This window comes from Puma concolor, chromosome F2 (genome assembly GCF_028749965.1).
Source record: "Puma concolor isolate L17-30 chromosome F2, mPumCon1.1.hap2, whole genome shotgun sequence".
NCBI lineage: Eukaryota > Metazoa > Chordata > Mammalia > Carnivora > Felidae > Puma > Puma concolor.
This window is the reverse complement of record NC_141684.1, coordinates 49,911,904-49,983,992: the sequence shown is the minus strand read 5'-3', so window position 1 is coordinate 49,983,992 and position 72,089 is coordinate 49,911,904. Positions and strand designations below refer to the sequence as shown.

The 72,089-nt window shown below is 37.0% G+C and overlaps 1 protein-coding gene and 1 long non-coding RNA gene across 2 annotated transcripts; both read right to left on the bottom strand.

The window, feature by feature from the left end:
• Positions 1-17,063: 17,063 nt before the first annotated feature.
• Positions 17,064-26,141, bottom strand: LOC147572010 (uncharacterized). The gene is made up of 3 exons (XR_015246963.1): positions 25,763-26,141; positions 21,997-22,048; positions 17,064-17,314 (listed from the first exon to the last, which is right to left on the bottom strand). It is a non-coding gene; the product is annotated as an uncharacterized LOC147572010 (long non-coding RNA).
• A 520-nt stretch (positions 26,142-26,661) lies between these two features.
• Positions 26,662-39,711, bottom strand: SLC7A13 (solute carrier family 7 member 13). Its single transcript, XM_025922549.2, has 4 exons — positions 38,993-39,711; positions 34,532-34,663; positions 29,879-30,240; positions 26,662-27,567 (listed from the first exon to the last, which is right to left on the bottom strand). Exons 1-4 carry the CDS (start codon positions 39,672-39,674, stop codon positions 27,310-27,312), a joined length of 1,434 nt encoding a protein of 477 aa, XP_025778334.2. The 5' UTR covers positions 39,675-39,711; the 3' UTR covers positions 26,662-27,309.
• Between the last annotated feature and the right edge of the window lie 32,378 nt (positions 39,712-72,089).

Below are 72,089 nucleotides of genomic sequence, written 5' to 3'. Positions count from 1 at the left end.
TAGGATTAGACTTAGCTGCATATTACAGTTCTTTCTCATCCAGACTAGATGTGGAGTTAGGCAGCTGGTGCTAGTGCAGGGGCTCCATTATCATCCAGTTCTTTCTATATTCTACTCAGCATCTTGAAAGTCTAAGTTGGTTGGCCACGGTTCAGCCCGGTACAAAGGAGGACATATTGAAGATGGGAGGGAGCACCAATCTTTTAAGATAGCGGTTTACTCTACATTTTGTACACTCTTCTACTTCCAGTCCATTAGCCACATGGCCACATCTGACCTCAAAGGAGCCTGGGAAATATACATCATATTCTGGGCAACCATGCAGCCAGCTAAAAATGGGGCTCTGTTTTACTAAGGAAGAAGGGGGGAATAGACCCTGGGAAGCAACTGGAAGTCTCTGCCACAAAGGAATTGTAAATAGTGACATAAAGTGAAGAGAGTTCTTATAAGATAAGAGCTGAAAAGTGTTTATTGTGACAACCTTGGCAAAATTAGTTTCTTAGATGGTGAAAATGTGAGTCAAATTATCAAATTGCAGTTGATGGAATCCTGGCTTTACAATCAGGAAAATGAAGATGAATATAGATTCCTCTTTCAACGAGCTGATCTGTGAAAAGGAAGGTAAAAGGTAAGATCATAGTTAGCCCAGCCCTCTCAAGAATGGAGTTGATGAACACTCAGGGCTAAGACTTTGATGGCCTATGTGCAAGCTGGAGTGCAGGAAGCCAGCCATGAGAAACAAGACAATGGTGCAATCTTCTCCTGGAAACTGAGTCCTCTTCCCACCTTATCCCAGTTTTTCTGGTTTTTAGGGGGAAGGTGTATTCTTATATGACCCATTTTCTGGTCAAGATTAATTGGTAGAGGATAAAATTGGTCCAAAGAACCCTACCTCAAGAACCAGTTGAATAAATGAAGAGTGGTTAATTTACTTAAATGAGCCAAAGTATTTCTACCATAGGATTTTTAGATTTTGTACCAGAGAAAATATCGAGTCAATTTCATTCCAGTGATTGAAACTATAAACTTTAAAATAAGTTTGTGGTCATGTGGGTTTTTGTTTTTTGTTTTTGTTTTGTTTTGTTTTGTTTTATCATGTGTTGAAAAGCAAACTGCAATGAAGAAGACAAATGAAGCCAAGATTGAGAGGAACCCAAAGGTACAAAACTGACAGAAAGAAAGTAAAGAAGATCAGTCCTAGCAACATTTAGATCCTTGCTTCTGATTGTTCCTGAGATCCAGCAACATTCTTTCCCTAGAGATCAATTCGTTAGGATCCTTATAATAAGATTCCCCCTTAAAAAAAAAAAAAAAAAAAAAAAAAAAAAAAAGGATTACCCCTTTCAGCTTAAGTGAATTCTAACTGGGCTTCTGTCATTTACCATCATAAGTGTTCAATTAATGCTGAGAAGAACATGTTTATATGTTTAGGAAAGAGATCCAAGAGAAAGGTTGAAAATACAAAAGACAGAATTGGAGTGTAGCCCAGACAACAATCTGGTTTCTATATAGCTCCCTTTGAAGTAAAAGTCCCCTGTCCCAAATCCCTCTTGTCCTTGTGACCTCAGTCCCTGACCAGAGCTGTTTGGATCATGAGGGGGTACCTGAATTCCCTCTATGTACTAAATGAGCTGGTCTGATCAGATTCTCTTGTATGGTTTGGAAATGAGATGTATAGAGCCTGAGCTCATAAAGAGTCAGGGCTGAGACTATGTTGGGCCATGTGCAAGCTGAAACTGAGGAAGCCGTCCATTGAAAAGAAGTGGAACACTCCTATAGAGAGAAGCAGAAGTGACTGTGGGACCCTGAAAGAGAGGGCAATGGAGGGAATAACTGCCTTGATTAGTGTTAACTCGTATAATGTTCAGGAGTGTGAGTTTCAGAATCAGAACTAAGTTGGAGCTCTGGCTCCATATCAACTATTGTGACCTTGCAGAAGTTACTTAATTTCTTCAAAGCTCAATTTTCTCATCCATAAAATGGAGCTAATGGTAGCATCATTCTCATAGGGTTGTTGTTAGAATCAAAAGAAAGATGTGTATAAAGTACCGAGCAGTGTCTGACCTATGGTAAACTTATAATGTTAATCATATCTTAAATATAATATGATAATCATAATAAAATGACAATAAAAATTCTGATTCCCATCAATCTCAGGTCCTATCTTCATTTCTCAATGAAATCTATGTATCCTCACAAAATCTCTTTCTCTTTGATCTGAATAGATTGAGATTGTGTTCGTAACTAACACAGAATTAAGAATTCTTGGCTCTCAATCCCCAGGATGGGTTTGGACAAGTTACTCCCTGAATTATCATTTAGCAATATCCTCCCCCTCTGCCCATCCTGAAGCACTATTGCTCTTGGCTTCTGTGATTCTACTCTACTGGCTTTCCTCCTACTCCTCTGGCCATGACTTCTCCCTTGCTGGCTCAGTCTCTTCTGCCTGCCCTTTAAATGCTATAAATCCTCAAGGTTTATTCCTAGGTGTCCTCATTTTTTTCACTCTGTATTTTCTTCCTAGGCAATAATATAAGTGCGTGGTGTCAATAATCATTTTATTGAACACTTAAGTCCCAAAAGGTTATCTTTAGCCTGGACCTCTTCTAATCTCCAAATCTACATATCTCACTACCCACTCCGCATTTTACTTGGAGATCTGAAAGGCAACTCACAATCTCCATGTCCAAAACCAATCTCATAATCTTTTTCCTCCAAACCTGCTTTCCCCCCAGTGTTTTCTATCTTGACCCACCCACCCATTCAGTTCTGCAAGCCATAAACCTGTAAGTTACACTACAGACCATTCTCTTCCTTGTGCCCTGTTCATCACTAAGTCCTGTTGATTTTACCATCAAAATATTTCTTGAGTTTTTCTACTTCTCTTACTCCTTGCCATCACCCTTGTCCAAATCATCATCTTTCACAGGACCCTGCAACAGAAGCTATTTCATTACATCCTATCATATTTTTCTCCAATCTTTTCTTCATATTATAGCCAAATATGTATTTTTAAGAATACAATCCCTTCAATGACTTTCTGTTGTTCCTTAATATAATAAGCTCCTTATCATGGCATATAAAGCTCTGGATGATCTGGCCCTTGTGTGAGAAAAGGGGTGTGTCTTAGCAGGCTCATACTGGGTGGCAATGGCATACAGATGGTTAAGTTTTGCGGAATTTTGTAAATTGATTTTTGAATGGTTGGTAGTTTAAAGTTGGATGCGGTAGGAGAAATTGGCAAATGTTACAAAACACAGCGTCCCCCCCCCTCCCCCCCCACCCCCCCCCCCCCCCCCGAGAACCAGTTTACCAGCACACCACTGCTTATCTCTCCCCTGCAGCCTCAGACTCCCTTTAGCATTCTGTGCTTTCACCACACCAACTAACTTTAAGTTCCTCTAATATGTCAGACTTCCTCCTATTTAAGAACTATCAAATATACTGGCCTTTCTTCCCCAGGAAACTATAAATTCTAAGAGGTTAGTGACTCTACCTGTTGGCCCAACATTGTATTCTCAGTGCCTACCAGTGCCTGCCACGTGGTGAGATGCTCAATTAATACCCGTTGAATAAATACCTGTTCTCATGTGGATTTTATAAACCTTAAAACAATGTGGTACCAGTGATAATGATTTGAAAATGATATAATAATATTTAAATATCATTCTGGATGTTTCGTTTCTTGAACAAATGTATTCCTATTTTCACTAGCTTTTTTTATTTTCCACTTAAGATAGTATCACAATTCATCTGTTAAATGATGAATTTTTATTTCTATAAAATAGTCATCGTTCAACCAGGATATTAATGTTTATTTAACTTGAATTAGGATTTTTATTATCATAACAAAATTACATCAGAATAGAGGAGTGTGATATTTTACAATGAATTCTTTGAAATTTCTTCTTTCCTATTTCAAAAGTCAGCTTTCCAGAAACACATATTCTTCCTCTTTATACAATGAGGTAGTTAACACATAAATGTTAAACTATTTCCTCTCAAAAGAGATTGTTTAAATTATCAGAACTCTCTTGGAAAACATTTCCAGTAACTTCTAATGAAGTGAAAATTGCATCATCATCGTAATTACTAAGATTATATCTACGGGTAGAATTTTCCATTTATATGGAAAAGAAGTATGTTCATGACTATTTCCCTATCAATACTTTTAACCACTCATGTATTTTCCATGCTACTCTATTCCTTACAATGAATATTTTTCTTTTGTCCTTAAGGCACTGTATGCAAATCAAAGTTGGAGCACCTTGGTGTCTCAGTTCCCTTAGGTCATGGTCCCAGGGTCATGGGATTGAGCCACACCCTGCATTGGGCTCTGCAACTGAACATAGAGCCTGTTTAAGATTTTCTCTTTCTCCCTCTGTTCTTCTCCCCAACTCGCATGCTCTCTTTCTAAAATAAAATTAAAAAATGAAAATGAGGGGCGCCTGGGTGGCGCAGTCGGTTAAGCGTCCGACTTCAGCCAGGTCACGATCTCGCGGTCCGTGAGTTCGAGCCCCGCGTCAGGCTCTGGGCTGATGGCTCAGAGTCTGGAGCCTGTTTCCGATTCTGTGTCTCCCTCTCTCTCTGCCCCTCCCCCGTTCATGCTCTGTCTCTCTCTGTCCCAAAAATAAATAAACGTTGAAAAAAAAAATTAAAAAAAAAAAAATGAAAATGAAAAATTTAAATGTAAATTGGATTGATTTTACCATATGAGCTAATTAGCCAAGGCAATACTTTTTTATAAACATCATAGTTTTTTTGGATGTATTATTTCTTCCACATAATTGCAACTTAACTTGGGAAGACCATTGCTCCATCATAGAATAATATGGGATAACATTGTAAAATGTAAAGTAATATGGAGTAAGTAGCTATTCTTTACCATAATCACTGGTTTTTGTTGTGTTTGGTGTTGGTACCAGATGTGATTCAGTAATTATCTTCTAGATTAATATTGGGGATCTGGTCAATCTTCTCTGGTTCCAAGTTCAAATTATCCCCATGTTAAGCATAACAGAAATAAAGATTCTATATGGAATAATCATCTCAAGTTCACATGGAACATTGAGCAAGATAGAACACATTCTGGGCCATAAAATATATCTTAACAAATTTAAAAGAATAGAAATCATACAGTATCTGCTCTCAAACCACAATGGAATTAAACCAGAATAATCAGATATACTCAACTCGTAATCCATGCGTTGGCCTCTCCCCACTGGTTTTCTTATTCTTGTATCTGGATGTGATCCAACAATGCAGTCTCCCTTGGTTGTAAAATTTCATCTTTGTACATCACCTTATTAAAGTTGCTTATGTGTATATCATTCAAAAAGTGTCTCCTGTTCTTCATGAAGCATTTTTTAAATTTTATGTTGCCTTTCCTTGTCAGCATACACTATTAGTTGTAATTAGTCTCTAGTTCCAAGTATATGTGAAGTGAACGGATACTTGCAGTCTTTCAGTTATATCTGATCATTGTGGACAACAAGCCAACAATTTAGACCAAAAATAACTTCAATCTTTTCCTTAATAAGAGATATAGTTTGTAGTTTTTGTTTGGATTTTTTAAATATTTCAGCTGTCTTCATATATTTATTTATGTTGAGTTACCTTATAGAAACATTTTCTCTGCTTTTTCATTTTGAGCTGAGTATTATAATTTAAATACTAACAATGTTGTTTTGGTAAGAATTTAAGATGCTTTCCTTTTTATAAGATTTATAGCTTATATAGTTTACTAGACACTACTGTTTGGTACTTCATCCTAATTCAGTGTCTTATGCTAAATATTTTTCAGTTTATTGTATTGCTTCACTTGATTATTCTATATATACCAACATTTGTAACTGCTCCCTCAATCCCAACGACCACATCAGGCAGAAAGATTTATACAAAAAAGTATTTAGGTTATGGTCTTCAAAAACCGGCTCATTGTAAAATCAGTTTTGTAAGTTGTCAAATACTATATCCAACACATCTCTGATGCTCACTCTATTCTTACCCTTTCTAAAATCTTCTCTGACCCCCCAGGACTAAGTCAAATATCCTCATGGTATGCTCTTATAACACCACATTCTTTTCTTACATAACTTTTATCTCAGTTTGTAATTATATATATATTTTGAGATTAGTTGATTAACATCTAAGTTTCTTTGTAGATTGTAAAATCCATGAAGGCAGGGATTGCATTAATAAAGGCACAGAGCAAATTGCTTTAACAAAGAGAACCTCAAATAATAAAACTTATACCAGTTGCAAGCCTATTTCTCATTCATATAACATTCCACGTTAGGGCAATATGGAGCTTGTGGGATGGCTCAGCTTTCCTCAACACATGGTTTCCATCCCTAAGTCAAGGGAGCTGACAATTTCTTACCATCTCCCTGTCAATTACAAGAGAAAAGGACCAGAGCAGTAGCACAAGTTCAATACTTTAAAGGATGAGACTGACCCCTATAGGAGCATACATTGCTTCTACTAACAACTCACCAACTATAACCTAGTCATATGACCACAACTAATTGCAAAAGAATCTGGGAAATGTAATCTTTAGCGGGTAATCACCTATTCCAGGGAAGAAGGAGGGATTAAATCTAGGAGGACAGCTAGCAGTTTGTCACAATGTCTCTGTTATTACTACACATTATATCTCCAGAACTTACTCCAGTGCCTGTTCTATAGCAAGCACTCAGTGAATATTAAAGGATGAATGAATGAATGAATGGATTACACATTTTCATACCATCACTGACCTTTCCCCCAACCTGAGAGAGCTGTGGACCCAGAAGAGCAGGAGGCCCAGGGGAGTAACAGTTATGGGAAAGTGACTGTACAAACAGCCCAGGAAGCTAAGGGTGAAGCTGGTGAGATAAACTGAGACTCATGCTGAGATTCACTTAGTGTGAATCACTAATCCCTAAGATAAAATGAAGATATTTCAGAACCTACCCAGGTGGGGGCATCTTCCATTGCAGCATCACCCATCACTCTTATGTTGAAGGTGTGCCAATTTCTTCTTTCAATTGAACACAGAGGATTGTTGAAAGGGACACACACACCTCCAAAAAATAAATATTAATTCTGAGAGATGGCACAATTACAAATACATATGGAAAAGAAACATTTTTCTCTTTCACAACCGAATTTTTACTTCCCATTATCAATGGAAATAAATGAGAAATAAGACCACGACTCTCCAAGGCAAATTTAATTGCAACTTTCTCCATGCCCGCCTAGCACCTTCTATAGCACTTTTCACATGCTATTATTGTTAATTACATTGTGAGATATTTGTGGACTGAAAGCATATCTTGTTTATATTTATATATCCCCCAAGTACCAAGCAGCACATAGTAGTACTCAACAAATGTCTTTTAAATGAATCAGTGAATGAATGAGGAATTAATGAATGCATAATAAAGCTCCTGAACTATTGTACTATTGGAATATAAGGTAACTTGAAGAATAAAATCTCCTCTCTCTCCTCAAAAGAAGTTGAAGGAATCTCAGAGCTTTGGTAAGGCCTTTGTGAAGAAAAAGTGTTGGCCATTAAAAAAAATATTGGAAACAAGGGAAGAAGGAAAATACTACTTTTTTTGCTTAGCTTAAAAAATGTGAACTATTAATTTAATTATGGATGAGAAAAATGTTTCTCTGTTATAGAATTGGAATTCACTATCAGAATTATGTGCTTTGGGAGGTCGTGTGTGTGTGTCTTTGCGTGTTTTAAGTATTTTTCCACACACAATTGGGTGGAGAAACTGCCGTTTTGTAAACTTACATTGCTCTCATGGAAGCTTGTTACCAAGCTACTTAGGGAGTGTCAGCACAGATCATTGACTCCCCACCTCCCACCCACCCACCCACCTGGAATGTTACTTTGAAATGAATGACTCAGATTTAGGAAAATGTACTTTTGTGAAAAGAAGAATGGATTGTGGGAGATCAACCTCTGTAGTTAAGAGGCATGATTTCCCATAAGGAAAGCAAAGATTTGCAGGGCAGAAGTCAGAAAAATAAAGCATGATATTTAAGGAGTCAGATTAGAAACATGGATGTGTCCATGAGGGGTTCCCCAAGAGTATTTTAGCCTCTTGAGTGCTGTGTCTCTCTGGACTTTGGGAAAAGCCATATTTGGTGCACACTTGGTAACAGCCTTGACTTACACCGAGCTGTGTAATAAAGTTCGAGAAAGCTATTGTGTGTATTATAGTGGTGGTGTCAGTAAAGAAGAGTGGGCCTACACTCAGTTAAGTTTGCCCACCTTGGGCTCATGGACAGAGGGCTACTGCCTTTCCCCAGGCCTGGGGTAGAGCCAGAGGAGGGCAAGGACGATACCGGGGACCACTCCCACACAGAGGGAGGCAAGATTTCACATTACAGAAAGAAGCTCTTCCTTCCCCAAAAAGGCAGATTTTTTTTTCTCTAAAATGCTCCTTGTTTGAATCTCATTTGGGTTAACTTGTCAAAAAGTTTAAACATTTCAGAATTCTGAAAAGACCGCAACTGTAGTTCACTTTGTCCTTAATATTTTCATTTCCAAAGAGTTTGCTTATAGGTAAGAAGCCAGAGAGCCTACAGCTATTAAGCAACTTATGTTTGTCATTGTTTTTGAGTGGTCCCAGAGATTCCTAAGATCATTGGTGGGAGGCAGGGTATCATGATAATGCTCTGCATTTAAAGAACATAGTACTCTAAGGACCTAAAACAGTTTCATGGTGGATTTTTATTAAATGTCACTGATATCATAAGCTTAATGTCACAGTAATTTGCTCAGGAACTATTTTAAAAGATTATAAAATGCTTTTTAAAAATCACGTTGCTTTCTTTTTTTAATGTTTATTTATTTTGAGAGTGAGAGAGAGCATGTGGGAGCACAAGAGCAGGGGAGGGATCTGGGAGGAGAGGGGCAGGAACATAGGGAAACAAAGAACCCCAAGCAGGCTCTGCACTGTCAGCACAGAGTCCAATACAGGACTTAATCTCACAAACCGAACCGTGAGATCATGACTTGAGCCAAGGTCAGGAGTCCAACGCTTAACCAACTGAGCCACCCAGGAGCCCCTATATTGCTTTCAGTAAAAACTGATTATCACCTATTCTCAATTTGAATGTATCATCTCCAGTCCAGACACTAATTCAAAGCTACAATAGCCACTTGGCTATCACTATGCATTCATTTTACATGGCTGTGTATATTTACATACAATTTTTATGTTTAATATGCAACTACTCACTTCTCTGTCAAATCTCCTAGAAAGTCTCCATTGTTTTTCTGTGGTTTATAAAAGCTGCATATTCTCTAGCTAAAGAGCAGATAACCAGCAGACACTCAATAATTACACATTGATGATCACCATGTTAATGGTAATTTAGGATGTGAGATGAGTTAAATTCAATAATTTCTTCTCATCCAGCAGAGACAGATTTTCTCCTCATGGAAGAATTCCAGTGGCAATGATGAAATCTTAAGGCTTCCGCAGCAGAATTTGCCCTTCATTTGTCTGCACTTCTCTTCCTTTTGCCTCAAGCCTTCTTCCGGGACTTCTTTCAATCAGCTATACCTATGGTCCTGCCACAGTTCCTCAACTGCTGTTTGGAAGTGATTAGCTAGCCATCTGGCCAGAGCCCGCCCCCGCCCCCCACCCACCCCCGAACGCTTACTGTCAACATCAACTAGAAACAACTCCCAAGACTATTTGTGAAGGTGACACAAGGTTCCAGCTCCTTGGAAAGTTCCGGCTCCCAAAATGCTTAGGTAGATGGATAGATCAGTGCAGTGCCATCACTGATAACATTCAGGGAAATGCAAACCAAGTTGTACAGAGGAATCACCACTTTTGTGTCTGACCAGGTCTACATATCCACCAACAATTTGTCAGGAAGTCAGTTGTGAGAAGTTTCCTGAGTTAATCTGATTTTTCCTCTTAAGCTTTAAGCCAGTAACCTTACATTCTCTTCTTACAACTTAAGTAATTTTTAGTTGAACTAATTATAGAAGTAAGTTTGGTTCTACAATAAGGCATAAAGCTGACCTGGTCTCTTTGGGAACTCTGTCTTTAATCTCAACTAAAACTGTAACATATACATTCTATGCTGACTGACTTGTGGCATTTTTCCCAGGTACCAGGAAAGCAGCACTGCATAGAGAGGATTCAGTATGTTGGATGGGCCATGATATTGTAGCTTCCTATTTATCAGATTATTTCCCTTCTCCACCCTCAGAATACACTTGAAGTCTTAAAAAGGTTTTGCCTGGCAAATAGTAGAGCATATAAATATTTCTTAAATGAAAGAATCATCTTTTTTTATATTTTATAGGATAAAAATTTTTTCATTTATTATTTTATACATAGGTTTTCCAAATTGTGTACTATTTTGCTTTAATAAGTAGGACAATTAAATGGCTTCAAGAAGCTTCAAGTAGGGTAATGTTAGAAAAGTTTATTTATTGAATCATTTGGGAGAACTGGGTTGTTTAATATTATAATAATCAAAATAAGGTATTTTGCAAATGTCCACGATATGATTTATTTTATTCCCAAAAATTCAGTGTTAATTTTTCATTGACCATCATAATTCAATATGTCCTGGCTAAGCTAATTAAAACCAGATAATCTGGGTTTCCAACTACTAGGTTTCAAACCAAGAGTTTTCAAATATGACTAAAAATCATTCTAAAGTTAAAGACCTGATAAGTTAAACTTTAAATCATTCTAAAATTAAAGGCCTGATGAGTTAAAGTAGCCTAGATTTATTAGAAAATATAATAAATGTACCTCTAGGAGTTATCTAATTGTGGGTTTTCTTTTTCCAGATTTCTAATTTGTTTTATATTTTCTACACAGCAGTAATCATATTTATTCAATGATATATTGTTTTCTAGTATGATATTTGCAAGGCACTGGTTCTTGGTATTTTATAAAAATGAAGATGGCTAATATGAGGAAAATTTATCAAAGACCTGGAAATGGCCAGGAGGTACTACTGGTGTCTTTTGAGTGGAGACATTGGTATTAACAGGAAGACTCTCTAGGGATTATCTGATTGTATAGAGGTGTGACCTTTGACTCTGTTTGGTTGACTAATGTTTTGCAACTCTGTGAAGACAGAGTGGAGATGTAGAAAACTGATTACAATGTAAATAATTTATGTTCTTGCCAATGCAAATTAGTTTTGTCCTGTAAAAACGTAAATCTCTGCAAACCAAATTCTTATTTGAAACAGTTTTAACATCTTACTGGTTCATTAATGATTTAAGTAATTTTTGATACATTATGTTCAGTTTTCATTGGTATAAGGGTCAGTGATTTCACTATTTTAAAAATTATACCTTAACAATTAAATACATCCCTGCCCTTTAGAAGTTTATAATCTGAAGTGAGGAAATATATATATGTATCATATCTATAACATACATGTCAAATATTGGTAAATTCCCTATAAGAATTGTGTGTTCAGTAGAGAGATTATTTTTGCTTGGAGAACAGAGATTTCAAGCAAAGATTCAGGCTGGTGTATTCTGATGACAAAGATAGAAATAGAGGAAAACATTTCAGATAACAATACTATAAACAAATACACAAAGATAGAGAAAATGAATGTAATGTTGAAGTAACAGTAACCAGGTCAGTTTAATTAGAGCATGACTGTATATAAGGAAGTTGTAAAATTAAAGGCAGTAAAGGGGAGATGGCTACTTATCGGAAGAAGAGGCAGGAGGGAAAGAGCAACTGTTTTGGGGGGACATTCCTCTACAATCATACTATTTTACAGTGTTTAAGGTAACAGGTTCACATGATGACTTTTAAGATTGAGATAAAAATACATTAGAGGGAGAAATGTGAAAGCAGTAGCCGTATGGGACACTTAAAAGTCCAAAGTGTTGCCATTTTTATATACAACCCATCCGCTTACTTGTGCCCTTGACCTGCCCCCCACTGGCAGTGCAGCCTCTTTCTCCTGGCCCAGGCTCTCCCTCTCTGATGTTAGAATGTGGCCATTTCAAGGTAAAAGTAACACTGTGATAGCAAATTCTTGGCGCCCAGGAAAACACAAAAGACAAGCGACAAGCACTCGGGGAATCAGAAAAGACTGTTTATTTCGCACTGGTGCCTGCCCAGTGGAGTCCCCTCCAAAGACTGAGCATCTGACTCAGGCTTTACTGGTCTTTTATACATTTGTGCTTCTGCGATGGGGCGGGGCTAGTACAGTCAAGCTTCTGGTTCCTGGCTACAGGCTGATAAAAGAGGCAAGCAAGATTTGAAGAAGCCAAAAGCATGCAAGGGGAGTATCTGGCATTGGACATCTGGCTGCCCCTTTTTATCTGCTTTTTTACCAGCTTTCCTTCTCAACACCATGATGGAAATATTATGAGTGTTGACACAGATAGATTTAGGTTCAACTCTTGACTCTGCCACTTAGTAACTCTGGTGTTGAGAGCTTCAGGATCTTCTGTAAAATAGTTGCATCTGAGTCTTAAGGTCAATACCTCTGGCCTTAAGGTGGGAAGTCTGAGGGGTAGGGGGGTTAGGGAATGAGAAGATGTAAAGACATTTGGCATTATTTTTCTCCTAGCTCAGCTTTCTCACACAAAAACTGAAAGAGTCTCAGTAACCTGCTATTGAATTGGCCCATAGGTGAGGAGTTTTGTTACCCTACACAGAAAATTCCAAGCCAAGTTCCAGAAGCCCTATCTATGCTCAAGGTTCTAAAGATAAAATCCAAATGACACAGACTTAGGGAGAGGGGGTGGCATTTCACACTCTATTCTAGTTATCTAAAGAAATAAGGAGTTGACCAAATGTCCATCCATAAATGAATGGATAAACAAAGCATGGCATATACATACAAGAGAATATTATTCAGTCCTAAAAAGAAAAGAAATTCTAGGGGACCCTGGATGGCTCAGTCAGTTAAGCATCTGATTTGATTTTAGCTCAGGTCGTGATCTCTCGGTTCATGAGATCAAGCCCCATGTTGGGCTCTCTGCTGACAGCATGGAGCCTGCTTGGAATTCTCTCTCTCCCTCTCTCTCTCTGCCCCTCCCCTGCTCTACTCTCTCTCTTTCAAAATAAATACATAAGCTTAAAAAAAAAAAAAGAAAAAAAAGAAAGAAATTCTAACATAGGCTACAACATGGATGAACCTTGAAGACGTTATGCTAAGTGAAATAAGCCAGTCACAAAAGGACAAATATTGTGTGATTCCACTTACATGAGGTAACTAGAAAAATCTAGAGGTGGATGGTGGTAATAATGGTTGCACAACAATGTGAAATGTACTTAATGCCTCAGAACTATACATTTTTAAAATTGTTAAAATGGTAAATTTTATGTTATGTAGATTTTACCACAGTAAATAGAAAACAGTATAGAATTGAGCTGCCCAGTTCTTCAGGATGCCCTCAAATGCATACTTCCTAAGATCATTCTATAGTAACCCTCTCTCTGTTTCTAATGCTCCTGTCATCTCTCCACCAAAGTCTCCAGTTTCTTCATCATGTTGCTCTTCCCCCCTCCCCACTTCCTGGGTACTGCAATTTCCCCAGCAGCTAGCTGTTCATAAGCTTTCTTTAGCACCTGGGAAATTTTGTTTTCTTCCAGCATTAGTTGTGAATCATAGTCATTTCCTTCCTTCCCCCGGTTTTCACTGCCGGGTACTGAAGAAGAGGAAGCTTCAAGCTTCAGGATGGGGGAGGAAAGGAAAATAATCCTCCAGTGTGAACCAGAGTTTGGGTCTTTGGTTTGTTTTTCTTTGGTTGTCCTAAAGAACATGAAACAAGTTAGATAGCCTCCCTGCAGCTACATAAGAGATTAATATCTCTCCTACTAGCACAACTTCAAACCCTTGTGTTAAAAGAAGAACTTCATCTTTCCTTGGTTGCATTTCAAAAGTCTCTTCCATTGATTCAGCATGGGAGGACTCCATGACCAACTGTACCTTCCCAATAACTATAAAACACCCACCCACCCCACCCAAGTCAAGGGATAGGGGATTTTTGGTAGTGTCTTACCACACTGACCTAAGAATCAGAACACAGGTGAAGTCTCCACCTGTTCTTAACATGCAAGCTCAATAAATGATACACATTTTAAAGACCAGAACCATATGTAAGTATCATGGAAGAACTTTAAACATTACCTGAATCTTTTTAGGATCAATGAAGTTGGATGAACAAGGGAATGACATGTTCGTAGCTGTCCTTCAGGAAGATGAAATTAGCACCAGTGAGGAAGATGGGTTGGAAAAGAATGCAACTAGATGCTGAAAAAGTAATTGGAAGGTAAGGGGTTTTTCATGTAACACTTCTGACACTAATGCTAGAATGTTTTCCAAAACATGAAGCAGCCACTTCTCAGATTCTCTGGATACCAACTGGATGTTCAACAATTCAATTCAATACTGATGTGTAACCAAAGTTCGTGCAGCCTCCACAGGTTAAGGGTTCAGTACCATAAGGCTGTCCCCTACTTCAGATGCTAATCACAAATCCTGAGCCTCCCCCCATACTGGTGACCAACAGGCTACGAAACCATGGTTGCCACTACACCTCTCCAGGTTTGATAATTTGCTAGAACAGCTCACAGAACTCGGGAACACACCTTACTTATAGTTACTGGTATATTACAAAGGACATTTGAAAAGATACAAATGAATAACCAGATAAATAAACAGAATAAAGAGGCACATAGGGCAAGATCTGGAAGGGTCCTGCCCAGGAGTTTCTGTCAACCCTAGAGACGGAGCGTTCCATTCTCCTGGCACGTGGATGTGTTTGGCAACCTAGAAATTCTCTGAACTCCATCATGCAGGGGTTTTTACGGAGGTTTTATTACATAGATACAGTTTAGTAAATCATTGGCCATTAGTGATTAATTCAATCTCCAGCCCCCCTCCCCTTACCAGATTGGAAAGGTGAGGCTGAAAAGTATAAGCTTCCAAGTAAGGCTTGATGTTTCCAGTGACCAGCCCCCATCCTGAAGCTACCTAGGGTCTCACCAAGAGTCACCTTGTTAGAACAAAAGAAGCTCCTATCACCTTATCACTCAGGAAATTCCAAGGGCTTAGGAAGAATGCCAAGAATGGGGGACAAAGACCAAATATCTTTCTATGATACCAAAGGAGAGTATTGCAGAAGCTGCTAGGAAAAAAAAAAAGAACTTTGGTTGTTGGTGTTGGAAAATACCCCAGCACTGATGGTTAGAAGTTAAGGACTTGTCCTAAAAAAGTAGATGCAGTAATGGAAAGGAGAAAAGCAATGTGAGAAACACTGTCAAGGTAGCATTAATAGAATGAGATTGCCCATTAAATATGAGGAAGTGGGGGACTCAAAGATGACCCTTAAGTATGAGTCTACATTGCTAGGAAGATATTAATGCTGCCTACTGAGAGATAAAAGTAGAGTAGACTACTCTAAAGATATTCAATTTTATACATGCTGAGTTTGAAATATCAGTAAAAGATTCTAGTGCAACAGCTCAAGTTGGGAAATGAAAATATTAGGGTACAGTTAAGTAACAATTTTATACTGTATTGAAAGAACTGCTTCTTTGAGATTGGATCAACCCACATAAAACTTTGGGACATGTTGATATTTTTTCCTCTCCATGTGATATCCTCTCCATCTTCAACTTTCGAAAGAAACGCACACATTTGGAAATAATTTTCACTACTAAGTTGAGAAACAGGCATACCCCAAATAAGAAGAAAATATAAAATATAAGTGAATCCTTAAAACACTTACCTTTAGACACTTTCCCGAGAAATGTCTATCACTGACCTAGGGGCTGGAGAATGCTTTTGTCTGTGCGGTATGCTAATTATAGTCATGTTTCTGAAGATGGGTTCATATTTTCCTTTGCCCTTTCATTTAGTTTTGAGAGGTTTTCTTTTCTTTCTGATTTTCTGTATTCTGAAATGTACCCCTTCAAAACTTGAAAAGAACACGTAGCTTGGCCATGTTCTTTAGTATACTTAACTTTTTGAGTTGTCAACTATTTCTAATAGAAATAGAAAGTTGGCAGTAGAGAGTTGGCAAGATGTAGTGGGAAGGGGGAGAGAGGAGAGGAGAAGTTTTGAGGCACACGAGGCTGGTGGGTAACTTCTGCACAATCTCAGACATACTATTTGGCAACAAGCTCTGGTTCTAGTAATTAGCATTAATGTTTTCAACTTTGCTGAACATTATCTAAGGCTGTTTAAGAAGCCTTGACACTTGTGGAATGAAAGGTAATTCTCTCCTAACATGTCAGAAATTCTTTCATCCATTCTATCTTGTTATAAAAATAAGAATCAGTAGAGCATGGATCCCTGAGATTGAATGGCTGACTTGCTCATTTCATAGTTGCCTGATTTAGAGTAGCGTCCAAAAATAATCTAAATAATTTGCCTCTGTAGAACAGCTATTTTTACTGCACATATATAACAATTGCTGGGTACTTATTCTAGGCTCCACAACTTACATGCACAATTTTGTGTAGGCCTCACAACAATCCTATGAGAATGGGATATTGTCATGCACACCTCCATCGTCAGTGTTAACCTGAAAACGAAATCTCCAGAGACTGATAATTGTCACTCTCAAACTTTCTCTATACCCTAATTTAGAAACTCTGGCTGGATATTCTCTCACACTTGAGCTTGAGCCCTCATTTTACTAGTTTTACCACAGTTAAAATCTCCTTGATGTAGTCAGTCCCTAAATCTGCCATTCTGTCCCTCTGTCATTACTGATGCACAAGTTTGTGAATGAACATTTCCCTCATCAGACCAGAGGCTAAGTCTTCCACTGACTGGGGTTTGAAGACTACTAATCCCATGAGACTCAACAAAGGCCATTTTTCAACTCATATATAAGATGAAGAAAGCATATGGCACTGCCCCATTAGTGGCTTTTTTCCCTCAACCACAGATGCATGCCCATAATCTTTCAGTGGCTTTCCAGAAGAGCAACCAAAGAAACTACAGCATTGATTCTTCGATGACTTTGGCTTTTCAAAACTGTATGTCTCAGATTCAGCCTTTAGGGTCATAAAATATTTAGACATAAATCATTTACTTGTTTCCAGTGGACTTTACACAAATTTAATCATTGGTTTAAGTCATTTCCTTTATATTGACCTAAAGTAACCTGGATTCTGTTGAACCAGCATCAAAACATCACAAAGTTTTGAGTTCTTATGATTTCTGCAGAACTTGCAATCAGGCTTTTAAAAAATTCCAAAACAAGAATGAGTTTTGAGTTCAGTTGTGACATCAAGAATTATGTGAGCCAGAATTTTTCAGTGAAAAACACAATTCGTGTTTCCTGTAAGCAAAAGAAAATAATATTATCTTTCAATTTTATGTATGTCTTTTAAAAGTACAAACTGCCATGGTAAGATTGAGACCAACAGATGATGAAATTCAAGTAGAAACTCTGGTTGCTGCCCAGAATGAACCCATCAATTCAGAAAGGGAAGAGAATTACAGAGGCCACAGGCTTTTATAAGGAACACCTTGTTCTGTAGAAATCTCTCTGCTGCACTCAATTTGTTTTAATTAGTTCTGTTTATGGCAAAACGCTAAATGCATATTATATAAATTGAAATTTGATACTTCAGGAGCCTGTAAGATTTTCAGATAAAATCCCAGATAGAATGAGAGACAAGGTCTGTCCTTAACACAGTTCAAAGAGATTTCTCATGAGGAACTCCAGGATAATTTCCCATGATGAGACGGGCTACTTTATTAGCGGTAAGTACCACAACACAATGTTCTATGGAGAGTTCATATTTTTCCATGTAGCATGTTGTCATAAGTTCTCTAGAGGAACTATATCTACTAAGTTTTTTTCCTAAGATTTTTACAGAATTTGTTTAGATACTATTTTACCATTTCTAGCAATTTAGAGTCAACAACAGTCACTAGAAACTCATTTGTACACTTATTTATTCCTCTAATAAAAATGTATTACATACCTACTATGTTTAGTTGTTTTATAAATTTCATGGATTATTTACCATGTGTCACATGTTGAACATAAAATATATGTGTGTGTGTGTGTGTGTGTGTGTGTGTGTATGGCTATATATAAGGCTGTGCCTGCCTCGAATTTACATAGTCTCATTAGGCTAAATCATGAGTGTTATTAAGACAGTTTTTAAAATAAAAGAAGGTAGGAGTGCCTGGGTGGCTCAGTCGGTTAACTGTCTGACTTTGGCTCAGGTCATGATCTCACAGTTTGTGGGTTCGAGCCCTTATCAGGCTCTGTGCTGGCAGCTTAGAGTCTGGACCCTGCCTCGAATTCTGTGTCTCCCTCTCTCTCTGTTCCTCCCCTGCTCATTCTCTGTCTCTCTCTCCTTCAAAAATAAATAAAAACATTAATAAAAATTTTTTTAATAAAAGAAGGTAGAGGTCTTAATCAATTTAAAATAATGTTAACTACTATTTATTTAGATTTTGTCATATGCCAGTCACTGAGAAAAATATCTTGTTTTTTTTTTTTTTAATACAATTTATTGTCAAGTTGGCTAATATATAGTGTATACAAGTGTGCTCTTGGTTTTGGGGGTAAATTCCCATGGTTCATCGCTTACGTACAACACCCAGTGCTCATCCCAACAAGTGCCCTCCTCAGTGCATTACCCATTTTCCCCTCTTCCCCCACCCCCAACCCTCAGTTTGTTCTCTGTATTTAAGAGCTTATGGTTTGCCTCCCTTCCTCCCTGTTTGTAACTATTTTTTCCCTTCCCCTCCCCCAAGGTCTTCTGTTAATTCTCTCATGTTCCACATATGAGCAAAGCATATGATATCTGTCTTTCTCTCACTGACTTATTTCACTTAGCATAATACCCTCCAGTTCCATCCACATGGCTGCAGATGGCAGGATTTCATTCTTTCTCATTGCCAAGTAGTATTTCATTTTATATATAAACCACAGTATTCATCAGTCGATGGACATTTAGGCTCTTTCCATAATTTGGCTATTGTTGAAAGGGCTGCGATAAACATTGGGGTACATGTGCCCCTATGAGTCAGCACTCCTATATCCTTTGTATATAAATTCCTAGTAGTGCTACTGTTGGGTCATAGGATAGTTTTTATTTTTAATTTTTTAAGGAACCTCCACACTGTTTTCCAGAGCATCTGTACCATTTTAATATGACTTCCATACAAACTTAAGTGGTAAGTTTCACTCTAGTTTATAAATGATAAAACAGATTTAAAGAGATTTATTACCATCTCTCTTCACTTAGTGTCCACCACCAAGCACCCTGCATTTTACCACTTTTGCCAGTTAAAATATTTTTAGCTTAAAGTAGAATAACTGGTAAAAGTGTCTTAAATCATAAGCATGTTCAATTAAAGTCTGGAGACAAGCAGTTCCAGGGGAGGTTAAATTTTCACCTTAACAACATGAGGGTTCTGTCTGTTTCTCCATGGTTCTCCTACCTTTCACCTCAAGCCCACAAGATGGCTGGAACAGCTTCAAGTATCACATCTTTACAGGACAAAATCCATGAAAGGAAAGGATGGAAAACTTTTTCTGGTTTCTGGTTTCGCTTTTTTTTTTTTTTAATGTTTATTTTTTAGTGTGGGGGAGGGCCAGAGAGAAGGAGTCACAGAATCCCAAGCAGGTTTCGTGCTGTCAGTACAGAGCCAATCTCCAGGTGAAATCATGTGAGATCATGACCTGAGCTGAAATCAAGAGCTCAAACTCATGAACTGTGAGATCATGACCAGAGCCCAAATCAAAAGTTGGTCACTTAACCAACTGAGCCACCCCGGCACCCTTGGATTCTGTCTTTTAACTGGGGAGAACAATCTTTCTTAGAAACTCTACACCAGATTTTCCCTTACATTTTATTGGCAAAAACTAGATCACATGCCCACACCTAAGTTAATCACAGCCAAGAAGCATGAGATTACAGTGATTAGCTAAGATCAATTATGATTCATCCCCTGAAGTTGGAAATGATTTTGCTTTTTACTTAAAATTGGTTTTTGCTTAGCAAGGGAGAAGGGAACAAGCAATAGGATCTCCCTTGTGCTGAAGTGCCCATAGATTCTATGTAATGAAGACTTTTCTAGCTTGCCACAACACATATCTTCCTCCATAGGACTAACAGAGACAGGAATTTTGAATGACCAATTAACCTAAAAATGTAGGACTGGAGAGTAATAAAGATATAGGACATCTTTGTAGATTTTAAGCTGTGAATGAGGTCAGCCATTGAAAAAGAAGATTTTGCATTATACCATGAAACACAATGAAATATCACATTTTTTGTTTTAAAACAATTTATGGGGGCGCCTGGGTGGCGCAGTCGGTTAAGCGTCCGACTTCAGCCAGGTCACGATCTCGCGGTCCGTGAGTTCGAGCCCCGCGTCAGGCTCTGGGCTGATGGCTCGGAGCCTGGAGCCTGTTTCCGATTCTGTGTCTCCCTCTGTCTCTGCCCCTCCCCCGTTCATGCTCTGTCTCTCTCTGTCCCCAAAATAAATAAACGTTGAAAAAAAAATTTTAAAAAAATAAAAATAAAACAATTTATGTCATTGAGACAAAGATTTATAAGTCAATCTCTTTCCACACCTTTCCTTTAAATTTTTTAAAAGTAAATAGTCTTATCAATTCAGATTTTTTTTTTTTGCCTGCCACCGGCTCCAGTTCAGATTTCTTGACTGACATAGTATTTATTTTTAAAAATCTTTGCAACATATATTTTAAAATTCTTAAATGTATTGGGGTGCCTGGGTGGCTCAGTTGATTAAGTATCCAACTTTGGCTCAGGTCATGGTTCATGAGTTTGAGCCCCATATCGGGCTCTGTTCTGACAGCTCAGCCTGCTTCAGATTCTGTATCTCCCTCTCTCTCTGCTCCTCCCCTGTTCGTACTCTGTGTCTCTCTCAGAAATAAAAATAAACATTAAAAAATAAAAATAAGTAAAAATAAATTCTTAAATGTATTGAAACTTAAGCTTCTAAGATAAGATGGCAGACTGAACGAAGCCCCTCTATTTAAGCCCCTCTTCTGGAATCCAACTAAAACTATCGCAGAGGAAATTTTTACATAAATAACTCCATAAGGAAGGAGGGAAAGAGGAAAGCAATAAAATATTAGAAACTGGAAAGTGAATTCATGAAAGGTAACTGATTAGCAGACTCAAGAGAGTGGGTCCCTAAACTAAAAGTGGAAAAGCTGAGAAGCAATCTGGCTTCTAACACAGACTGCTCAGAGCATCACATAAAGTCATGGAATTACACAGGCCTGGAGAAGGGGGCGGAAGTTGCAGCACTTTAATAGGGAGGTTAAGTGAAAATAATGTCTAGCTTCCCCATTCTACTCTTCACCCATAGTAACTGCTCCTATCCTACCCTACTACTGATTTCTGGGAGACATCAGCACAGTTGGGATTCTACACACCATGTGAAAATAAGAGATTTAAATGTAATTATGTATACCTATTACTAAGTGCTGAGACTGTGCTTTCTAGTCCTTTTCCAGCTCAGCTCCCAGTAACCAGCAGACAGAGCCTTGCCCTGAGAAGGTTAGATTTCCTTGGGGAACCTGACCAGCCCAAGATGACAGATATACAGATTTTAACTTTGGGAAGTCCTCAACAAGTAGCCCACCCATATCACCATATAGAGTAATCCCCCCTAATCCATAAGGTATTCATTCCAAGACCCCCACTGGCTGCCTGAAACCACAGATAGTACTAAACCTTACATATACTATTTTTTTCCTATATGTACACACCGATGATAAAGTTTAATTTATAAATAAGACACCTTAAGGTATTAACAACAATATCTAAGAAAATGGAATAATTTTAACAACATACTGTAATAAAAGCAATGTGAACGTGGTCTCCCTTTCTCTCTTAAAATCTCTTATTGTACTGTACCCACCCTTCTTCTTGTGATATGAGATGATAAAATGCCTATGTGATGAGATGAAACTAGGTGAGTGACATAGGCATTGTGACTTAGTGTTAGGCTACTACTGACCTTCTGTCAACATGCAGGAGGTTGCTTCCAGACCGTGGTTGACTGCAGGTAACTGAAAACATAGAAATTGAAACTATAGATAAGAGGGACTACTCTAGTCAGTTTTCAATTTCATAAACCTCATGCACACATTCAGAATTCCCATCAACTTTTTGATTCATTAATTATAAGCAGACAGTGAAGGCTTACAAAACATCTGAGAAAAGCCCTACTTCAACATGGACAACAGAAATACAAGTATAGATATTGAATCTATGAGCCAAAGAATATGTTACTAAAAAGTAATGCAAATAAGACCTATAATAATTAAAATGAAGGAAGAGGGAGGCATGAGGAAATCTCCAGAGTGTAGATTAAAAATAGGGAAGAAAGAATAGACTCAGAAGACCAGTCCAGGAGGTCCAACACCAAAATAATAAAAACTCTAGAAAAAGAAAACAACAGAAACAGAGAGTAATAACTTGCCAATGTAATGATCCAGAAAAATTTCCCCAAACCAAAAAAAAAAAATATTTTCTATAGTGAAAAGGCTCATTGAAGGTCCAACACCATAAGTGAAAATAAAGGGAAGCTTAATTTTTTCCCTCATCTTAACGTTTCAGAAGTGCCTTACTTAGAAATATAATGCTGAAGCTTTATTCTCTACAAACTTATTGTGTGACTTTTCTACATTCAAGTAGTTTGTTTGTCATGCTTCTAAATGAGCCCTTAACTATAAGCTGGGAAACATCCCAACATGCCTAAGGCATTGACATAGAGCTGACACTTAAGCAAAATGACTTTTCTTACCTTCCTACTAGCTTCACATACAAGAAATTGAACAAAGCAACTGAGAGGGATATCATCTCCAAAAACCCCGTCTTTTAAGCCTAATGGAAAGACACAAACAGAGCCACTGCAGCACAATTATTTCCTTCACAACCACATCATTAGCCTAGACAACAAAACATGGCATAAATAGCAACATCAAGGCTCTTGCTTGTCCGGATGCCTGGGTGGCTCTCAGGTCATGATCTCACAGTTTGTGAATTTGAGCCCCACATTGGGCTCGCTGCTGTCAGCCTGTCAGCACAGAGCCCACTTTGGATCTTCTGTCCCCCTCTCCCTACCCTTCCTCCTCACGTGCTCTCCCCAAAATAAATAAATATTTAAGGAAAAAAAAAGATTCTTGCTTGTCAAGAATTCCCAGGGCTTTCTTTGTCTGCTAGGGTCTCTGACATCAGGATCATAATAATCCAGCTCTGGAGATTACCTGGCTATGATCCTTACGTCTAGTTTATGGTCTCTTGTGAAATACTGATCCTGTCCTTTCAGGACAAGTTGCTAATATGGAGGCTCACAGTATGACATCCTGGGATAGAGTTTGAGATCCTTCCAGATTGCATATTTTAGCTCCAATTCTAGCATGGAGATGAGTTGATACCCACAGAAAGAAGTAAAAAAGGGTGGCCTTCATGAATGAGCCTGCATGGCTCTAAGAGATTACCACACAAACCGGGAATTGAATTTAATAACTAGGAAGACCTAGCTTCGTGGGTTGAATATTAGCTCCCCTAAAGAATATCTACTTGGAACACTAGAATGAGATCTTATTTGGAATAAGGGTCTTTGTGATGTAATTAAGGATCTCAAGATGAAATTGTCCTGGATTTAGGGTGAGTTTCCTTTTAAAAGAGAGAAGAAGGAGATTTGACATACAGAGAGATAAGGGGAAGAAGACAGAGGCCAATACCAGAGTGATGCAGCTACAAGCCAAGCAAAGTCAAGGATTTCAGCCATCACTAGATCACATCCTCCCCAGAAAGAACCAATCTTGCCCATACCTTTATTTCGGACTTCTATCCCCAAAGCTGTGAGAGAATAAATTTCTATTTTTCTTAAGCTACCAAATTTGTGATAATTTGTTATGGCAACCAACCCTAGGAAGCTAATACACCCTCTCAGAGATATTCTGAACCTGCTCTGGCTAGAGAGAAAGTGAAAGTTCCTCAGGTGTCATCTGCTGGGCCGATTTAATGAAACAAGAGTTAATATCTCTAAGGCCCTATTTATACAATAGAGATGGATTACTTTTAAACTTCAAAGTACAGTCATACACAACTAATTAATTTCCATAATTCACTTGGGTCAAATAGGTGTCATTAACTGCACTTCAGAGTATAGCAAATAAGCCCCTTGCATAACATCATCAAAGGAATTCTTGACAGATGACTTCAAAACAGACACTACTTAAAGTAAATATAGGAAAGTAAAGCACTCATGGTCAGGAGTGGTACAAAAAGAATTGAAAAGCAGAAGATTTGCTATACACACATTCTAGAAGGTCTTATTTCCATATATGTATATGTATATACATACATATATGTGTATGTATATGTAATGTTAATACATATATTATGATAGGAAAAATATATATATATCATAGAAAAAATATATATATATATTACAGAAAATTCATGCTGCAATTTTCCCTTGAAAGACAAATGTTAAAATCCTGGCTTTTGCTACCATCAGCCTGTTGTGGAACAAACGTCAAAAGTTTCCCTGAGAAGTTTTATTGACCTGACAGACTTGTAGAGGGGATATCTATCCCACATTGTCTTAGAGTAGGCATGTCTCAAGCCATAATTTATAGGAAATACTTAGGAGGTTGAATTGTGCTATGGTTCCAAAACAACAAACAAAACTATAATATTTAGAATAAGGGACATGATAGCTGGGTTCTACTCTGCCACAATCAGACCATATCTGGAAAGTCTACATTGTCTACAGCATAAAAATCGGGGGTTTCTTAACATAAAAAGATCCTAGTGAGGGGTTAAGGAATCAAGGTTTTCAAAAGTAGCAACTCCTGAATACTGGGCAGGGCAGCACATGGGGGGTGAGGGCAGCAGTGTATAAATCTGGAAAAGTGAAGACTCAGAACCATGAGATGGCTATCACCAAAAATCTGAAAGTATGTAATGTGAAGAGAAGTTTACTTGATAGGTAGAAATCACATTTCATCTTCTTGTTAAGAAATGTTTTTGAAAGGCAAAACTCTCCAAAGATAAGACCAATGTCTTTAACGAATAGTGACCCCCTATCCTTGGGACTATACAAGCATAGGCAGGTGAGTTACTTTGTGGGAGTGCTGTAGACATTTAAGCTTTTCTCTAATTCTAATATTAATCAATTCTCTAAAGCTAATATTAATCTAAATCTAATATTAATATTAATTCATCTAATATTAATCTAATCTCTAATTCTAATTATTAATCAAATCTGTGGTCTTCTCATCTACGATTTAAATATCTACTAGGTCCCCAGAATCTGAAGTTCTGATGCTGAATCTGAAAAATGTAAAAGACTTCTATGGAAATAAATCCAGGAATTACTTTGCCACATACTGTGTTGCTGTACCTATCCTGCTAAGTTGAATATGTTATTGTGTAAGTGTGAATAATGTTTAACAATATGCCAAAATGAGATGGAACATGAAGACCTGGAAGGGGTGGTCCTTAGTTGGCAAGAATAGGGTATATGAGTTGGCTGAGAAAAATCAGAGTTCTACAGAGAAACGGAACCAATAGGAGATATATATATATATATATATATATATATATATATATATATACACACACACACACACACATATATATATATATATATATATATATATATATATCATATAGGAAGATGAATAGAGGAGAGAGAGATGGGGGCAGGAGAGAGAGAGAGAGAGAGGGAGGGAGAGAGATTGATTTACTTTAAGGAATTGGCTCACATGATTATGGGGGCTGGTGAGTTCAAATTCTTCCTGTGGACTGGCAGGCTGGAGAGTCACTGTTGCAGTTCAAGTCCAAAGGCCATCTGCTGACAGAATTCCTTCTTGCTCAGAAGAAGTCAGTGTTTCTATTAAAGTCTTCAACTAATTGGATGAGGTCTAAACACATTATGGAAGGGTACGTGCTTTATGCAAAGTCCACTGATTTAAATGTTAATCTCATCCAAGGAACACTTTCACAGAAACTTCCAGAATAATGTTTGGCCAAATATCTGGGCATCATGACCCAGCTAAATTGACACATAAAATTAGTCATCACATCAGGAGATGGATCCTCACAAGTGGGAAGTCTTTTGACGTATATGGGTATCAACTTGGAAGGATGAAGAGAGATGGGGAGAAGAGTTGGCTAACAAATGTCACTAAACACCTTCCCACATTGCCCCTATGCTTTCTGAAAGGACATCTCCAAACCCAGGTCCTTTAAAAGTCTAAGTTAAATAGACATATTTTATATATTGATTGATAGTGGGTGGGCACCATAACTGGGATACAATCCACTCTGCCACCTGTTACCCACACTTTATACACACAATTATGGAGTTACAGATAAGTCACATTTTTTAAAGTTTATTTAATTATTTTGAGAGACAGAGAGAGACAGCAGGGAAGGGGCAGAGAGAGAGAGAGGGAGAGAGAGAATACCAAGCAGGCTCCTCGCTGATAGCACAGGGCTTGATCCCACCAGCCATGAGATCATGACTCTGTGAGACCATGACCTCAGCTGAAACCAAGATTCAGACGCCTAACCCACTGAGCCACCCAGGTGCCTTGGTAAGTCACATTAAAAAAAATTTTTTTTAACATTTATTTATTTATTTTTGAGATATATAGCATGAGTTGGGGAAGGGGGGGGGGGCTCTGTCAGCACAAAGCCCGATGTGGGGCTTGAACTCACGAACAGTGTGATCATGACCTGAACCAAAGTTGGATGCTCAACTGACTGAGCCACTCAGGCGTCCCTTGATAAGTCACATTTTAATCAAATGAAAACATAGTAAACTTGTTCTTCTAAAGCATCTCAGAATTTAGAAGAAGGAGTACAAAAGAAAATAACCTAAAAACTCATGCTTCAAATAGCTTTTAGGTTGAAAAAATACAAATAGGGAAAAGCTAATCAGACAATCGGGGTTATTCTTTTATCTTCAGCACCAATGTAAGGACTCAGGAATGAAGAGAACGCTTTTTTATTTTAATTGTTAACTTTTATCACAAAATCACCACAAATTCAGCAGTAAAGGGTGGGTGCAGAAAAAAATGGAAGAAAGGGGGAAATATCATCAATGTATCAAACCATGCAAACCAAAACAGAGCTTTGGCTTTACATAACAATTTTTGTGTGATTTTTAAAACTAGGTACTATCATGGGCACTTCTTTATACACTATCTCATTCAAGAAAGAAAGTTACCATGGGCATTTCATCATTAATGTTCCATAATGTGCTTGATTCTTTTTTAATTTGGGAGTGCTTTTAAAAGGCTATTTTTTAAAAAGTTTGTACTTCTGACATCTGTTCTTCAGCCACATCAGGGATGCAAATATTAAACAACAATTGTAAATGACATGTCATTTTCTCAAACCAAACCAACCTCAATTTGAGATATATTAAAGGTATGTAAAATAGAAGTCCACTGAGAACAAAGAGGCACACATAAATATAATGCATATGTGGAGACTTCACCAAAAGGACCAAAACCAAGCATAGGCCGATGGCCATTGTTACCAAAGGTAATGGAAAAAACACCTGAAAAAAAAATTCAAAAAATAAAATTAGATGTGAAAACCTATATAAAGTACTGCATATTTATATAAACAAAAATAAGATATAAGTTAATGAAAGAAAATGGGTTAAATTATCTGAGTTTAGAATGTTGAAGACTCTCAACATCAAGGCAATGGTTGAAGGGAATGAACATCTAGTGTTTGCCTGTTCATGAGTGGAAATAATCATGATCATTGGCTAGTAAGATAACCATCTTCTGATCTAGGCAGCATGAATTCATTAAAAGGGAGTTCCTAAAGCTCAGAAAGTCACAATTTTCCCAAGAAAATATCTCAAGGCAATAAGAAAGTCATATCAAAAACACAGAATATCCCTGGACACTCTGTTATTCAGGCAGATATTAACGGGTAAATATTATGACTTTATAGGCTCAGTACATTAAAAAAAATTCAAAACAAAAACTTTGGCCAAGACAATTCTACTTTTGGTGGGTTTTTGCTTTTGTTTTTGTTTTAGCCAAAAAACTTGAAGCGCTATTCTTGGTACCTGCTTTGCATTAGGATTGTTAAGGGCCCTGCACCAAATATTACCGAACCTAGGGAGAAAATTCAATAGGCAGTCACTTTTGATATATATCTTTAATAAATAGATATGAATCTATATCCCCAAAATATAACATAGCTATATTCATATTTATGAATCCCTTTAATTAAAAGATCATTCCCTTAGGGACTTAATTAAAAATTTCTTCTTGGGGCACCTGGCTGCCTCTGTCAGTAGAGCATGCAACCCTTGATCTCACGGTGGTAAGTTCAAGCCCCAAGTTGGGCATAGAGCTTACATTAAAAAAAAAAAATTAAAAAAAATAAAAGAATCTCCTCCTAATTTGTAAAACACCCCTAGGAAAGACGAAAGATAATTTGTCATCTCACAACTCAGTATCAATTATCAAATAACTGAGGGAAAAGAGCATTCATGTGGCATTCAAGACAAATGTTAATTACTTATACTTGTGGTTGCCCTTGCCTTCTTTTTAATGCAAACATGTATCAAATAATGATATAAACCATAATAACTATCAATGTCAGACTCTGGATTGTCTGCATGTCTTAGCTCATTTAATATATTCCACAGTCCTAGGAGGTAGGCATTATTTATTCCCATTTGAGACCTGACGACACTGAGGATCAGAGATTAAAGAACAAAATGATCCCTCCTTCCCCATGTATTTTTTTTTTGAACACCTTCTGGAGGCCACCATATGGCAATAATCATACTATGAATTTTGGTTCACCTGACTGTTCAGATAGATTATACCCTGCCTAAGGTCAGAAGCCAAGTCTTACTCCTTTTTGCACCCAGAATACTTAGTAAGGTGCTTAAAGTATAGTTGCTTTCAATAACTGATACTCAAATACGCAACAGTTAGGGGATGGCTGGATGGAAGAAGTAGAAGGGAGGATGGAAAAGGAAGGTTGGTTGTAAGTCATTGGAACATTGCGTTCTTTCTCCCTGTGTTCTTTATTAAATTGTTTATAGTATATATTTCTTATATTTATTTGTATGTTCTAAAAGGCAAACACTCCAAAGGGACTGCCTAGATTTCAATCTTGACTCTACCACACAGTGTGAGGTTGGGCAAGTAACAACTTTTCTAAACCTGTTTCCTCATCTGTAAAATGGGGATAAGAGTAGTATCTGCCTTTGGTATTATTGAGAGGATTAAATGTGATAATCCAAGAAAAGCTTTTAACATGAAGCCTAGCTCACCAAGACTATTCTGATAATCAGAGCATCAAGGTCACTTTTCTCCAATAGTATCCCTACACTGCCAAGTTTTTGTTTATTTTCTTTCCTACCATTAAAGGGCTCTCCTGTAAAACTCCTCCTCATCCCAAATGAAAGTAAGTTTAAACGAAGTAAAGTGGAACAGATGGAATTTGTTGGTGATCAAATTAAGTTAGGTCGATGTTTCAGGACAGGAGATGTTATCACTTGCCTCTTCTATTTCCCACCTGCTAAATCTGACCCTGACTGTACAAGATACCAGTATGCATAGGTAGCTACATTAGTAAATTAAATAGTCTCTGGTCAAAAGACTCATAATGATCTGCCTCACCACCCAGAGGTTTATCTTTCTCTCTAGTAAACCTAATGGAACCCAAGGGATTTTAAACTGAGTAAAATCTACCCAATAAAAACTAAGACCAGATTACCTTTATGGGCTTCACAATTTGTTACTAATAAAAAGACCTACCCATATATGTTCTGAATATAGTCTTGAAACATGGTTACACCCAGTATATTTTATTTCACATGGAAAAAAAATTACCTTGTAAGGTCTAGGTAGATTTGGCTCCTGGTATCTCAGTTTTAGTATTCCTATCATTGATAATACAGACCAAATAAAAACTACAAAATAAAGATAGTTTATCAGGTCAGTGAGGTTTGTTGAGACAATGGCAATTGATGCCATGGTGACAAGTACTAGCACAGATATAAATGGAGAGGAGTGAATATTAAACATATTAAATAGCAAAGGCAGTTGGCCCTCTTGGCCAGCCATATATGTTACTCTTGATGATTCAAGTACATTAACCAGAAGGTTGCTAAATATTGAGGCAGAAATACCAAAAGGAATAACCCATGTTAATGAGGGGATTACTCTATCAGTCCGCGTGATAGCCACAGCATCTGCAGAAAAATAAGAACACACAAAAGACAATGTATTAAAAATAAGAAATCAATGATAAACCGTTAAAGATTATCTCTAAATGAAAGCAGGAAATTCAAAAGGGAATTAAGAAAGTTAAATTTTTTTAAATTTCATTATTTACTTTACATGTACCTAACACCATATGTATGTGTCCATTTTAGCCCTATCACACTGTATCATAAATGGTTACCATCTCATGCATCATCCCCAACAGACAAGAAACTTCACTTCTTGAGGTCAAGTATCATTCATTTCTTTACTATAAAGGCTTGTACTTCAATAAGTCTCAGAAATGTTGTTTAAGTTTTCAATAATAATTGTGAAATGAAAGGTTGAATTGATGCTTGCATGTTTATTTTCTAAAACTACAGAGTGCTAAGAGTTGCAATCAGAGTAAAAAAAAAGCAACATTGCTGACACAGGAATGAGCCTTACAAAGGCCCCATGTTGTGGTGCAATTTTAAATACTTAATAGGAATTTAAAAATCAACCCTGTAGACAGAGAAAACAAATTACACACAGATTAAAACACTCAAGACATTTGGGTGCTTGTCTAAACTGTAGACCAGTGGTTCTCAATGGGAAGTGATTTTGCTCCTCAGGGATCTTTTGGCAATATCTGGAGGCATATTTTGGTTGTCACAACTGAAGAGGTTGTGAAGAGATCTTCTATTATAAACACTAACTCGTTACAAGTCAGTAGATTAAAAAAGGTGCCAGTGAAGAAATGCACCCACTGCTTATGAGAAACTGAGTCCAATTCATATTATGTAGACATAAGGTAGGACAGATCATTTAGACACAGAGAACTAAGGTCTCAGTCTTTCAGTGGAATGAGCACACGAAGACCTAGTGTCCTTGGCAGTCGTGCTCTGGGGCGTTGCTCTGGGGCAGACGTTGCCTCTATGGCATCAACATAATGGCTTATAACAAATAGTAAAACTTGTTCAATATGACAAAATTAAATTATCATCAATGGTCCTTGTTCTTAAAAATATTTATTTTTGAACCCATTTTAAGATTTTTTTTAATGTTTATTTATTTTTGAGCCAGAGAGAGACAGAGCATGAACGGGGGAGGGTCAGAGAGAGAGGGAGACACAGAATCGGAAGCAGGCTCCAGGCTCTGAGCCATCAGTCCAGAGCCTGACGCAGGACTCGAACTCACGGCCCGCGAGATCGTGACCTGGCTGAAGTCAGACGCTTAACCGACTGAGCCACCCAGACGCCCCGTCTTTGAACCCATTTTAAACAGCCTTAAGTGCGTGCCTACTTCGGCAGCACATATATTAAACAGCCTTAAATGCTATTGTCACTTCTCTCTTTAGTGCTATTCTACAATGTTGGGTCTTGTTTTAAAGTATTTCCTGTCTCACGTATTGTTCATTTCAAATAAAGTATTATTAGTTGTTCCTCCTGGACACCCACACCTCCACACATTTTCCATTTTCAAACACATATCAGAAATACTTATTTCTGGTAGTAAAGTCCTCATTTCCTGGTCTTTATTTCCTGTCATGCATTCTACAAACCTGGTTATAATTAGAGGAGGTTCTAGTTCAACTCTGCTACATAATCTTTATCTTTATTCCAAACTAATTTTTTTCTTTTTTTATTCTCTTCCTCATGTCATTTATTTTCTTTTATAATTGTATTATATATGCTTTTGGTAGTAAGTAAAATAAATAGCACTGAAGCACATAAAGTAAAAAGTAAATGTCCCTCTCCTCACCAATCCTTCATTCATGCACCCCAGATGTAACTACTGTTAGTATCTTTTTGGATATGCCTTCAGAAATTTTCTATGCCTATATAAGCATTCATGCAAGGTGTGTATGTATGTGTGTGTGTATGTGTGTGTGTGTGTGTGTGTGTGTGTGTGTGTGTGCAGGCACACTTAGGCTTGATTTTTTTACTTTCCAATATATCTTGATCATATTAGTACATATGCATCCATCTAGTTATTTTAAAGAATGCTCAATATTCTATTATATAACTGTAAGTTAAATTAGTTACCAATTGGTGGATTTTTTTAATTTATTTAACATTTATTTATTTTTGAGAGATAGAGAGACAGAGCATGAGTGGGGGATGGGCAGAGATCCAGGGAGACACAGAATCTGAAACAGTCTTCAGGCTCTGAGCTGTCAGCACAGAGCCGGATGCAGGGCTTGAACCCACAAACCACGAGATCATGACCTGAGCCAAAGTCGAACGTGTAACTGACTGAGCCACACAGGTGCCCCTGCACACACCTCATTCTAGAAACATCCTTCCCACTGTGTTGTAAAACTTATTTAAAATTATGCCCATTTTTTTTCTAAGAGAACAATCAGCAAAGAAGCAGGTCAGACCTCTAACACTGATCAAACAAAAACAATACATGATAAATAGCACTGATTCTTTCTCCATATAAACCACAGAATCTAATATGTATCACAGCTTGGTATAATTTTTTTCAGTGTTCATCAAAGAAAATGTAGCATCCAATTCACACCACATCTTAGATACTCTATATTCCTCTGGAACTTTTCATGTCTTTTAAATACACTCATTTGATTGAAAACACTCCTTAATCCTTACATTTCCTTAATTTAGAAATCTATTTCTTTCACTTATAATTTATTTATTTCACTATATAAATTATACAGTTCATTAAAGAAAATTTGGGAAATCCAGGAAAGAACCAAGCAAAAATCACCCACAATATCATTCCAACAGATCTCCACCATTAACTATATACTTTCCGTTTTATATCATAATATAGATCCTGCTTTTCCATCACTGTTACATTATAAACATTGTCCCTTTACTTTAAGTATTTACAACAATATGGTCTTTGAAAAAACTCAGAATGGGCCTATTATTTGGATTTCACTAAATTTTTTATTTATTTCAAATTTATTGGATACTTTGGTGATCTTTAATTTTTTGCCCTCATATGTAATGCTATGATGGTTGTTCCTATACATACGTTTTTAATGTATAGCTCTAATTATTTTCTTAACTTAAATTCCTAATACAATAGAAGATAGATATTTGAATTCCAGAAAATTATTACAGGATCTAAACAAGGTCTGAGGATTATACGCCTAGAAGAGTAAGCATTAAAAACCAAATTACAAGCAACTATAGTCAAAACACTTCATGGGTCTTCCTTCATGGGACTTCCACACGTGTGGAACAATTGTGCCACCCATAAAATTGCTGCAACTATTAGGACACTGCAGAGAAGATAATCATAATTTTTTAACAATGAGTGTGACCAGAGAAATGATAGTCATAACCAATGCCAGATTCAATGAACCATAACATCTGGGTCACCTGGGCAACAGCCCTGACCACACCCTAATTAATTTTATAAATTTATTCTCTGCATAATCAAAGTAGTTAATAACTTACTACTTGTTCTTATCTAACTTAGCCTTTGGTTTGTTCCCACAAATACTCAAAATCTTGATCATATCTAGTTTACATGTCCCTAAGACAACTAGAGCATTGTGAATCAATACTGATACCATTCAGGCAGATTCCTGAATGGCAGTAACACAAGAATCAAGGCAAAGTGTGTTAAGACTTTTATATTAAACCTCTCTTAGATTTACCTCCCGTGCCTCAAAGATTTATCAAACAGTAATAGCTACTCAAAAGAGATTATTCCTAAAGGTACTGGATGATAGTTTATATCGGAAGTTTATGTCATATTTCCAATATGTTCAGGACCCCTTTGCCACCATAAACTTTAGAGTAATTTATAATAAACATTATTATATTATATTAATACTATTGATTATATCCAGTAATTGACCCTAACTTCTACCCTTTTAACTGCTAATGTCCCACATTTCAAGTTTATCATTCTTTATGTCACCTAGAAGAATATTTAGAAAATAATTGTTGTAAAAGTTACAGGTTTTTTTGTAAAAGTTTTAACAGACCTAAGCACTGATTGTATGGTGTCACTCTGGTGAGGAAAGATCATGAAAGGGATACAAATATTTTGAACCTAGTCTGCATCATATGTCAGCATTATGGATATTTTTCCATATCATCAGAAACATGGTTTTCCATAGTATCATGCTTAAATCTAAAACTCTTTCCTAAGCCAAATCATACTCTTTGGCCCCTTCAATATTTTGAAAATTACAAGGTGACTCTATATAAAATAATGAAAAGCAAACAGTAGTCTGACTGGTAAAGTGATACTTACTTATACTAAATGACTAGAACTGTCATTATTATTTATTGCCTTAGTCACTTGCATACAAACCTGAAGAAAGAATTTCCCTGGGTGTCAGAACAGTCAGGTAGGAAATGTTAACCAGCAGATAAATGATAGTTACCAGAGATAACGCAGTAAATATGCATCTTGGGATTGTCTTTCTGGGTTTCTTCAGCTCCCCTATAACATATAAAAGAGAAAAATAACAAGTGGTAAAAAATTATGTCTTAAATTTATCTTTAAAACTGCTTCCTGCATTACCAATGGGGCTGAATTCTTCCTATCCACTCTGGCCACTGTCACACTTATTTATACACATAGGCACAAACACATTGATGAACTGCTACACACCTATCTCCTTTCTTGGATAATCTTGGTGTTAAGTGTAAAAAGGGGGACATTTTCTTCCTTTTCCTTATAGATGATAACATTTCTGAAGAAAGTCACAAGAATGAAAATCAAAGATGAGTCCATAAGATCCTGTATGGTTTGGAGACTACCTGTGTCTTTAGCCTCATCTGTTAGGTACAAGGCACTTAATCTGGGTAGTGGAATACGATAGTGAGCAAAAACAAACATAAAGTCTAACCTCAAGAAGAGCTATATACAAATTAAATAATCACATAAATAAAAGTTATAATAGTGACTGTGGTAACTGTCCATATGAAAAGAAATACAGAGCTATGAAAATATATAACATGATAATTTGATGGTGCCCTGTGCTATCTGTGTCATAGGCCTACAGGTTTCAGTTTTTCAAAAATGTCATGCCCCCTATACCCATACTCTCATGTGGAATGTTCTTTCCTTTCCTAGTTGCCTGGTTTACCCTTACTCTTATTTTAGATTTCAGCAAAATTATAACTTGGGAACATAGGAGAGGAAGCTCTCCTCGGCTGGCAAAATTGTCCTATTATACATTCTCGCAGCAGGGCGCCTGGGTGACTCAGTCAGTTAAGCGTCCAACTGTGGCTCAGGTCATGATCTCATGGCTCTTGTGAGTTTGAGCCCTGCATTGGGGTCTCTGCTGTCACCACAGGAGCCTACTTTGGATCCTCTGTCCCCCTCTCTCTCTGTCCCTCCCCTGCTTGCTCTCTCTCTCTCTCAAAAAATAAACATTAAAAAAAAAGAAAATGAACATTCTCATAGCATATATGTAAAAAGTAAAAGAGTCAATCATAAATTCTCTTTCCCTGTAGGATCTTTGCCTTCCCTTTATGTCAGTATTAAGTGCAAAAAAGAAAAGAGGTCATGATTTAGCATCATAGATAATGGATTTTCTAAGGCAATCTTATTCTCAAATATTGTTCCATTTGTCACACTGCTTTCCCAAATTTTGCCATTCTCTGAGAATTATCCCTGACATAAACAATTGAGCATTATAGTTCTGTGTATATAATGTGGCCCTGTGTCCTGGCTGCTGGTGAGAGAACCAAGTAAGATCTCTGGCTCACTGGAAGCCAATCGTTGTCACTACACAAGAAGATTCCTCTCAAGAATTTGAGCCAAATGTCTACAAAACTGAGAGAATCGGGAAAAAAAGCATCATAATGGTGGCAAAAAAAGAAAGGTGACTGATAGATCTAGTTTTTAAGTCCTAGAGCTTCCCTATCTCCTGTTGCTCCTGAAGATTGATTACTCAGGTCTTCCTTGAAATACAGCATTATTCTTCCAGCAGGTTCCTCTTTTATTGTTTAAGCCAATGTGTGTGGGTTTCTGTTACTCAAAGCCAAATCCCTCTGGTTAATAACTATCTATCCTTAGATATATGTCAAATCTGTTTCATCTGTATCTGCCCAGGGGTGGAATATAATGCCCATGATATATAATAATATGAACTGCTTAAGCACTTAAAGAGTAAAGAATTAGAAAGTTCTCATTTAAATGCTGCCTGAACCATTTACTAGGTGTGGCCTTCTGGACAATTTATTGACTGCTAAGTTTTCAATTTCCTGATCTGTATTTTGGGGAAAATGGAAAATATAGAGACAATAAAATTCCAATCAAATGTCTAGCACTCAATAAGTTATTAATGACTATGGTTATTAGTCAAAGATTTTGAACAAGCAAAAAGGCAACTTTTAGGATTAACTACACTTTCCTCTGGGCCTTTTACTCTTTCTTATTGTGTATCAGATTTATAGAGAGAAGGTAAGGAATATAACATAACATAACATAACATAACATAACATAACATAACATAACATAACATAACATAACATAATTCAAAGTTATTATGGCCAGATAGTGAATATCCTTGGTCTTGAACTTAGAAGGTAGATGTTCCTACAGTGTGCTAAGTCAGCTGCCTACATATCATCTTTTTACAGGTAAAAGAGTTACTTAGAGCTTAGCTGTATTTAAAGTTTATTAAGTGAATTAACATCCCAGCATACACTGAAATTCCTTCACCTTTGTTTACTGCCAGCTGCTTGTGAAGAATTCTATAATAGTTTATAGGTAAGTAAATTTTGTGAATCATTTTCAGCAGAGAAAAATTATCCAGCAGTGAAACATCTCTGGCAATGGAACAAGATGAATAAAATCAAAACCAGAGATATCTCTTCTATCCTTATAAGAGAGAGAAAGATGAAGTGAGACACAGAAAGGGAAAGTTGAGCTAATTATCCTAGTCTTTTCAATTGCAGTGGCACATTTAATCACAAACTGCTTAAGACAGTAATCTCATCCCATAGCTTCCTTTTCTCAATACTTCACATTTTAACTCAATGCAGACTGACTTTCCTCTTGTATCCAAAGTTCACCAATGATTTCTTAGTGAAATGGCTTCTGCTCAATCCTCATACTCCTCAACTTTTGGAAGCACTTCACCATGTTGATTACACCCTCTTCTTGGAACATGTAGTGATTTTCTTTTATAATTCTCTAAACCTCCTCTGACTTCTTCATTGCATCTTCTTTCTCCACCTACCCTCTAAATTTGGACTTCTCCAGTCATCTGTCTCCACTCCTATGCCATTTTGTTCTACTTCTCTTTATATGCTTCCCTTAGTAATCATATCTATTATCCAGCCCATCAGATGGAAACCATTTTTAAGTCACCCAAAGTTACATGCTGTGTCTTATACGCACCTTCATACTTCTGGTCTCCACAGCCTCACTCATATATTTTTACTGGTGGACTTTTTTGAGTTCAGTGAAAGTTGCCACCTTTTTGATGACACAGCTAAAGGTGATTTCACCATCTACTGAATTCTCATAGTAGTCATACTGTTCCCCCTTAAAACCACTTATTAAATACTATCATGCTGTTACTTATAAGCACAAAATCATAGTGATTTTAAGTCATAATGACCATTTTTCGGATGGAGAAAAAAAAAAAAGTAAGTCCAGACAGGTAAAGATACCTGCCACAGTTCATAAGTGCTACAGGTCAGACCAAAATCTAGATTTTACCTCTTCCATTAGACTTTAGCCTCTTTAGGATAAAGCGTCCATATTACTCATCTTAAGGCACTACTACAGGGCTTCAAAAATAGTCAGTGTTTAATAAGATATTTGCTGACCAAATTATTTAATGAGTAATGGACACATCAGTGACTCGGGGTCCTAAGATTAAAGGAAATATCACATGTGTTTTAAGAGTAGAACCCACTTCACATTGAAAGGTTAAGGAAAAGAACTGGTAAAAAGGTTGAAGTTGAAAAAAATTAATAAATGGGGAAGATCCCTTAGGAGGTGAGAGGGAAAGGATAGAATTCAAGGGAAGAGACTGATTTTATTTTATTTTTTATTTTATTTATTTTTTATTTTTTAATGTTTATTTATTTTTGAGAGAGAGAGAAACAGTCCAAATACAGAGGGGCAGAGAGAGAGGGAGACACAGATTCTGAAGCAGGCTCCAGGCTCCAAGCGGTTAGCACAGAGCCCAACACAGGGCTCAAACTCTGAACTGAACTGCGAGATCATGACCTGAGCCTGAGTCAGACACTCAAACAACCAAGCGACCCAGTCACCCTGAGACTGCATTTTAAAAATGCAGAGAGAAATCTTCTGTCTTGACACTGAAGGAAAGAGCATTAAATCCAGCCTCAGAGTAATTTAGTCCATCTATGATTCTCTTCTCTTTAAAAGTACTTCAGAGCATAAGTATGTCACACCCACTCACAACACAAACACAGTCTGGCATTGGATCATTTCTGGATTCACAGTTTCATGGGAGGGGACTATTTCCACAATCCCAGAATTCATCCATTAACAGAAAGGAAACAAGATTGACATGGAGATCCCATATTTATGGCCCCAGAAAAGAAAGTGGAAAAAAAGAAGTCATTCAATAAAATAAGCACCTTTGAATGAAGGGGGGAAAACATTAAGACTGGGTGATAAGTGCAAGACTGCAATATTCTGATTCAATTTAGTAAGAATAAACATTGAATCATCATGTATTTAAAGTAAAACTCAAAATATACAAAAAGAAAGTACATTTCACATTGCATGCAGTAAGTCATGACTTGAGATTTTCTTTCTCAATGAATTGTTAATTACCTGCTATATATGTAAAACATCCCCCGCCTGAAAACGCAAAATATCCTTGGAAAATGGCTTCTATAAACTCAGAAGCTTCTGGAAAATCAGTATCAAAAGAGTTCTGGAATCTTTCTACATTCTCCTTCCTTCCTCTCACCAGCAGCACGACTCCACTCAGGGAAATAAGGCCGAGTATAGCCATTTTCAGCACTAGGCTCGCTGTCTGAAGCCAAGTCACCTCTTTCACACCACGAGAATTCAGAATTCCCACGGTCCACAATACGGCTAGCGCCAGACATTTCTTTGGCAGCTTTGGAGCAGAGCAGCTGGGATAAAAAAGCTCGATGCTGTACTCCGCGAGGAGTAGGGCTTGGCTGGCAGCTAACCCTAGCCCCAGAAACAAGCTTGTCCAGAGATTCAGGAAAGAGATTAAGTTGCCGAAACATCTTTTGAGAAAATAGTAGTGAGCTCCACTTCGTGGAAAGGTTATACCTATCTCTGCTGAGCAGAGAGTGGTCATCATGGACAACAGGGCACAGACAGTCCAAATACACAGGGAGAGCCCCACATTCATGCAAGAGTATTTCAGTACCCCTTTGGGGGCCACAAAAATTCCTGCCCCAATTACATTAGTGATTAAAAAACTTGTGCTCCAGCAATATCCAAATATTCTCTTGAGTTGTATCTTCTCTTTATTCATTGTAATTGAGGTATTTTTTAATATAAAAATGTATATAAATTATAATTTCTGAATTTTCCTGCCCATCGTGCTGAAAAGGATATTCATGGATTCTCTGAAATAAAACAGTCCTGTCCTTTTTGTTCCACCTTGTTAAATAGAGCCTATTTTCAATCATTAACAAAATATATGCAATGCATCCAAGTAAAATAGTGTGAAGTTACTCGGAAGTGTTTACTTTGACTTCTTTCTTAATTATTATCAAAATAATACATTCAGATGGAAAAAAAGAATTTCAAAAAACAGGGTATTACAAAAACAAAAACAAACAAAAAAAAAAAAACAGGGTTTCTTGCTCTACTTCACTCTTTCCCAAATACATTTCCAGTTCTTCCCTCTGGAAACAATAATTCATGTATGGTTTTAGTTCTTTTTGGTAGTTACATCCATAACTCTAAATAATATGAGAAGACTTTTATTCTTAAATAACTCAACTTTAGAAAGCATCTAATGATTTCCTCTCAGAAACATGGAGGAATTAGCTCACTTACTTTCCTATTACTTAATCTATTTCCTCTTCCTCCCATTTTTAATCATCAGGCTCTCAAGATACAAAGTATTTACCTTTCATCAGGCTCATGGAAGCCACTTAACAAGGTGGGAAAGTGAAATACCCTACAAGACAAGACTGTCCTTTAAACAGCCGTCATTCTGGTAGCCTGGGTCACATTCAGAACAATGTGAACAGGAAATACAGGAGAAAGCCTGACCCCACAAACAGAAGGATGGAAATTTCTGAATATCTGAGCAAGGCCTGGGCCTTAGTAGCTCTTACATATATTGACAATGCAAAGCATTGTTCTGAGTATCTCCAAAGTCTTATGAGCTTGGGGCACACCCCCAGCCTTGGAAGTAAATTATTTCCCAATTATCCTTTAAGAGTAAATGAAATGAAATTGTTTATGTTTTTGCTTTGGTTGTAGCTATTTTCTGGCAGATTGCATCCAAGGAAATCCACTGATAACACTGTATAGATCTCAATAAATATGACCAGGTCCCCTCCCAAATGAAACCATGCCTCTAATCCCATATAAGAGAGCAAAGACCTGGGAGTGAGGGAAGGAGACCAGAAAGCTCACCCTAAGAGAGAAGCAAAGAATGAGAAGTAAACCAGACACAGAGAGACAAGTACTACATGATTTCACTTATATAAGTATCTAAAATAGCCAAATTTGTAAAACCAAAGACTGGAATGGTGGTTACCAGAGGCTGAGGGAGAAATGCAGAGTTATTAAGCAATAGTCAATGTTTAAGCTAAATAAAATGAATAAACTCTAAAGATCTGCTGTACTACTACGGTCAACAATAATGTACACTGAAAATTTGTTAAGGGGATAGATCCCATGTTAATTGCTCTTATCATAATAAAATATTTTTTTAAGTAAAATATAATTTAACTCATGGGGGGAAAAAAACACAAAGTAGAAATAGGAGGCAGAGTTAGCCAATGTCCTGCCCATCAATATCCCACCTACCTATTGTTTTAAGAAGAGGCAGTGAGGGAATCCATTACCCATGACCTGAATCTCACAGCAGGAAAATAAGATCTGAGGAAGAACCATGGCCTCCAAATAGGAGTGTGGTAGCTCTGCAATATGTCACTTTAGCTAACCTGAACTACATTTCCCAAATTTCTCAGTTAGAACAGACCATCGGGACAATTCTTCTATGAGATTTGAAGTACACAAGTGTAATAGCAGTTATTTTGATAGTTCATATTGACAAGGAACCCCTCCTTGACCAAACTTTAATCAGGCTCTGTTGAGCCCTCTTCTCAACTAAGCTGCCTCCCTGGCCTGTTCAGCATAGTTTAGAAGAATGCCCACACCCTTGATATCTAATCAAGTTCCTCTTAGTTATCTTCCATCCCCTGACTCCCTCATTCTGCCCATAGGCAGAATCCTCAGCTGTCTTTGCTATATTTGGAGTTAGGCTCAGTTCTAGACTGAAGTCTCTCTTTTCCCTATATAATCTTGAATATAATCTGTCCTGCCATTTTTTTAAAAATTTTATTTTTAAGTAATCTCTATACTCAGTGTGGGTCTCGAACTCACAACCCTGAGGTCAAGAGTTGCATGTTCCATGGACTGACCCAGCCAGGTGGCCCTGTCCTGCCATTTTTAATAAGCATTTTGTGCAATATTTCTGTTACCACTTACATTGTCTTCTATACAATGGCCTACCCCTTTGCTGTAATTATAATGTAACTGCTGGCTTACTTCATTGGTGAGATGATGACCAAGCCTTCAAGTGCTCCACCTTCACATCTTCTTTCAGCTTCACCACCTTCAGGTGTGTGTTTAGCTCCGTGATGAAGGGCCCCAACTTCTGCAGTATAGCCACACCATCAAGGTTAGTGGTAATGAGAACTGACACAGATTTCAGTTTGTTCTCGTGGGCTCCCACTCATGCCTGTACATTCCCGTCTGTCCTTGTTTTCCTCTACTTTTACACTCATTATTCCTTTTGGACTACTTGAACTTTAACTTTCCCAGCAGCTCCCACAACTGCATAAATTCAGATCTCTATAACAAATAAATGCTTGTAATTGTATGGATATGTGATTAGATAGAGATTCAGATATAGGCACAGCTAAAGATATAGAGATAAATAGATACAGATATACATGTAGATAAACAAAGATATAGATGTTCTAGTGATTCTGTTGCTTTGATTGATACAAAGACCAAAAGCTATGCTATCTCATGCATTCCTGGAGTCCTACAGTATTCAGGTATGTTTGTGATTCTAAAAATGAGGAATGTAAAACAAGAGACTTGGTCTGGGTCTCTTTTGGCTTTCTCAGGACCATCAGAGATTCTCCAAACTCAAGAGAAGCACTTTTTAAACTGTACCCCTGGTCTGGGGGGTGGGGGGGGGGGTGGATGCACTTGAAAATTCTATGTGGAGCTACTACATCAAAAGGGAAAATGTGCACATCATCCAATATTAGGCTCACTGACATCACTCTTGCAGTGCCCAAAGGAGTGTCTTACACACACACACACACACACACACACACACACACACACACACACACTATATATATATATATATATATATATATATATATATATATAGGTGAGCTCAGCCATTGAATAGAAACTCTAGAAGGCTAATGAGAAACTGCCATGCTTGTGCCTTCTTACACATAACTTAAGAAACAGGAGACTGAGAACAGCAGAGGAGACATTTTGAAGAACATTCAATTTTACAGTGACATGCCACTCTGAAGGACTTACAGCTTGTCTTTATTGTTCTTTCTCTATAATTGATCCACTAAGAGAAGATCTGTCATATGACAGATCAAAAGGTGTCAGTCTTATTGAGTGTATATCATTAACTCAATTGTACAGATATGCAAAAAAAGACTTATAGAAGTTAAGGAATATGCCCAATTCATGTGCTTCCAGTCCTATCTTATTCCACAGTTCATGATAGTAATGTCTAAAGTATATTTTTTGTAGCCCTGACAAATATAAATATGATATTGGGGTGCCTGCATGGCTCAGTCGGTTAAGCTTCCAACTTTGGCTCACATCATAATCTCATGGCTCACGAGTTTGAGTCCCGTGTCTGGCTCCATGCTGACAGCCACACAGCCTGCTTTGGATCTTCTGTCTCCCTCTCACTTCGCTTCCCCACTCATTCTCAATCTCTCTCTCTCTCAAATAAATAAATATGATATAACATATATTTTATATATATAATAAAAATGATATATATATGTATATGTATTTGTCAAAATCAACCTTTTGTTTAGTTTAGAAACTAATCCAAGATTTGTAACAATCTGAGGAGAATTTATTCAGGAAAAACATCTGAACTTTGTGGATTTTTTAACTTGGCCTACTCCCATCCTATGGAGGCCAGAAGCAATGGGATGACATATTTGAAGTACCGGGGGTTTGAGGGGAAGACCATCAACCGAGAATTCTACATCCAGCAAAATATTCTGCAAAATTGTGGGAGAAATTAAGATACTCCACTGTAAACAAAAGCTAAAGGAATTCACAACCATCACTTCTGTCCTAATGGGAGTCTTTTCAGTCTAAAATGAAAAAACACTAGAGGGTAACTGAAATCCACATAAAGAAATAGAGTATCAGTAAGGTAACTACATAGATAAATATAAAAAAAATACAAATGAAATCTTTGTAGCTTTTTTCTTCTCCTGTCTGATTTAGAAGACACCTGTATAAAGCAATTAATATAAACCTGTGTTGATGGTCCTATAATGTATAAAGATATAATTTGTATAATGATAATATCACATAGAAGGGAGGGAATGGAGCTGTATTAAAGCAAATTTCTATATACAATTGAAATTAAGTTAATATTAATCTAAGCTAGATTACTTTAAATTGGGAGGCTAGCTATAATGCCCCAGGCAACCACTAAGAAAATAACTTTAAGAAAAGAGTAAAAGAGGCACGGTGTGACCCTGGTATCTGAGCAAGGGTGGAGTAGGGTGAACTGACCTCACAGTTTCCTTCTCTCCTCTTCCCGTGGGGCCAGCTTGAGCTTCATCACTTTCAAAGGTCCTGTGAATGGAGCCTAAATCATGGAGCCCAGGAGAGCAACAATGGAGCAAAGACCATGGGAGAGGTTGTAGGGTAGCAAGTGTTCAGTATCCCCATGTCCAAGCCCACCACAGGTCTTCCGAGCATATAGCTCTGGCTCTTTCCCAGTGCCAGGGACCTTTGCAGGGCACTGACCCAGAGGATGGTTGTGACTTGCCTGATGTGCTACACCCACAGATGCCTGGTAAAATATTTTTTTAAAAGGTGGGGGGAGGGAATTTAAATGGTACACTTGAAAATAGCTATTTAACACAACAGAAGGCAGTAATGGAGGAGCATAGGGATAAAAAAGACATACAGAAAACAAAACAAGGGGCGCCTGGGTGGCTCAGTCGGTTAAGCATCTGACTTCGGCTCAGGTCATGATCTTACAGTTGTTAGTTTGAGCCCCGTGTGGGGCTCTGTGTTGACAGCTCAGAGCCTGGAGCCTTCTTCGGATTCTGTGTCTCCTTCTCTCTCTGCCCCTCCACAACTTGTGCTCTGTCTCTCTATGTCTCTCAATAAAAAAATAAATGTAAGAAAAAAATTTTTAAAAAATACAAAACAAAACAAATAGTGAAATGGAGGGCATAGATCCTACATTATGGGTAGTACATTAAATATAAAGAATTAAATGGCCTGATCCAAAATGCAGAAACAAGTAGAATGGATTAATAATAATAAAAAAAAACCCATGATCCAATTATATATAAAAAACACCTTATATTAAAAAAAAATAGGTTAAAGGTAAAAAGATAGAAAAAACCATGTAATAGTAACAGTACCCAAAATAAGAGGTGAAGAGCTATAATAATAAACAAACAGATGTTAAGAAAAAGTTGTTACTAGACAGAAAAGACATTTTACAATGATAGATGAATCCACTTAGTAGCAACAAATAATAAACGATATACACCTAACAACTGAGTCGCAAATATATGAAACTAAAATTGACAGAATTAGAGGTAGAAACAGAAAATCCACTGATAGTTGTAGCGTTCAATACTCTGCTTTCAAAAATTGATAGAAAAACTAGGAAGAAAATCAGCAAGAATATATACAGCTTAAAAAATATCAACCCACTTGACTTAACACCATTAACAACAGATACAAATTCTTTTCAACCACACTTGGAGCATTCTCTAGAATAAATCATATGTTAAGCAATGAAATAAGTATTAATAAATTTAAAAGGATTTCAGTCATACAAATGGAGTTAAATTAGAAATCAAAAACAGAAGGAAGCTACAGTAATCAAGACTGTGTGGTATTGGCAAAAGAATAGAGAAATAGATCAAAGGAGCAGAATAGAGAGTCCAGAAATAGACCCACACAAATATAATCAGCTGATATTTGACTAAGAAACAAAAGCAATTCAATGAAGAAAATAAAATTTTCAACAAATACTGCTGTAACAACTAGACATCCAAATGCAAAATAAAATAAAATAAAATAAAATAAAATAAAATAAAATAAAATAAAATAAAATAAAATAAAACACGCCAAAATATCCAGACAGAGACTATACATCTTTCACAAAAATTAACCTCAGGAGAAAATATTTGTAAATCACATATCTGATAAGGAACTTCTATCTAAAATACACGAAAAACTCTTTAAACTCATCAATAAGAAAACAAACAACCCAATTAAAAAGTGAGAAAAGAGGGGTGCCTGGCTGTCTCCTTTGAGGAGCATGCAAGTCTTGATCTCAGGGTTGTGAATTCCAGCCCCATAATGGATGTAGAGATTACTTAAAAATATAAATCTTAAAAGGAAAAAAGTGAAAAAAGAACTGATCAGATACCTTATCAAATAAGATTTACAGATGGCAAATAAGCATATGAAAAGATGTCCACATCATAAATCATTTGGGAATTGCAAATTAAGGTAATACTACACACTTATTGAAGGGCAAAAATCCAGAGCACTGACAACACCAAATGCTGGTAAGGATATGGTGCAACAGGAACTCTCATTCATTACTGGTGGAAATTAAAAAACTGGTATAGCCACACTGGAGACTGATAGCTTGACAGTTTCTTAAAAAACTAAATATTGGCCTACCATATGATCCAGGAATTGCACTCCTTGATATTTACCCAAATGAGTTGGAATCTTACCTCCACGCAAAAACCTATACATGAAGCTTTATTCATAACTTATATAACTTGGAAGCAACCAAAATATCCTTCAATAGGTGAAAGAATAAACAAACTGTATATATTAGTACAATGGAATATTATCCAGTGGTTAAAAGAAATAAGACATGGAGAAACCTTACACGTATAATACTAAGTGAAAGGAGCCAATCTAAAAAGACTGCATACTGCATGATTCCAACTATACGACTGTTGAGAATTTAACTAAGTTATTCCATGGTATGGCTGGCTCAGCATCCATTTTGTTTGTCAAGTGACCTTCAGGGGATTTAAACTGACATTAGACCCTCATGCAAGCTCATGCCCCATATAACAATCTGCAAAGTCACAAGTAAATTTAAGTTCCTGATACGATTCCCCAACAGCTCTTGTCATAAAGTCTCCCCTACACTTTGTGCACCCTTTAGATAAGACACTGTGTATCTTAACAAAACCCTGTTATTTTAGTGTGAATGACCAATCTGGCCATAGCCTAGGAACCCCAAAGTACTCCACCCCTGGACCTTAATAAAGGCATGTGCACCAGATCCTGCCACTCTCTTTCTACACTCTGCCTTGACTACTCCAGGTAGTCCCTCAAGGTATGCTGTGTACTTCCTCCATAGCCTATGAGTAATAAACTTTTTTATTTGTCTTTTTCTTCACACCCAGTGTGGAGCCCAGTGTGGGGCCTGAACTCACGACCTTGAGATCAAGGCCTGAGCTGAGATCATGAGTTGGATACTTAACTGACTGAGTGACCCAGATATCCCTAAACTTCTCAATTTGAATTCCCTCGTGGTCTTTTGTTGAACCAGGTCTCACCATTCAACACCACAAGACTCTATGTAACAAATGCTCATTTTACAAAGCTACAACAAACGTTCCAGAAAAAGCAAAATTACTGAGACAGTAAAAAAGAAGTGTCTCAGGACTTTGGAAGGAGAAAGCTGTAGCAGGGGGGATTTTAGAACAGTGAAACTATTTGTATGATACTATAATGGTAACTGTATTTGTAAAAACCCCAAAGATACCTGAAACTAATGTAATATTGTGTGTCAATGAAATTAATAAATTAAATTTAAAAAAGGAAGGGGCACCTGGGTGGCTCAGTCGGTTGAGTGACCAACTCTTGATATCAGCTCAGGTCATGATCTTACAGTCATGAGACCAAGCCCTGCATCTAGCTCTGTACTGAGCTTGGAGTCTGCTTGGGATTCTCCCCCTCCCTCTCTCTCTCTGCCCCCCCGCCCCCTTCTTAGTCCTCAAACTGTCTCTGAAAATAAATAAATAAACTTAAAAAAAAACATAGGAGGTACAACACAAAGTGAACCCTAATATAAACTATGGACCTTAGTCAATAATAACGCATCGATATTGGCTTATCAAATATAACAAATGTATCACACTAATACAAGTTGTTAATAATAGGGAAAACTGTAGGAAGGGTGGGGAGGTGATAGGTAGAGGAGGTACATGGGAACTGTGCTTTCTGCTCAATTTCCTGTAAACCTAAAACTGCTCTAAAAAATAAACTCTATTAATTAAAAATAAAGTACAGCATCAGGCACCTGGGTTGCTCAGTCGGTTAAGCATCTGACTTCAGCTTAGGTCATGATATCACAGTTCATGAGTTCAAGTCCTACATTGGGCTCTGTGTTGACAGCCCAAAGCCTAGAACCTGCTTCAGATTCTCTCTCTCTCTCTCTCTCTCTCTCTCTCTCTCTCTCTCTCCCTCCCTCCTCTGCTCACGCTCTGTCTCAATCTCTCAAAAATAAAAGTAAACTTAAAAAAAATTTTTTAAAAAGTACAGCAAAGTTGCTAGACAGAAAATCAAAATACAAAAATCAGTTGTATTCCTGTATATGAACAAAATTAAGAATATAATTTCATTCACAACAGAATGAATAAAGAATATAAATATAAATGAATAAAGAATAAAATATTTAAGAATAAATATATTTACAAAAGAAATTCAAAACATATGAAACTTTGCTGAAGTAAATTTAAGAAGACCTAAATCAATAGAGAGAGGCATTTTGTGTTTATGAATTAGAAGAGTCAATATTGTTAAGATGACAATTCTCTCCCAAATTTATCTATATATTCAACACAATCCCTATCAAAATTCAATAATGTGATAGAGATGCTAATTATGACTACAATTGCAGTCCTATTAAAATATATAAATGAATCAAATTAACATGTTGAACACCTTAAATTTACACAATATTATATGTCAAATATATATCAATAAGAAAAACTTCTGGCAGCCTTTTTTTTTTTTTTTTTTAGAAATTGACAAGCAAATCCTAAAATTTCTATGAAAATGCAAAACACCTAAAATAGACAAAGTAATTCTGAAAAATAAGAACAAATGGGGCGCCTGGGTGGCTGAGTTGATTGAGCATTCATCTCTTGATTTTGGCTCAGGTCATGATCTCATGGTCGAGAGATTGAGCCCTGCATCAGGCTTCATACTGACAGCATGGAGCCTGCTTGGGATTCTCTCTCTCCTTCCCTCTCTGCCCCTCCCCTGCTCATGTGCTCTGCCTCTCTCTCTCTCTCTCTCTCTCTCTCTCTCTCTCAAAATAAATTAACTTTTTTTAAAAAAGACAAAGTTAAAAACAACAACAAAATTTGAAGACTTCTACTTTCTAAGTTCAAAACTTATTATAAAAGATAGAATAGGGGTGCCTGGGTGGCTCAATCAGTTAAGTGTCCAACTCTTGATTTCAGCTCAGATCATGATCTCATTGTTCTGTGAATTCAAGCCCTGCGTAGAGCTCTGCACTAACAGCACAGAGCCTGCTTTGGATTCCCTCTTTCTCTCTCTCTGCCCCCAGGCTGCTTATGCTTTCTCTCTCTCTCTCTCTCTCTCTCAAAATAAATAAACTTGAAACAAATAAAAAGATAGTGTAATCAAGACAGTCTGATACTGGTATACAGACATGTAATTATATAGATTTTTAGAATAGAATTGAGGACTGCAAAATAAAGCTTTCTATTTTAGTCAGTGATTTTTTTTTACAAAGATGCCAAAGCAATTCATTTAGTGAAAGGATAGTCTATTCAATGAATGGTGCTGGGACCATTAGATATCCACATATGAAAAGATTGACTTATATCTTCATCTGAGACCATAAACAAAAATTAACTCAAAATGGATCATATACTTGAATGTAGGAGTCAAAATAATAAAACATTTAGAAGAATATGTAGAAGAAAACCTTCAAGAACTTGTGTTAGACAAAGACCAAAAGCATAGGTCATAATAGAAAAAATTGTTAAAATGGACCTCACCAAAGATTAAACCTTTTGCACTTCAAAGACACCATTAACAAAATGAAAAGACAAGCAATAAATAGGAAGTAAATATTATCAAAACACATACCCAACAAAGGACTTATACCCAGAATTTACAAAGAATGCTTATAACTCAATAATATGAAGATAGACCATCAAAAATAGGCAAACATGTGTACAGATATTTAGAAAAGAAGATACATGAATGGTTAATGCAAAAATGGCACAAGAAAAGATACTGAATAATATTGTTAGGGAAATGCAAATTAAAACCAGAATAAGATATCATTTCACACCTACCAGAATGGCTATAAGTCAGGCAGGCAATAACAAGCATTGGCAAGGATGTGGATAAACAGGAACCTTCCTACATTGCTGATGGAAATGTAAAATAATGTAGTCATTTTGGAAAACAGTTCGGTCATTTCTCAAAATATTAAACATTAAACTACCATTTAACCCAGAATTCAACTCCTAAACCCAAGAGAAATGAAAATACCTATCAGCACAAAGACTTGCACAAAAATGCTTATAGCAACATTTATAATAACCAAAACTTGGGATGCCTAGATGGCTCAGTCAGTTGAGCCTCCAACTTCAGCTCAGGTCATGATCTCATGGTTCATGACAACTCAGGTGAGTTCAAGCCCCACATCAGGCTCCCTGCTGTCAACACAGAGCCTCCTTTGGATCCTCTGTACCCCCCACCGCCCCTTCCCTGCTTGCACTCTCTCTCTCTCTCTCAAAAATAAATAAACATTTAAAAAAAATAACCAATCAGTTGCATTTCTATAGGCCAATAATGAAACAGCAGAAAGAGAAATCAAGGAATCGATTCCATTTACAATTGCACCAAAAACCATAAAATACCTAAGTGAAAAATCTATACAATGAAAACCACAGAAAGCTTATGAAAGAAATTGAAGACACAAAGAAATGGAAAAACATTCCATGCTCAGGCGTTGGAAGAAAAAATATTGTTAATATGTCGATACTACCCAAAGCAATCTACATATTTCATGCATTCCCTGTCAAAATAACACCAGTATTCTTCACAGAGCTATAACAGACAGTCCTAAAATTTGTATGGAACCAGATAACACCCCAAATAGCCAAAGAAATCTTGAAAAAGGAAACCAAAGCTGGAGGCATCACAATTCCAGACTTCAAGCTATATTACAAAGCTGTAATCATCAAGACAGTATGGTACTGGCACAAAAACAGACACTCACATCAATGGAACAGAATAGAGAACCCAGAAATGGGCCCACAGACCTATGGCCAACTAATCTTTGACAAAGCAAGAAAGAATATCCCATGGGAGAAAGACAGTCTCTTCAGCAAATGGTGTTGGGAAAACTGCACAGCAACATGCAGAAGAATGAACCTGGACCACCTTCTTATACAATACACAAAAGTAAATTCAAAATGAATGAAAGATCTATGTAATACAGGAATCCATCAAAATCCTAAAGGAGAAAACAGGCAAAAACCTCTTTGACCTTGGCCTCAGCAACTTCTTACTTGACATGTCTCCAGAGGCAAGGGAAACAAATGCAAAAAATGAACCATTGGGACCTCATCAAGATAAAAGTCTCTCTACAGCAAAGGAAACAATCAGCAAAACTAAAAGGCAACTGACAGAATGGGAGAAAGATATTTGTAAATGACATATCAGATAAAAGGTTAGTATCCAAAATCTATAAAGAACTTATCAAACTCAACATCCAAAAAACAATCCAATTAAAAATGGGCAGAAGACATGAAAAGACACTTTTCCAAAGAAGACATCCAGATGGCTAACAGACACGTGAAAAGATGCTCAACATCACTCGTCATCAGGGAAATACAAATCAAAACCACAATAAGATACCACCTCACACCTGCCAGAATGGCTAACATTAACAACTCAGGCAACAACCGATGTTGGCAAGGATGTGGAGAAAGAGGATCTCTTTTGCACTGCCGGTGGGAACACAAACTGGTGTGGTCATTCTGGAAAACAGGATGGAGGTTCCTCAAAAAATTAAAAATAAAACTACCCTATGACCCAGCAATTGCACTACTAGGTATTTGTCCAACGGATACAGGTGTGCTGTTTCAAAGGGGCACGTGCACCCCGGTGTTTATAGCAGCACTATCAACAATAGCCAAAGTATTGAAAGAGCCCAAATGTCCATCGATGGATGAATGGATAAAGAAGAGGTGGTATATATATACAATGGACTATTACTCGGCAATCAAAAAGAATGAAATCTTTCCATTGGCAACTACATGGATGGAACTAGAGGGTATTATGCCAAGCGAAATTAGTCAGTCAGAGAAACACAAATATCATATGCCTTCACTCATATGAGGACCTTAAGATACAAAACAGATGAGTATAAGGGAAGGGAAGCAAAAATAATATAAAAACAGGGAGGGAGACAAACCATAAGAGACTCTTAAATACAGAGAACAAACTGGGGGCTGCTGGAGAGGTTTTGGGTGGGGGGATTTGCTAAATGAGCAAGGGACATTTAGGAGGGCACTTTTTGGGATAAGCACTGGGTGTTATATGAAAGTGATGAATCACTAAATTCTATTCCTGAAATCATTATTACACTATATGTTAACTAACTTGGATGTAAAGTAAAAACAATAATAATAAATAAATAAATAAATAAATAAATAAATAAATAAATAAATAAAATTAAAAAATAAGTACAATTATCCTATTTGAAAATAAAAATAAAAAATAATAAAAACTAAATAAAATAAAAATTTCAGACAAGCAATAAAAAAGTAACCAAAAGTTGAAAACAACTTAAGTGTCCATCAGCTGGTATGTAGATAGGGAAAAAGGTGGTATATCCATACAATGAAATACTATTCAATAAGGAGGACAACCTACTGATACATGATCTGTCATGCATGAACCTCATACATTATGCTATATGAAAGAAGCTAACCAAAGAGAGCACGTATCCTATGATATGAGTGTTTAGAATGTCTTTGTTTATATGAAATGTCTAGAAAAGAGAAATTTAAAGAGATAAAGAGTAGATTAGTGGTTTCCTGGGGCTAAGGGTGGGAAAAAGAACAAATTATATATAAGCATGAAGGATCTTATTGGGGAAAAGGAACATGTTCTGTAACTATTTTATGGGAATGGTAACACTACTTGATAAAATTGCTAAAAACCATTGAATTGCACACTTGAAATAGATGAATATTATGATAAGTAAAACATACCCCAATAAAGTTGAAAAAAAAAACAAAGTATGGTAATGTGACATGTGAAGTATTAATTGGTATTTTCCCTTATCCTTCCTGGTTTCCTATTGATCCTTCCAAATATAACTACATGTGGAAAAAAGTGTGTATTTCTTCAAGAGATTTTGGAGGTGAGAGGGAAAAAAAATGGATGTCAAATTCTCATTTCTAAGCTGCAAAGACCATTTCCAGACAGAAAATATTTTAAAGGAGAAAAAGTGATCTGAACAAGCCCTCATTAGATACAGAATCTTCTGAGCAAGAAGTAGGAGACTTTGGACAGGAAAAAAGAGAATTACACTGAGAAAAAGAGAATTACACGGTCTACAGAGTGTCTACAGTGACCATCTCCAGGACTTTCTGTATTTTCAAACTGAAACTCCTGCATCCTGGGGACTCTTTCATTCTCATCCAAATCCGGAGATTTAGTCACGCTACTTTTAGTTCATACCTTCTGAGTCAAGTCCTGGGGGATTGGTGTTGGGGTGTTGGTGGGAAGCCAAGAATGAAAGAAACTTATGTTCTGGTCTCTACTTGGGATCTCTGAAAGTCAGGAGCCTATTACACCCTCAAGGACATAGAAAAAGGATGGGGAACTAGACATGGTAGTGTGGCACACTTAGGTGTGAAAGAGACATACACACCATCCCAAGATACCTATGGCAATTGTGGGGTGCAGAAGGGGTTCCAAAAGTTCCTTTTGGCCCCACACATGGCATGGAAGCTAACTCATTGTTACCCTTGCAGATGTCCTACAACTGGGATGAAGAAGAGGTGTATCCAACGGGGCCTATGGGAGCCACCCTCAAAAGAGAAGTGATAAGAATGGGCTCAGGGAGTCACCAGTGGTATGAAGCAGGGGAGATGCCAGGATAGTGCTGCATTCTACCCAGGTTGCCATTTGAGAAAGGATCATACTTAGCTTTTGCCATGAATCTGATAGGATAAATTATTATGTAGAAAGTAAAGATCCAATTTGGGACTGAGCAAATCAAGACCTGGATGAAATCAATCCTCTCTCACACCACCCAGAATGGCATATGCATAAGCCCTTAAAATTGAAAAATCCACCCAGGGTAAAGGATAACAAGAAAAAACTGAAGGCAAGGGGAGGGGAACATCCTAAATATAATTAAATTTCAAAATTCAATGACTGAAAAACGTCTGAATTTATTTTTACTTCAAAATGACTAACCTAACATTTCTGCCTCAGGCAAAATAAGGACTTTGAGACAAAAACCAAAGTGAATTATACAGACAATAAAGGAATGGACATTTGAGAAGCTTCTAAAGTAAGAACTCTGCCCTCCACTGAGGTTCTCAAACTTTAACTTTTAGAGAACGTGGCAGAACAGTTGGCTTGTCATTTGCATGAAGACAAGTTCTGGCAGTCATTGAATCCCTGTGTACCCTTTGCAAATAAATCTCAAAGTGCCAGCACCATCGCTAGTAATGAGGTACCAGAGAGTGAGATACACCGGGAAACAGCTCATTGCATGTGCGAGAAGATTTAATGAGGAGACCTGGGAACTCATTATATACTCATTTTAATAATTTACAGACTGGGAACAAAGGTTTACTTCTACAAACAGTGATTTTAAAATTAGAGATCTTTCAGCAATCTTGCCCCTGAACTTTGGATTCTGGTTAAATAATGTCTGTTCGGGTTTTCAAATTAATATGAGCAGAGAAACATTGTTTTCATGCATTATTCTAAGCTTTCTTGAATTTAGTGAAAACTGGAAAATATGTTCTGTTTCTCTTATTAATATACTGTCTAAGTGACTGTTCTTGTGCAGGGAAATGGTATGGGCTTGCTTTCAATATGTTTTATTGAGTATTAAGCATTTTTTTCTGATCCTGTTCAGTTTAAAACATTTAAACATACCAAATTACGTTGCTTAATCCTATCTTGTTTCTCAGACACCGATGGAGTTGTATCTTTTAGCCAGTATGTATAACATTAAAATACATGGTATTTTTGTACATGTGAGTGGAAAAATATTGGCAAATAATCCAATATAATTATCATTTGTGATCTCATATTTTGGCTTGGATCAAAAATCCACAACTGTCACATAATGGTATGTACTTCAAACAAGGATTGTGTTTCTACAGAAAAAAAAAATGGGGGAAATTATTTGAAACTAAAAAATTTTCAAACATTTCCATTACTGGTTCTTTTGTATAACATGTTGACAAAATCCCCACAAAATGCATAAGAAAAAATGTCTGCCACAAAGGGACATAAGTACTGAGAAAAATATTGATATTCTTTATGAAAAATATATCACATTACACTGGTAATCAAAGAAAGATAGAAAGGTGGAGAGTGAGAAGATTAAATAAAGAAACCACTGAGAGAGGAAGGAAAGAGTTGAAGAGAAAGAAATTAAAAAGAAAGAATGGGGAAAGGAAGGAGATCTAATTTATCCTTTTGCTATTAATTACATTTTACTATTCAAATCTCAGGAGTTCTTTCAAAGTTTCTTTCATTTTATATTGATTTATAATAATGTTTTGAGGGAAATGGCCAATTTATAAAAAACCACTGCCTATAAAACAAATACAATTTGCCCAGTTCATATAGGTGGTACTTACAATTAGACTTAAAAAGACAAAAATGGTAAATGGAGGGGTGCCTGAGTGGCTCAGCTGGTTGAGCATCTGACTTTAGCTCAGGTCAGGATTTCACGGTTCATGAATTTGAGCCCTGCATCGGGCTTTCCATCAGCACAGAGCCTACTTCCGATCATCTGTCCCCCTCTCTCTCTGCTCCTCCCCCGCTCATGCTCTCTCTTTCTCTCTCTCAAAAATAAACATTTTTGAAAAATAGTAAATAGAAAGGGGAAATGGCAAACTAGTAAATGCACTTTTCAATTTTGACACTGGTCTAGAAATTTTTCATTGCATTGAAAAAAATGAGACAATGTCCAGTCTGGCTTCAATATCATCATGCTTTAAGTCTTTGGTATAGTGATATTTGGTATAATTATATTTTATTGTATGAGTTAGGAGTATATACAAATCAAATTCTAGGAAATCTGAGTGGCTTTTAAAAATATAGTCTTCTTTCTGTTGGCATCAGAGGAAAACTGAGGTAGACATCAATTTAGTGGCTTACCTCCGTCAAGTTTCCTAATGGTCACAAGATGGCTGCTAGAGCTTGGGCGTAGTGCCAGCAACAAGGGCAAGAGGAAGAGGAGAGTAGCAGTGCTCCCTCACATGTTTCTTTCGCCAGAGAATCAAGAAAATTCATGAAAATTCTCCAACTCCAGGGGTAGGAAGAACTGTTGGATCAGCCAACCAACAGTTGTCAGCAATAGTTTTTTAAGATCTGTTTTTAATTCTTTGTGCTAAGATCTTAACCGTGAAGCAAATCAAGTTCAAGAGCTCCACAATAAATTATAAGAAATCTATTTCAAAAGAAGTAAATATTCTAGGAAGTAGGTTAACCTTTAGGTTCCCTAAATGCCAATTATACCTAGTGTTGCAAACCTCTTTCTATGAGAACTCGCTTTCCCTCAACATCTGTGTCTACTAGGAAAATACCTATCAGCAAAATAAACAGTGTTAAATTCCAACCAACTCACCTAGAAATTACACAAGTCCCTTGTTGATTAACAATGGTATTAAGAAGATCAAGGCCCAGTATTTCATATGAATATACCAAGTTCTACCAGGTGGGCACTTAAAAAATCCTTTTATGGAAAAGAACATTGAAACGTATTTTTTTCTGGACCAAAGTAGTATTAATTTTTTAAGTAGAGAATAATGCCAAAGTTTGGCTCCCTAAGTATTTTGAATATTTATCCTTAGTTTTATTTCATTTGTTTTTCATGTTTTACAATATTTCCACATGATTAGCATTCTAGAAAATATCTCAGCATTGCAATCATTTTTCTTCTTCTCCACTAGTTTCACATACACATATTGGTCAGAACTGTTCTCAGGGGGAAAGTTAATAAAATAGATTTAGAAATGCTGGAACCTATCTTCCAGACCTACCAAGAAGTGAGCAGAGCCATTGGATTGTATTGGTACTTCTTCCAGTAAACTATTAGACAAGTTAGGTAAAACAAGTTAATGAACAATATCAGAGTTTCTTAAGTTGTCTACAGAGGAATCCTCAGGCCTCTCTCCATGGCTGTCTCTGATTCTGGCTAAATATTCTAATGGAGGCAGGACTTGGCCACTGAGGCCCCGACCCTATTCCTTATCTTAGAAGTATTTTGTAGAAAGAGTGATTCCACTGAATTCAGGGAAATCCATGGGCCTCACAGGGTTGTATACTAACCCTATGTTATTTAGATTTTTAAAGTGTAGTTCATATTTGAAAAAATCATGAGTTTTGCTCTTGTCTCCAGAGACAGGCAAAGGCAGAATAGTCTTTATGGCTCAGTTTCTGTGGCCAGGGAAGGTCACACACATAAACTAGGAAACTATTTTTGATAACTTGGACTTGGAAAGACCAGCTTAGCTCTCTGTAAGCTATTTAAAACCTGCTCTGGATTCTCAGGCAGCACCAGATCTTCTGATTACATGTTTACAAGCCAGTCCTTAAAGATCTGTGTGGCTCTCCAGTCCACAGCCAGGACACCTAATGCTATTCACCTTTAAAGTGAAATCCAGATACTAATGGAATAATCTCCATAAATATCTATGCATGTAAATGAGTGCAGTATTTTAGAGACCAGCCAATAAGCTCTTCGTCTAGTGTTACCAGGAGGATCCACATTAAATCTGAGTTCAAATCTTAACACTTTTCCAACTTAGTCAAAATGCTCAGCATGAACTTGATGTCCTGGAAATAAAGTATTTGAAGAAATATAAGATAGATCCTGAGGAGCATGAGAAGGTAGTAGTTAAGTTCATAGACTCCAGAATCGGACTGACTATGACCATTGGCAGTTTGCTTGCTCTTCCTTTGACTTAGTTTCCCCATTTTTAAATGGGACAGATGGTAATAAGCATGCAATAAATTTGTTGTTAGCACAGAATGAGTTTAATGTTTGTAAAATGGTAAGAAAAACTCCATGGAACATTGTGACGGCATCACAAGTATTAGCCATCATTAGCACAAAGCAAGAGATCTTGTTCTCCAAAATTACTTATTTCCCAAAAATAATTTAGTTACATATTCTCTCTGAACAAAGAGAGAATTGCTTTTCTGTGACACCGATGATCTATTTCTTTTATCTTGCTCTGGAATAAAGATGTTCCTATCAATTGTGAAATAGTGGGTGTGAAGATTTGTAACTACAAATATTTCAAAAGTCTATAAATAACATTTATTTCTCCACAACTGAAATTAATTTTACTCTCGAGCCCTAATTTGCATCTGTGGTAGAAAGTTCATTCTTGTCCATTCAAGGTAACTTTAATCACTTTTAGTTTAAAACTCAGTCTCTTATGACTATCTCATCTTTCTCTTCTCCTTTGCCCCCCTTACCCCTGTGTAAAGTTTCAAAGATTTTTTAAGTTCCTGAGATATTTGTCTGTGCTTGTGGGAGAGGAAGGGTGTTCTGAACTCTCTCTGGTGTGACTTCAGTGAGGGTAAAGCTTGGGCTACTTTACCTTGGGCATTGCTTTTGTCTCACTTTTTTCCATACTGTCCTCATCTGGTGTAACATGCAGCCCGTTGCCTTGGCACAGCTAGTCCATCCTGCGGACCCTGTTACAGGCTCCATAACTCCAGCCCTGGATTCCTCTCTCAGATCTTAGTGCTTAACCAAAAAGCACTAAAGGGTGGGGATGAACTAGCTCATGCTGTTTTCGCTCAAGCATGCCACATCACCATTTCTGTTGAAGCCATCTCTTGTTGGTGCTACACTACATTAGTCGTCTATGGCTGCATAACTCATTACCCCAACACTTAGTGGTTTCAAACAACAAATACGTATTTTCTCACTTTCTGTTGGTCAGGAATTCAAGAGCAACTTAGTTGGGTGGTTGTTGTTCAGGGTCTCTCACGAAGCTGCAGTGAAGAGGTCTGTAGGGCTGCAGTTATCTGAAAGTTTGGCTGAGGTTAGAGGACCCATTTCCAAGGTCACTCATGTCATTGTTGGCAGGAGGCCTCAGTCCTCACTGGCTATTGGCTAAAAACCTCAGTTCCTCTGAAGATTCCCTAGGACATGGCAGTCAGCTTACCCCAGAGCAAGTGATGTGAGAGAGAGAACAACAATCTTAAAAGACTAACATGTTTTACTTGTAAAATAATGTTACACAGGACTCAATGGTTTATGTGGCTTCCAAAGCTTTTAAGGGAAGTTTGATATCTAGGATTAAAGAGACGATAACCCTGCTCTATGATTAGTCTCATGTGTTATTTACTTATTTATTTATTAAAGTTTATTTTGAGAGAAAGAGACAGCACAAGTGGGGGAGGGGCAGAGAGAGAGACTCCCAAGCAGGCTCTGCACTGCCAGCATGGAGCCCAATGGAGGCTCGAACCCACAAAGAAGCGATGAGATCATGACCTAAGCCAAAACCAAGAGTCAGAAGCTCAATCCATTGAACCACCTAGGCGCCCCTCCATTCATTATTTAAATAACTGCCAGACATTGTGAATTTGAAGCTGTAAGACTGAATCTGCAAAAATGGGGATAATAACGACAAACTTTAAATCACAAAAATCAAATTTTGCCATATAATTATGGTACTTGAGCAGGAAATTGAGATGAGTATTATTATTATTTTTTTTTAAACATTTTATTTTTCAACATTTATTTATTTTTGCGACAGAGAGAGACAGAGCATGAACGGGGGAGGGGCAGAGAGAGAGGGAGACACAGAATCAGAAACAGGCTCCAGGCTCTGAGCCATCAGCCCAGAGCCTGACGCGGGGCTCGAACTCCCAGACCGCGAGATCGTGACCTGGCTGAAGTCGGACGCTTAACCGACTGCGCCACCCAGGCGCCCCGAGATGAGTATTATTTTAAACTGAATACATACACAAAATAACATTGTTTCTATAAGGCATTTGAAATTTTTTTTTTTTTTAACGCACACACGAAAAAATAGAGATAAATATCCTAACGTATCAGCCTTCTTCCAGGAATGAAATAAGGGAAAAATGTTGATTGGGCAAATGGCATTATCCTCATCCTAGTATCAGTAGAACCATTCAGGAGACCTGAGAGAGCATTTCATTTTTTTGTAATTATTTTCTTTTAATCAAGCATAATTGAATTTACAAATTCAACAGAGAAAATACAGGAAGAGAGAGCTGAATATGAGCAACTCTTATTTAACAAAATAATCTTGCAGTTCAATATTAAAGAGATACATATTGTTTAAAATAATATGAATCTACAATAGAGGTATGAATTTAGGTCTCATCATACTATTTTCACCATTATTGATTTAGCAGACACTTAATCTTTCTTAGGAATTTGGACCATCCTCACAAAGCTGTGTTGTTGTTTTTTTACAGCTTTCTGTTCTGGTAGCAATTCATCAGCTACATCAGATAAAGAAGCATTTGAAAGCAATTATAAATCAATGGTTTTCATCAAAACAAAATGAAATAGAATTTAAATATACTAAAAGTAAATAAAACATATCCCACCGAGAAAATATTACACATAGATCATCTGGAGACGTGATCATTGGTATCCAAAACAAAATAGGTGAACAGCTTAAATAGGAAAGCCCATAGAAAAATATCTGCATATTTCTCTGATGATACAGAAAACGGCATCTGGGTTAATGACCTAAAGCAACTGAAGCCATGTCTGAAGTTGTGCAATGAAACTGAATAGAAGGAGATGATTTCAGAGGGCATCTTTGTCAGAATTTTGGTTAAAAGGAAGGAGCACTCCTAAGTCATTAAACCCCATGCATGTGTCAGGATTATGACCACTTGCTGCCCTCGCCAGCTTGTGCTTAAGGAGATTTTCTTCAAGGCAGCACAAGCAATCAAATCTCATGCTAGAAAAAGTTCAGGTTATAAACCCATAGACATCATCCTGCTGTGTGACAGTCCGGATGTAGCAGGTTATTGGTGTGATTTAAGAGGCGTGTGGTGGGAGGTGGAGAATACAAAGAGGTGCTTGGACCAACAATTCCCTGAGTCAGTTCTGAGCTTCATTAATTCCCCTCCCCCAAACACCTCTACTGCTGGTGCCACCGCTAATCTCAAACGACACAATTAAGGATTTATCCTTCTGGTGTTGAGTCATTCTGCATGCAGGCATTTTCTCTTTATTTTGAAATAACAGTGTGAAAGGTAAACCTTTCACCTAATAACTTTTAGGAGAGTCCAAAACTGAGAATAACAAAGAAACAGGAATGGACAGACGATAACTAAATAAGGGTACACTAGACAAAGGTTAGCTAATTTTCTCTTATAACTAAGGCTAGCTTTGCCACTTAAAAAAATTTTTTTTAATGTTTATTTATTTTGGGGGGCAGAGGGTGGAGAGAGAGGAAGACACTGAATCTGAAGCAGGCTCCAGGTTCTGAGCTGTCAGCACAGAGCCAGACTTGGGGCTCAAAGCCACGGATTGCGAGATCATGACATGAGCCAAAGTTGGATGCTTAACTGACTGAGCTACCTAGGCGCCCTGCTTTGCCACTTTCAAAATGCAAATGTATGTCAGGTAATAATCATAATCATAAAAATTCATCTTTATTGAATGTATACAATGAGCACTGTACTAAGTGCTTTGTTGTTATTTATTTATTTATTTATTCAATTACTAAGTGCCAAACACTATTCTTCGTACATGGGTTATAGTAATGAAGGAAGCAGATACTATCCCTGTTTTCCCAGAATGTAGAGGAAGACAGACAAGCTGCTAAACCATGTATCAATAGGTGGTAAAGGCTATGTTGAAAATAAAGGGAAAGATGGTTACAAAACAATGTCATTATCTCATTTAATATTCACAGCAAACCTAAGAAGTACAAATGAGAAAACATGAGGTTCTGAGAGGTTAAGCAACTATACCAAAGTCACACAATATTTTTTTTGACAGTGGTTTAACAAAATTCTTTAATAAAATTTATAAAAATGAATATTTAAGAATTTTCTCAGCTTGAATTATTTTGCTTTCCCACCCCCAAAGAAAATACAAAAGTATTGGCACCCACACACATATACACTCAAAGGACAGTGAGTGACATTCCCTACACAGGAGTCTAAATTGCTGAAAAGCCAAAACAATTCCAAGAAGTGATTAAAGGAATTTTTTTTCTTTGAAAAACAGCTGACAGTAAAGCTATTTACATAAAATTATTTTCTGTGGTTGTCAAAAGTTTCCTAAAGGTTACATTTCAACTAAAATTAAATCCAAATCAAAATTCTCCCTCCCGTCCCCTTGTTAACACCCTTTAAGGCTATATTTTCTTCCTACTTCTAAGGGAAAATAATTGGATTTCCTCATATTTTCAGTTCTCTATGCACATCCGAAATTTGGGGCAGATGTGTCCAGATCAATGTGAACTTGACTCTTAACCATTGTATGGCTTTCATGGTTATTTTTATGTAATTATGTTCACTATTTGATGAAGGAATGGGACAAAGAATAGCGAAGAAAGGGAGGGACAATACTGTACCTCTTAGAATTTCTAAAGAAGGATAAATGATAGTGTAGTGTCCCCACTGCCAGTGATAAAAACTTCTCCACTGCTAGATGTGGGGTACCTAGCACTCTTTGCTTGTCCCTAGATGGTCCTTACCATGCTATATTTTCAATTCTTTATTTTCTAACGGTTCATTGAAGTACTTGATGGAAGGGATTATTTTTCATTCATGTTTATATTCACAATATCTAACCAAGACCAAATTTGGTGGCCAGTAAATAACTGTTGGATGAATAAATTAGCAATTAAGTTAGAATTTGAGAGAAACCATTTTTGAAGCAGATAATCCACAAAATCTTTGTTCCAGCTCTTCTTTCCTGCAGCCCAGAATACTTACAGAGATTAGGTTAAGAGCTCTGACAACAAAGTCAGAAATCCAAGGTTAGATTCTCAGCCACAGGACTTGTTAGTTGTACGCCCATGGCTCTTTACTCAATTTCTCTAAGCCTCAGTTTCTTTATCTGCAAAATATAGATAATAAAAGCATCTAACTTTTTGCTGATGTATTAGATATAATAGTTCATCTTAAATTCTTAGCAATATATCTGATATTTTGTAATTGCTTCATACATATTGCTTGTTATTTTAGGTACTTGACACAAGCTTATAATTAGAGCATCTTGTTCTAACTAGTTTAAGTCAAGAACTTTTTAAGCAATAATTCTCCATAATAAAACCATTGTTACCCACTCATTCTTTCTGTTGAAATCCTCCTATCTTTGAAGCACTAAAGACCAGATAGTTTTCCAGGCCCTATGGAAGAAGACTAAGATGGAAACTGTAAGTTGGCAGGTTGACATTTTGGGGTAGTTCTCAGAGCACCACTAAGATTCTACTTGCTATATGATGAAGAAGAAACACAGGGTGCTAATTCATGAGTGACCCATTAGTGCTTTTCAAACTTCTATACATGACTAGCTGCATAACTGTTCTTCAGAAGTAGAGTTAGACCCTAGGTTACAGAGTTTCCCCGGGGGTGTTTTGGCTCTGTATGGTCCTCTGAGGAATTCAGAGGCCCTAGTTTGTCTTTGATGGCATCAACATATTGGCCGCTCATAAAAATATAAAAATTTTCAGCATGATGAAATTAAAATGACATCATATAGCTCAGACACTTTAATAGCTTCATTGAGTTCAATTCTTAAAAGCTTATGAATTATTTTTGTTCTCTTTCTAATGCAGTATACAATAGTCGCATTCTTATTTAGGATTTTCTCCTTTCTCACTTGTTCATGTCCAATAATGATATCAATGCTGGCTGCTCCTGGATATCCTTATTTCTACACTTTGCCCTTCTACACTTTTCTACAAGATCATTGTCTACAAAGAATTTTGAAACAAAACAAAGTGACTTCAAAACTGTGTCTCCACAACATTTAACTACTTGAACCCCCCAAAAAGGAACACAATTAAACCAGACAATGAAACAGATCCCATCTAATATTGTGTTCTTAACAAAAATGATGAGAAAAAAAAAATCACAAGATACTGAAGCAAAATTGGGCAATGCACTGTGGTAAGCCTCCTAACCCTCCTATTCTAACCATTTCCTATTCATTTCCTTGGTAAAGGAGGGATCCTTTAACCCAAATAGTATGATATGGGGGTGCATGAGTGGCTCAGTTGGCTAAGCATCCAGTTCTTGGTCTCAACTTGGGTCATGATCTCACAGTTTGTGAGATCAAGCCCCATGTCAGGCTCTGCACTAACAGTGCATAGCCTGCTTGGGATTCTCTCTCTCCCTCTCTCTCTCTCTACCCCACCCCACTCACTCTTTATCTCTCAAAATGAATACATTAAAAAAAATAATTTAAATAGTATGAGATGGCTGAACACATGACACCTAACACTGGACAGATGTGACTGACAGCAGTTATCAGTCATGTAACTCACACCCCAGGGGAGGGGGACACCATATGCCCTGCAGGGCCACAGGGATTGCACTCAGGAACAGAGTGAACCAACAAGAGCTGTGGGAGTCAGGTTCTATAATAACAAGCGGATGAGGTACCATCTGTTTTCCACTGGAGGATGTGATTGTCTTGTTGGAAAAATTTTGCAGGCTGACATGAAAGTAAAATCATTAAGTTGATGACTAGGTGTGGCACCACTGGTCCAGTTGGAAGGGGGACTAGTCAAGTTGGAAGCCTCTCCTGTTAGATGGGAGGCCTATCTAATGAGAACAGGAGAACTCACAGTAAGGCCTTTGGGGTTCATTGATGTCATGAAAGCACTTGAAATTTTATGTCTTACCCCTCTATACTACTAAGTCAACAAATCCCTTGGAATTCTCTCTAACACTCCAACACTTAACTTATGGAATAAAACTAAGTGAGTCAGCTTGTTTTGTCATAGAAATGAGTGATGGCAGAAACTGGTTCAGTAAGGGAAACCAACCACGGTGAATCACACTGTATTGAAGAACTGATCAGCAGCCTGATGGTACTCACTCTTCACAATTATTTTGTGTTCACCAAAGCAGGGGGTGAACCCGCGTTCACCAAACCCATCTAATGCTCCTCTGGAGCACACATTTTCTCTGCATCTTCAAGCCACTCTGCAACTACCTTGGGGTCATGAAACTGAGATTCAGCCAATGGAATGTGGGCAAAAGTTACAAATGCCACTTCCAGACCTGTATTTTCTCTTCCCTTTCCACAATGACCATAAAAGTCACAGGTTGAAGATCACAGTCTCACAAGATAAGAGGAGTTTAGTCCCTGAACGACTATGGCTCTCTTCCCCCACAATATTCTCATTGGACTAGGACATACTGAACTATCATCACAAACTTTTATTGTATTAAATCTTCAAGGTTTGAGAGTTGCTTGTTACAGCAGATAGTTTATCCTAATAGATAAGCCCAGTACAGAACACGAAGAAAAAAAAAGATATGAGAGCACAGCCTAGGTATTGTTGCAAATACTGGATACCATTTCCTCTGATACTGATACCATTTTCTCCCACCATGCTTTGTGCTATACAAAGCATCTCTAACCAGTATCACAGAAAAGAAAGTCAATTCCTCATAGGGAAAGTGGAAAGAGAATCAAGAATTAAATATAATACAGCAAAGATAAGTTCTGAACAATACTACCCAAACAAGAATAAGGTGAAAAGAAATGGGAAGACAGTCTACTATATTAATAAACAAAATAAGAACTAAAAACCAAATGATAGGAAAAGGACCAGAGAATAAAGAAGAGATTATAAGAATTTAATTGAGGGTCAAAATAGTATGATTATAGATAAAGAGAATAAATTAGAAACAGAATAGACAGAGACGAAAATTGAATTACTGAGACAAAAGATTTGAGCAAATCACCAGTAAAATCAATCACCAGATAAAAAAATAAGAGAGGGGAGCTGGGTATTAAAACAGTCAAATGTAAACAAATAGATAAGGAGCATACATATCCACAATTCAACAGAAGGCTCCTGAAAGTAGAGAACTTAACAAACATGACCAAAAAGCCTCCAAAGAAGTATTACCAGCAAATAACCCTCAAAAAAAGAATGAATGATTCCAGCACACTGAACACACATAATCAACACTAATCAAGCCATAGCTTAGTACAATCACTATATTTTAAAGATTAAAAACAAAAAAAACCAAAAAAAAAAAAAACAGATAAAAAGGCGGGTAGGAAGAGGTAGAGAAAGAGAGGAACAAAGAAAGGAAAATTTTGGAAAAGAAGAAATTCTTCAGGCATCAGGCAGAAAACAAAAAAAATCTCTGAAAAGAAAAAACAAAATGAGGGACAGCATGACCCAAGCCAAAATATAGGGGGGAAACATATGAAAACAATTTCTAAAGAAAAAACAAAACAAAACATATAGCCCAAGGAGATTATACTTAACCAAGATGTCAGAATATCAAACAGACAGTACAAATTTGAAGGAATTCTAGGAATATAGGACTCCCAGGCTCTTACTGGAAGGGAAGAAAAAAGAAAGAAACAGTAAAAAAACAAAATCGAATTACTGAACTCAGAAATGGAAAATCCATATAAAGGGCCGTCGGATGGGATGAAATTCACCTAATCATGGAATAAATACTAAAGTAGTGTGGTCAAAAAACAATGGCATGTAAAACAGTATAAGTAATATACATTCTGACCGTAGGAAACAAAAGAGTTCCACGAACAAGTGGGGATGCAGGCACCAATGTGGAAGGAAGCAGTGGGAGTTAGCACCCAGGGCTCTGGGCCCAGATCTGAATTCTCACCCTGCTGCTTTCTTTGTTGTGTGGCCCGGGTCAATTATGTGAATCTTCCTTACCATAGTTTTCTCATCTAAAAATGAGGATGATATGTCTACCTCATGGGGCTGTTTTAGGGATGACATGATTTAATACACTTAAGGTGTTCAGAATAGTGCTTGGCACATTGTAATCACACAGTAAGTGTTAGCTATTGTTAGTAATGACCTCATTTCCCATAGCAGGGACTTCAATCGATACTGTTTAAAATGGAAATAAGTAATTTTTAAGAATGACTCTGACTTCTTAATGTGTTTTATTATCTCTTTTGAGCTTAGAGAAATCTTAGAATATAATATTCCAGCAATTTGATTTCTCTTAAACTCAAATTTAAATTTCATATTTTAATTTAGACTATAATCTCATTACAAAATTACTTCCATCAATTTATATACCTATGCTTCCCTCTGTATATATATGTACAAAGACCTCTGGGGTAGTTATTTTTATATAGCAGGATTGGTAGTAATTTTTTTTTCTAATTTTTTTTTTTTTTGAGAGAGAGGGAGTGCACTTGTGGGTGCGTGAGTTGGGGAGGGGCAGAGGGAGAGAGAGAATCTTAAGCAGGCTCCATACCTAGTGCAGAGCCCACATGGGCTCAGTCTCACCACAGTGAAATCCTGACCTGAGCTGAAATCAAGAGTCAGAGGCTTGACCAAATCAGCCACCCAGGTGCCTCAGTAGTAATTTTTTTAAGCTTTTTTCATTATCTAACTTCTTTATATTAACCCCGTGTTATTAAAATAAAAATATTACAATGAGAATAAGAAAAGCTGTTTCTTGCACTCCTTAGATTATGTATCTTTGGGTATTATATACCTAGGTATGTTTAGTGTTGAAATATTAAGGGATTTATGCAATCAAACACTATGCCCTTGGCAATATTACATGGTTTATAGTCAACAGATCTTTTGTTCACCTCTTTATCCTAGTAGCTCCTTCCCTTCAGGAGCTTCTTATCACATTTGTTTTTGTCTTTTAAAGAAATCTTTTTAAAAGTGCTTTACTAGAAAGTAATGTAAACTTTTGGAAAATTTCAAAGAAAAGAAAACGTATTGAGAAAAGTAAATCCTATCCCTGACAATCCTCTTATTCTCATTTCTATCACAACAAGTTCTTACTATATCATTTCAGAAGTTTTCTAGGCATGTACAAGTACGCAAATGTGTGTGTAGAAAACGTATGTTTGTTCACCACTTTTTACATATATAAGATAAAACTACACATATGGTTTGCTACCTTAAGATCACAGAGGAGTGATCTCAGGAACACCTGTGGGAGGATAACGGAAACAGATTGACCAGAGTGGGGAGTTGAACTCTGATACTGAGAGCAGTGGCATACAAGCCACTCTTGGCAACCACAATGGTTCTACACAATTTTATCCTGACCTAACCTATACCACCATTGCTACCAGAATTTACTTGTGTATTAGATTAATATTCGATTCCATTAACGAAGCAATGTGTGAACAAACAGGTCACAGTTCAGATCCTGTGCCATATAAAAATCCACAAGAATGACCTTGTATTTTTTCTTTTCAATCTTGTTTATTTATTATAGCTTTAGATAAGCTGATCAAGAGAACACACTATGTATTAGTTATTGCTACTATAACAATATATAACAAATCAAACCAAATTCAATGGCTTACAAAAAGAGGCACTTACTCTCATGTCCAAAGATTTACTACAGATCAACTACAATTCATCTGTTTAAACTGGACTCGGCTCTACTCCTGGCTTGGGTTCAGGCTGTAGGATAAGTTCAGGTTTGTCCTATATGTTTGTTCTACCTGAGGTGTCCTCCCCTCATGGCATGTAACTGTAATGTCAGGACAAAGACATTTAAAGCTTTTGCTCACATCATGACTGCTAGCATTCTATTGGTCAAAGCAAATCACAAGGCCGAGCCCAACATCGTGAGATGAGTGAAATATACTCCACCCACAGTGTGAGGGGGAGGAGAGTGAACAATTGCTGAACAACTATTCACATCACCACAGACTATTTCACTCAACATTATAGATGCCACCTCACAGTTCTTTGATGTCATTGGTTGTTTGAAAACACTCACTCCAGCATTTTTTTAAATTTGAGGAAAAACTGGATTGAAAATACCTTTTCCAAAATAAGAAAATAATGTATGAATAATTTAAAATTACAGTATATGGACACCTGGGTGGCTTAGTTGGTTAAGCATCCAACTTTGGGTCACGTCATGAACTTACAGTTCGTGGGTTTGAGCCCCACATCAGACTCTGTGCTGACAGCTCAGAGTCTGGAGCCTGTTTTACATTCTCCCTCTCTCTCTGCCCCTCCCCTGCTCATGTTCTGTCTCTGTCTCTCTTAAAAATAAATAAACATTAAAAACATTTTTTTAATAAAAATAAAAATACAGCAAAAATAAAAATTGCCCATAATAACATGAACAACAGGTCATTACTCTTAAGTTTGGTACAATTATGTACCCATAAGTAAATCTATTCTATATCTTTGTTTATATATTTTATGGCACATCTCAGTTATCATTATGAGTATTTTATTAGATCATTAAATATTTTTTTTTTTGGGGGCGCCTGGGTGGCGCAGTCGGTTAAGCGTCCGACTTCAGCCAGGTCACGATCTCACGGTCCTTGAGTTCGAGCCCCGCGTCAGGCTCTGGGCTGATGGCTCAGAGCCTGGAGCCTGTTTCTGATTCTGTGTCTCCCTCTCTCTCTGCCCCTCCCCCATTCATGCTCTGTCTCTCTCTGTCCCAAAAAATAAATAAACGTTGAAAAAAAAAATTAAAAAAAAAATTAAAAAAAAAATTAAAAAAAAATATTTTTCATTAACATGGGCTGTATAATATTCCATCACATGTTGATCCCTAATGTCTTCAATAATTCCCATTATTGGACACCAATGTGCATAAATTGTGCACCTCTCATTTTTTTTTTTTTTTTACTACCTATTGCCTTCTCACTCCTTACTCTCTTTGCTCCAGCTACACTTGTCTCCTTGCTTTTCCTCAAAATTCCAGGCACATTCCAGCCTGAAGTACACTGCATTGGCTGTTTTTTACATCTGGAATACTCTTCCCTGAGATACCTCACATGACTTCATCTCTTACTTCATTAAAGCTTTTTCTCCAATGTCAGCTTCCCTATAAAGCCTCTTGTGACACCACTTCCATTTGAAACTGTAACCCAAGCTTTGTCATTTTCCCCATTTCTTCTATCTTGCTCTTTTTTAAAAAATAATACTTAATATATCCTAATACCATAAATAATGTATTTATTTGCTATATTGACTATATGTCTCTTTCAGCTAAAATGTAAGTTCCACATGGGGCACCTAGGTAGCTCAGTTGGTGGAGCAATCCGACTTCAGCTCAGGTCACGATCTCACAGTTTGTGGGTTTGAGCCCCCCGTTGGGCTCTGTGCTGACAGCTCGGACCTTGAAACCTGCTTTGGATTCTGTGTCTCCCTCTCTCTGACCCTCCCCCACTCATGCTCTGCCTCTCAAAAATAAATTAAAATGTTTAAAAAATTGTTTTTAATGAAAACAAATGTTTTAATCTATTTTTATCACTCATTGATCCCCAGTGCTTAGGAAAGAGTTTAGCATACAGTAGGCACTCAATAAAGATTATGAATTAATAAACATCCAGAAGTAGAATCAAAGACTATACTTTAAACTTCTAAAAATTTAATTATGGCCAAACTTGGTCATTAGGCATTTTAAATAAAAGTAAGCTAGGTCACATTTTATTCACTATACTTTATAGTGTTTCTATATCCAAATAAAACTCTTGTACTATATAAAAATTATTTTCTATTCACAATTCATTCTTCTTGAAAGTTAGTTGATCATTATTCATACATAAATGCTTTCAAATTTTGTTACCAGAAAAATCGATCCAGCTTTTATCTTGTTGAATATGTTCCTAGCATGGCCAAATTATTAAAATCCAACATCTTCTACTCTTCACATAATTTAAGAACAGAGATAAAACAAAGCCATTATTAAAGTCTCACATAAACTTTCTCAAACCTCTTAAACATTCACTGAAGAAGTAACAGTCATGTTATTAAAAGGAATTTGCTTTCACTGTTCATAGCAGATAAGTAAATGAGATTTAGTGTTTTATTTAGGAAATTACTAATTTCCTACTTCCTTAGTTCTCTCTCTTTTCCAAATTTCCTTATCTTCCTTGGATGTGTTACTCCTACTCTTTTTTTTTTTTTTTAATGTTTTTTTTTGGGGGGGAGAGAGGAGACTGAGTACGAGTGGGGGAGGGGCAGACAGAGAGGGCAACACGGATCCCAAAGCAGGTTCCAGGCTCTGAGCTGTCAGCACGGAGCCCCATGTAATGTTCCAACTCCTGAACCAGGATCATGACCTGAGACAAAGTCAGATGCTCGCTTAAGCGACTGAGCCACCCAGGCGTCCCACTCTTATTCCTTTTTTTTTTTTTTTTTTAATTTTTAAATTTTATTTATTTTGAGGGAGAGATAGAGGGCATGAGCCAGGGAGGGGCAGAGAGAGGGAGAGAGAGAATCCCAAGCAACTTCCACACTGCTAGCCCAGAGCCCTATTTGGGCCTCAAACTCACGAACTGTGAGATCATGACCTGAGCTGAAATCAAGAGTCAGACGCCTAATTGACTGAGCCATCTAGGTGCCCCACCCCACTCCCATTCTTAATATATGTTCTTACCTTTGAAATTTTTGTGGTGCACATTCTTATTTTTTGCCCATTTTCTATACTTAACAGGGACTCAAATACTGCTCTGATTGTCCTTATTTTAAAGACTCATTGTCAAACTGACTTTACATTAAATACCCACAAAAATATCAGGAATTATTGATTGTTTACATGTGTTTCTATTAGTCTTCAGTATACACTCTTTCAAAAGCAAACTTTTAAGAAGTAATAACTTAGAACTGTTGTTAATAATGGATAATAAAACAGTTTCATATATCCTTGGAGCTTGAACCTAAGGGACAATAGAATAAATGCTTTTTTTCTTCTTCTTTTTTTTTTTTTTTTTTTTTTGGTATCTCAAAAACTACCTTTAAATTATCTTTGTACAGGAAACATTTTATTTCAAACGAAAAATGCCACCCATGCCAACAGTGAACACAGACATTTTTCCAACTGCAGGTCTCTGACAGTTTCATTCTCACTGAAACAGCAGTAGTGGGGAACAGACTAGAGGAAAACTTGTCTGTTAATAACTTTTCTAAAACGGTCTTTAGGGAAAGTGATGTTGACTTCC

Coding starts and splice junctions, on each gene's coding strand:
- SLC7A13 (XM_025922549.2), bottom strand. CDS start 39,674: ATGAATAAAGAGAAGATACAACTCAAGAGAATATTTGGATATTGCTGG. Junction 34,664..38,992: donor ATGTTTTACATATATAGCAG/GTAATTAACAAT, acceptor TATATGTTATAG/GGGAGCTGAAGAAACCCAGA. Junction 27,568..29,878: donor ATCTACCTAGACCTTACAAG/GTAATTTTTTTT, acceptor TTTTTTTTTCAG/GTGTTTTTTCCATTACCTTT.